General features: G+C 34.9%; 5 protein-coding genes and 1 long non-coding RNA gene across 6 annotated transcripts; 5 read left to right on the top strand and 1 right to left on the bottom strand.

Moving 5' to 3' along the window:
• The first annotated feature begins 21917 nt into the window (after window positions 1-21917).
• LOC145958079 (uncharacterized) lies at window positions 21918-22406 on the top strand. The gene has a single exon (XM_083074546.1). The coding sequence runs from the start codon at window positions 21918-21920 to the stop codon at window positions 22404-22406; it is 489 nt and encodes a 162-aa protein (XP_082930672.1).
• Window positions 22407-23813: 1407 nt separating this feature from the next.
• LOC145958078 (uncharacterized) lies at window positions 23814-25373 on the top strand. Its single transcript, XM_083074545.1, has one exon. The coding sequence runs from the start codon at window positions 23814-23816 to the stop codon at window positions 25371-25373; it is 1560 nt and encodes a 519-aa protein (XP_082930671.1).
• Window positions 25374-32526: 7153 nt separating this feature from the next.
• LOC109807027 (uncharacterized) lies at window positions 32527-33477 on the top strand (the record flags this gene model as incomplete). The annotated part of the gene is made up of 3 exons (XM_020369555.3): window positions 32527-32973; window positions 33044-33115; window positions 33202-33477. Coding segments are annotated over 3 exons (525 nt in total), but the record flags the coding sequence as incomplete, so codon positions are not given.
• A 2723-nt stretch (window positions 33478-36200) lies between these two features.
• Window positions 36201-41529, top strand: LOC145958367 (uncharacterized). Its single transcript, XR_014434105.1, has 2 exons — window positions 36201-36680; window positions 37377-41529. It is a non-coding gene; the product is annotated as an uncharacterized LOC145958367 (long non-coding RNA).
• Window positions 41530-54508: 12979 nt separating this feature from the next.
• LOC109808776 (uncharacterized) lies at window positions 54509-56481 on the bottom strand. The gene has a single exon (XM_020371912.3). The coding sequence runs from the start codon at window positions 56374-56376 to the stop codon at window positions 54757-54759; it is 1620 nt and encodes a 539-aa protein (XP_020227501.2). The 5' UTR covers window positions 56377-56481; the 3' UTR covers window positions 54509-54756.
• A 725-nt stretch (window positions 56482-57206) lies between these two features.
• LOC109817883 (uncharacterized) lies at window positions 57207-58700 on the top strand. The gene has a single exon (XM_020383234.2). It carries the CDS (start codon window positions 57207-57209, stop codon window positions 58698-58700), a length of 1494 nt encoding a protein of 497 aa, XP_020238823.2.
• Window positions 58701-72008: the final 13308 nt, after the last annotated feature.

Below are 72008 nucleotides of genomic sequence, written 5' to 3'. Positions count from 1 at the left end.
TAGTATGTATCATTAATGTTCTTAATAAATCATGAATTATGAATTAGTAATTATTATTATTATTATAAGTGTTGTATAATTCTCGAAGTTTATATCTTACTAATAAAACACCTCAATTTTTGCTTAAATTATCGAGTCGGATGAAATATTTTTTGACATAGATCTTTACTCGATATTTTATCAACACAATACTTAATTGATACATGTGCCTCAAAAATATATAATCGGATAAATATTTAAATGTTACACTAGTCGGCAAAATACCTAAAAAAGCACTAGTCAACAAGAAACCTAAATAATACATTAGTTAGAAAAATTATCAAAATGGTACATTAATCGAGAAAATACCTAAATAATACATTAGTAAAAAAATACAGGAATAGTATATCAATCTCAAACGTCAAAGCGTGAAAGGGTTTAGTTATTGTTTAGAAATGTTGCATAGTTAGACAAATACCTAGATAATACACTAGTCGGTAAAATACTTAAATAGTATATTAGTTAAACAAATACATAAATGATATACTAGATAGCAAAACATCATAACGATACACTAAAAAATCTAGCAACTATCCAAATTCAGAACACTAGAAAATCTCTTTATCCCCTTTTGGCTCTAGAAAAAAAAATCCATATATTAAAGCTAACTCCCCAATACAAAAATGACAAAAGTTATTTATTTTTTTTGTAAAATAACAATATATGTTTTCTTAAAATATTATTAACATAATCAACTTCTCAATACAAGACATTAAGAATTATGTCAATTATGGCGTGATTAATTAAAACAACTTATTTAATTTCTTTTAAATAAATTATAGATTTATTTTTTTTTATATCAAGAAGTAACCTTACCCCCATATTATATGTTTAGGGTTCAAATGCATTAGTTTTTTCGTAAAGAATATATAGTCCTAAAAAAGTACAAGACATTGACATTTTTAATATTTAATCGTGTTCATATTTTAGATTAAATTGCATTATCATTTCATTGAAGTAGTTGTTTTTTTTTTTAAGAAATAGACAATTCTTCTCTAGCGCCTTTTTTTTAATTTTTTTTTATTTAGAATCTTTTGGAGCAAGTTTTAGACAGAGAAATCAATGTTGACCCAGGCTGACCCAACCATAGGCCCAATCACGCATGGAGAACAGACCAGGCCGAGATCTGCCTTTGGGTTGCGATCCGCAATCACTTAATGCAAGTTTGATCGGGTCAAACAGGATCCATTACCACGCTGTGAGATGTAAGCCCATTGTGACTTTGCAGTGCAATTTTGACAAGGGCTTGCTAATTGCTAGTAGCACGGCCTTTTCTGTTCTTTGTAACCTTCATTATTTTAATAAAAATACATGAGAAATGCTAACATATTTTTTATAATTAGTTAAAATTTATTAAAAATTACAAAAATTGGTCAGTCTCACACCCTATTTAATTAACAAAATTTTAGATAAATAACTGATTTTGAATTGAAACAACATTAAATAGCTTTTGTTTTAGATAAAAAAAAATTATCCTGAAAAAAGAATTTAATGGCTACGCACTTCTCCATCTTTCCTGCAAGGATGGAACTTCTATTCCTCTTGCATGTCTTACATTAACCACTTCTCCAAATCAAGATTATTCAATAATTGTTATTTATCATCCATGTTCCAATAATAAATAACAATAGTAAATAGTAAATAAAATAATAATAATTATTATAAATAATATAATATTTTTAATTTTTAAATTAAATAATTTTAAAAAAAATTAACTTTCATTTTTTTTAATACTTTTTTTTATTAAAAAAACTTTATTTTCACTATATTTCTTAATTACTTTCCTTCTTTTCTCTAATCTTTCTTCTATTTTTTTTCCTCTCTACTAAATATAGCATTAGCCTCTTCTTGAATTTCTTGCATGTCTCATGAATCATGTTTACTTGTAAAATCAAGATAAATATGTAGATATTTTTGATTTTTTTTTTTTTGAATTTTACTCGTGATATTTATATTCCACTCTTAAGAAAATTTTGGTGACCATTTGGGAGTTTCTGTTCTTAGTTTTTTGCCAATATTGTAAGTTGTCAATAAGACTAAGATGATTTGGTAAACCCTTAAAATCAATTCCTCTCAGGTATCATATGTTGCAATGCATAAAATGTGACTTATATTAATTTCGACAAATATCTCAATTAAATTTAAAATTAATTTTATCAAAATCAATTCTATCTAACATTAAACTAAAAAGCACTTAATCTCAAGCTTGTGGTTCAGCGGTAGGAGTTGATCCACGTTTAAACAAGGTCAGAAGTTCGAATCCTGTCTTGTGTATGCAGTCGCGTTAAATCTTGGGGTCAGCTATCTCATTCTTTAAGGTGCCTCCCTCCTAATGAGGAGATTAGTCACTACTATAATCCTTAGATACTCTAAGGACGAAAAAAAAAAATACTCCAAAGACAAAAAAAAAAAAACTAAAAAGTCCTTCCTTCCTCGGTCTATCTACCGATGTCTTCTGACGAATAGAGTAAATTTCTATTAAATGAAATCTCAGACTTTAATTAAATATAAAAGAAAATATATTTAAATAATATAAAAAAAATAATGAGATTTTAATGGTGAAAATTTTGATAGAATCTTAAGAAAATTTTCACATCAAAAGTTCCATTCTATTATTGGAGGAGACACAAAAAATTACAGCACATTTGTTGTGAGATTAGATCATTATAATTTAGAAGTCTCATCTTTGCTGCTTTTAGGTCATGAGGCTCATCCATTCAAATAGTATTCAATGAAACCCTCCTCACATGTGCTAATTACATTGGAAAATATGTCCCTAAAGTATAATGATAATTTGAGAAGTAAAATCGATGCGTCTTTCGGTCCTAAAATGTCAAGATGGTCAAGTAAACAATTATAGGGGACATAGTTACGAGCCGATTATCAATAATATCTTCACTTTAATAATATTTTTTTATTTATTAACTTATGGCTTAATATTATTACCCAAAAAAACTTATGTTTAATATACCAGTAAACTTCTGTGAACTTTGAATTAAAATCTCTAAACTAAAAAATATATTTACTATAATAGATTCATTAAATTTCTACAATTTTTATGATTCGGCATTTAAAATTAGTAAAACTTACACAAAACTTATACAAATGGTTATTTTTCTAAAGCAGATTCAAGCTATCATAAACTAATTTTCAATTACAAAAATTAAAAAAAAAAACAAAAACAGAAACAAAAACTCAATAATTATTAAAAAAAACAATTAATTTTTTTTCAAAAAGTTCAAGAATATGTTAATGTATTATAAATATCTAAAAAAAAATATTTAAAAAATATACAAATAAGACGTACCATTGTATCTATAATAGTGAGAATTATGGGGTATTAAACCTTTAAGTTAATTAACATCTAATGTTTAACAAAAATAAAAACATAATAATTTTTACGCCTATATATATTCATGCTAATGTGCTACTTTATTAAACTAGGACATCAATATAAATATGTTAATGGCTAATCAGTGTCTTAAGGACACTAGTTGAGAAATAAATAAGTAAAAAAAATATTGTGAAGTGTATCTGCCTTTGTATAACTTTATTTAGTTTTTAATGAAATTCTTTTATATATATATATATATATTTTTTCATCTAATGCTCTAAGGATGCTGATTAGTAAGACCATTAAATATTCAGTATCAAACTAAGAGATGGATCAAAACAATTAAAGGGAGTCTAATTACTAATTAGTTATTTGAGCAAAGTGAACGATATTGTAAGTTTATTTGGTAATTGAGTTCAATTTTATGGATAAAAAAATAGATCAAAATTATTTAGATAGGTATAGAAGATATTTAATTAATGGAAAAGGGAGTAAGTAAATTCAGAAAGTAACTATAATAAAGAAAAAAAAACGCAACTAATGTAAAAAAAAAAATGATTAAAATTTGCCTGATTAATATGATTAAAATTCAACACGTGGTGAAATAGCGACCACAACTTTTCAAGCTTCTAATTGCTCTGCATCCACCTCAAAGCGAGTGGAAATCAACTATGATTTTTTTTTTGGGTGTTGAATCAACTATGATTTAAATAAGCTATCAAATTTGAATTTTATAAATAAAATAAATATAATTAAAGAGGAAGGTAAATAATTAATCAGATCACTTAAATAAGGATCAATCAGATTTCTATGCAAAAAATAATCATCAGTAAAGATAATAAATATTGATGATAAACAAAAGGAAAAAGGGACGGTATATGTTGCGGATTATTGTCCATTCTTTTATCTATTACTTCTTCTGGCCCATGCGTCATTGGGCTTAAGTAAGAATATGGGTAAGTGGGTAACCCGTAAAGCATAATGTTTATTTAAAAAAAATAAAAGAGAAGAACACACTAATTATTTTTTTTTTTTTGAAGGGAATTAATTATTATTTTTAAAATCAGTTATATTTCATATTATAAAGGCATGTATAAAAAAAAAAGGAATGATACGTAGTGTGTGGAGACTTTTCTACTTATGAAGTACTAAGAGCAACTCTAATGAGAGTTGCTTGTTGTCATTGGAAGATTCTGACATGACAACATGAGTTGCTTGAAGAAGAGAGAGAGTTGTTTCTTCAAGCAACCGTTCCTTACTAAATTTTAATCAGATCTTATTGAACATATTTAGGAACGTTTCAAAAATAATAATAATAAAAATTAATTTTGTATAATATTTTTATTCTTCACTAATTTTCATTGAAAAATCTAATTGATTAATTTTAGTAAAATTTTATCTTTCAATTATATATATATTTTTTCATATATAAAATTTAAACTTAAGACCTTGTTTAAGAGGATTAAGTCAAACATATTCATATTAGCGACTTATCCGTAGTCCAAATTGTAATTGTATATGGTATCTTATCAAGATATAACTCTAAAAAAAAAAATATTTTTATGTTTCGTTGAATGAATGTTAAAAATTAAGAGTAATGATTTTTTTTACTTAAATTAAAACAAAAGACTCTTATTTTATATAAACAAAAGCATGATTTAAATTTTTTTTTAGACAAATACTAAAATTTGCTTTTATGGCGACAGAATCATATTTAACCCATAACTAAATGAGTAATTCCTAAGTTTTTTTTTAAAGACATGTCCTGTCGTGTATATTGACGTATTCACGCTGCAGCTAAACATTTTCACAGAAAAAAAAAAGTTTGTAAAAGAAATGCATAAAATCATATATATATATATATATATATATATATATATATATATATATTAGTGTAAGCAAAAATAATTATATTTACTAATCATTATATAGTATTTTCACTTAAGAAACATTTTTACATGTTCAAAATTAAAGTTGAAGTAAATTACTAAAATTACCTAATAATAATGAATTGAAGAAACATTGGTGTTTCATTCTAATTCAAGCTATTAGAGAAAACATTAAAGGCGTACGTCAATTTTATTTTATTAAAATGGTTCTAAAATAGTATTTTCAGTTAAATATTTTTTTTTATTTAAACTAGTATTTTAACATTTACAATCTACATTGATTATATAAAACTAAAAATTATAATAAATTATATTTCTATACTAATATATAAAAAGGATACACTTTTTGGTAATCACCTTGTTCTCCACTTTTTTGGACCATTATATCTTTTTATTTTAAAAAAATTAGAAAAAATATTTTTAATCAAATTTAAAATCTTGAAGTTAATGAATTTATACTAATATTTAAAGAGATTTCACTTTCAATAATTACTTTAAATTTTCATTTTTATATGGATTATTTTATCTTTTATTTATTTTTTAATAACTATATTTTTATGAGTAACTTTTGATTATTTATTTATTTATTTTTTCAATACAATATAGGCATGGAGTGTCTTTTTCCTGTTAGTACAAATAAATAATATATTTAACTTTACCAAATAAAAATAATATGAATATATAAATCATATTTAAAATTTATATAAATAAATATATTTAAATATGTAAATTATTTTTTATAACAATATATAAATTATATTTGAGATTCATGAACAATAATTTATATTGTAACGTAATATTATTTTTATTTATTAATAATTTATTTTAAAATAATTAAATTTTAATTTGTAAATAATTATGGAAAATAAAAACTAAATTATAAAAGAAGATAAAAAGATATTGAAAACTCTCTCATCAAAGAAAAAAAACATAAAAGCACTCTCTTATAAGATTAAAAATTTGTGTTTAAAATATAGAAGTTTGATTACTATATAAGGAAATGGTGCAAATATAAAGAAAAGAACCAAAAGTGAACTTATAGTTGAAATTAAACATAAAATCTGACAAGAGACCAAAATTGAAAAATAAGTAGCGAACTTAAAATGAAAATTAAAAGCAAGTGGAAGCATACATTAAAAACACCAACCAAATACATTAAAAAAACACAGTAAAACATAAGAGAGCGAGAGAAACTAAAATTGTATGAAGAAGGGGACCATGAAAGATAGATACAAATAATAAGTGTACCAAAAATATTCATGGATTTGACAAATAAGATGAGCACATTACTTGGATACATGTGTTCGAAGAAACTAATGTATGACAGGATAGCTTTACTTGCATGGAAAGGTATCTAACAGGAGAAAAATAAAGCAGATTTTTTTATTTTTTTTTAATGCATAGTACCCATCGCATTCTAGTTATGGCTTTTTAGCAAACAAACGTATTAAGCTCAAAATAATATAGATTACAATTATAGACTTCCAAAGTATTTCATCGATATTTAATATTTAATCGAGTAGAGGTATATATCAAAGTTTAGCCACGAATAAGTTTTTAGATGAACACTAATTATTATATGAAGTTGTTTTGTCTTGTTCACATAATAACATCCCTATAATTTAACTTTTCATATATATTTATATACATTATGATTTTAAGGTCTTTGCTAACAGCCTACCATTTTTTTAATATAATTTATATTTGTCTATATCAATAATGGTGGATTGACATCAATGAGTTATTAATTACGTGATTTTTTACCAGCTCAACAAGTTATTTTATTAATCGTTTCTTATTTATATATAAAATATAATCATTATAGTTTCAATTACAAAGAAAAGAAAAAGGTAAGTTTATAAAAAAATAACATAATATCTGCAACAACAACTTGCAATAATACAACATAAATAGCTTAATCACATTGAATACAACTCAAACTTCACAACTTTTGGCGTGTTAATAATATCATCGTACAAACAATTTGACAACTTCAACATATAATTTCACATATATGTTATCACATAATCAACAATAAGCAATTAATATATCATCATGCATATCAACTAAGAAAATCTCTTACAATAGAGGTTAACCATTTAAGTGATTAGACCTTTGTAACGACCTGCCTGGCCACTACACTCACAACCACAGCGCACCGGAAACACCAGGCAGAATAGAACGAGTATATAAATATAGAGTCCAGAATATAAATATATACAAATGTCCTAATCCGACTAGAGTTAGGGTGTACAATCCAAAAATACATTCAAAGCCACTATGCCAAGTAGCTGAAACAAACAAAACATCAAAAGGAGACAGCTCCACCTGCCAGCTGCAGACTCACCACTAGCCACCACCTATCCCTGCTCTGCTCCCATACATAGTATGATCATCGCAGTCCAACCACATGGAAACAACAAAAGGGTAAGCTAGCATAAAAGAGCAACATATAGGAAAAATATAAGTAATATGAACAACTACAACTATCAACACTTCATCAACATACATCCCTTCAGTTTTTACAGCATAATCATCAATAAGCATACAATGCGTCGTCACGCATATCAACTCGGAGATCTCCTACAACAACTCAGCCTTTCGGCCTACATCAACTCAGCCTTGCGGCCTACAACAACTCAGCCTTGCGGCCTACATCAACAAATATCAACATACAACACAACACAACTTTACAGCTCAACATGTCAACTTACAACAATATACAACTCAACTTCAACAAGTAGCGATAACCACAAGTCATCACATTTAAAACCAACATCTTCGACTTAAACTCAACATAAACAACCTCAAACATCCATTAGTGAACTCACTTCTCCGCGCCCGGCGCACTCGTGGTTGCGCCCAACATGGTGCAACCAGAGAGCACCAGGGGGCTAGCGCGCCCAGCGCACACATGCCCGCGCCCGGCGGGACTCTGCCAGAGAGCCCAAGGCTCCCACGCACCTAGCGCAATACCAATTGCGCCCAACACAGGCCTAGCAGAGACTCCAAGGAGTCCCATGCGCCCAGCGTGCCCAAACCCACGCCCAACGCGGGGAAGGCAGAGACCTCCCCAAGGTCTCACGCCCAGCGCAATACAAATTGCGCCCAGCGCCCACAAGGTAGAGACTCTCCATGAGTCTCACGCCCAGCGCGACAAGGGTCGCGCTCAGCGCCGAACCAAGAATCCCAAAATATGTCTCAACTGGTATCGCGCCCAGCGCGGTCCAAGTCACGCCCAGCGCGGATCAGCCAAAGACCCACATTCGCAAACACGCTCGGCGCACCCATGCCCGCGCCCGGTGGGTTTGCCTAAATGGAGTCCCTTGGTGGCTACGCGCCCGGCGTGACGAACTGCGCTCAGTGCGAAACTCAGCAGCAACACCAGAAAGTTCAAAAATTTCACCCAACCTTGCAAAACAACCTGGAAACCAACATGCAAACCAAGCAAAAACCAGCATTTTCATCAAGCATTAAGAAAAACCCTTCATTTCCAACATGCAACCATCAACAAGTGAAATCCCCAAAATTTGCACCCAAACCCCGGAAACCCGAAAACGAAAATTTTTCCTCGGTCACAACCAAGAATCAACCTCTTCAACAACTATTGAGTTACTTGAACTCCATGACATCCAAAAACAGCGAAGAAAGCCAGCTTCCCTTACCTCGGTTCAAAATTTTCGAGCTCTGGGAGGCACAAGGAAGAAGAAGCTTGAAAGAGATGGTGAATGAAGAAGGAAGAAGAATTCCATGCGTCCGCAAGCTCCTAGATACTTACTCAGCACCTTGAATCCAAGCAACAAAAGTGTGATCAACCAAAAGAGAATGGATGGGGAAAATAGAGTGAAAGGGAGGGTTTTGAGTGAGAGTTTGGAGGGGGAAATGTGTTATCAGTTGCGGGTCTCACAACCTCCCCAACAACAAGAGTTTTCGTCCCCGAAAATAGACTTACTTGGGAAAAGAAACGGGTAACGCTCCCTGAACTGTTGTTCCACCTCCCAAGTAGCTTCACCAGTAGCTGCATCCCACAATACTTTTACCAGAGCAATAGACTTGCCCCTCAGCTCCTTCAGTTTACAATCAGTTACAGCTACCGACAACTTCTCAAAAGTAAGGTTCTCCTTCACCTGCACATCATCTAGCTCCACCACATGACTCGGGTCATGAACGTACTTTCTCAGCTGGGACACATGAAACACATCGTGCAGGTTTGAAAGAGACGGTGGCAAGGCCAACTGATAAGCAACCAGACCCACACGCTGCATGATCTGATAGGGACCCACGAACCTCGGTGTCAACTTCCTTGCCCTCAGCGCTCTACCCACACCAGAAGTCGGAGTCACCTTCAGAAACACATGCTCCCCTTCGGCAAACTTCAAATGCTTCCTCCTCTTGTCAGCATACGACTTCTGCCTACTCTGAGCAGTCTTCATCATTTCCTGAATCATCTTCACTTTCTCAATAGTCTGTAGGATTAGCTCCGGACTTACCACCACTGACTCACCATCCTGATACCAGCACAGAGGAGTCGTACATCTTCTGCCATACAGCGCTTCAAATGGTGCCATCCCAATGCTTGCATGAAAACTGTTGTTGTAGGTGAACTCAACCAACGGTAGGACCTCCTCCCAACTACCCAAGTGGTCTAACACACAAGCCCTAAGCAGATCTTCTAAGGACTGGATTGTCCTTTTTGACTGACCATCCGTCTGCAGATGATAAGCAAAACTCAGCTTCAACTTCGTGCCTAAGGCTTGGTGTAGACTCTACCAAAATCTGGAAGTGAACCTCGGATCTCGGTCGGAAATAATGCTGGAAGGCACCCCGTGCAGCCGTACTATCTCCCTCACATACAACTGTGTCAGCTTTTCCAAGGACCACTTGATGTTGACGGGTAAGAAATGTGCACACTTGGTCAACCGGTCTACAATCACCCAGATAGCATCACTATTCCTAGCTGACCTTGGCAACCCAACAATGAAATCCCTAGTAATGCTATCCCACTTTCACTCCGGAATCTCCATCTGCTGCATCAACCCACTCGGCTTCTGATGCTCCACCTTCGCCTTCTGACAAGTCAGACAGGCCGCCACATACTCAGCGATCTCCCTCTTCATGCCAGGCCACCAGAAAGTCTTCTTAAGGTCCTGGTACATCTTAGTCATACCCGGATGTATGCTAAGTCTACTCTTGTGGCCTTCCTCCAACACAGCTTTCTTCAGCTCAGCATCCTGAGGTAGGCAGACTCTGCCCTTGAACCTCAAGATTCCATCTTCTCCCAATTCGAAGCCAACAACCTTCTCAGTACCCAGCAAACCAAGAAGCTTCACCATCTCAGCATCTTGCAACTGCCTAAGTCCAACCTGCCTCAAGAACTCATTAGTTATGGTGACCGTCCCACAACTAATGTGATCCTGAGCTAACTCCACACCGAGGTTCAAGTCTCTGAATTTCTCAATCAGTTCCAACTCCCTCACCATCATACTCGACATGTGGATGGATTTCCTACTCAGCGCGTCCGCCACAACATTGGCCTTACCAGGATGATACATCAACTGGAAGTCATAGTCCTTCAGAAACTCCATCCACCGTCTTTGCCTCATGTTCAGCTCCTTCTAATCAAACAGATACTTCAGACTCTTATGATCACTAAAGACGTTGAACCGAGCACCATACAAAAAGTGTCGCCATATCTTCAAAGCAAACACAACAGCTGCCAACTCCAAGTCATGAGTGGGATAATTCCTCTCATGATTCTTCAGTTGCCTTGAAGCATAGGCCACCACTTTCCCGTGTTGCATCAACACACATCCAAGACCCTGGTGAGAAGCCTCACAATACACATCAAAGGGTTCACCAGAATCCGGCAACACCAACACAGGAGAAGTAGTCAACTTCCTCTTCAACTCCTCAAAACTCCGCTCACAGGCATCTGTCCAAATGAACGGCTACTCCTTCCTCGTCAGCTGGGTTAGAGGCGCTACTATCTTGGAGAATCCCTCAATGAACCGTCGATAGTAACCCGCCAAACCCACAAAGCTCCGAATGTCAGTGACGTTCCTCGGACGCTCCCACTGCAACACCGACTCCACCTTAGCCGGATCAACAGCAATCCCCTCAGCTGAAATCACATGGCCCAAGAACTTCACTTCATTCAACCAGAACTCACATTTTGAAAGCTTAGCATACAGGTGCTTCGCCTTCAAAATCTCCAGCACTACCCTCAAGTTCTCTCCATGTTCTTCCCGGGTTCTTGAATAAATCAAGATATCATCAATGAACACCACCACGAATTTATCCAAGAACGGTCGAAAAATCCTGTTCATGAAATCCATGAACACTGCAGGGGCGTTAGTCACACCAAACGACATCACGACATACTCATAGTGACCATACCTAGTCCTGAAAGTAGTCTTCGGTATGTCACCCTCCTTCACCCTAATCTGGTGATATCCTGACCTCAAGTCAACCTTAGAAAACACCGATGCTCCCCTCAGTTGATCCATTAAGTCATCTATCCGGGGAAGTGGATATTTGTTCTTAATGTTCAACTTGTTCAACTGCCGGTAATCTACACACAGTCGACTACCTTCATCCTTCTTCTTCACCAACAACACAGGAGCACCCCACGGCGAAACACTCGGCCTCACCAACTGCTTCTCCAATAGGTCTTCCAGCTAACCTTTCAACTCAACCAGCTCGGCAAGAGCCATCCTATAGGGAGCCACCGACACTGGCCCCGCACCTGGAACCAGGTCAATGCTAAACTCCATCTCCCTAACAGGAGGCAACCCAGACACCTCATCAGGAAACACCTCAGCAAAGTCTCTCACCACATCTATCTCAGAAATGACCCTCTCAGTCTCCACATTCATCATAGCAAGCAGAAGGCAACACTCCGCTCCATCCCTCAGCATTGATTCGGCTTGACCAGCTGAAATTAACAACTCATCCTCTTCCTGTGGAAAGATCAACCGCCTATTGGCACAATCTATAAGGATACGATTGGCAGATAACCAATCCATCCCTAAGATTATGTCAATATCAACCAAAGGCAAACAAATCAAGTTTACCTTGTACTTCTTCCCATTCACAACAATAGGACAGTTAGCACACAGCTCAGAAGTAACTACTGAAGCAGAAGCGGGCGTCGACACTAACAGTCTCAACCCCAAGTCACACACAGGCACACCCAGCATAGCAACACAAACATAGGAAATAAATGAATGGGAAGCCCCAGAGTCAAACAAAAGCATCACATCCTTACCAGCAGCCTTGCCCTTCCCCTTCACTAGGTCAGAAGAAGTTGAAGCCTTAGCACCTGTCAAAGCAAACATCACTACCAGCTGTAGTGGGTCTGTCACCCCTCTGAGTCTCAACCATTTGCACACTACTCCTCTAAGTATCAGCTCTCTGCGCATCACTCCTCTGAGTACTCCTCTCTGGTCTACTCTTGGTGGGACAGTTGAAAGACACATGGCCCATCTGCTAACATCTAAAACATCTGCTCTCAGTGTGTGGACAATCCCTTATCAAATGGGATCCACCACACCTATAACACCTAAGGGCAACACCTCCACCCTGTCCTCCTCCTCTGGTAGTCTCAACAGGTTGCCTGATGACAGGACCCCCTTGCTGTGGCTGGGGCCTATCATACGGCTTCCTCTGACTTCCACCTCCCCTCTTGGACCCAGCTGGTCCCTCAGTAGCTCTGATCACACGGTTACCCCCTTCCAACCTCTCCACAATCTTCGCCTTCTCTACTAAGGCAGGAAACTCGGTGATGGCCATAGGCACCACCACCTTCTTCAACTCATACTTCAGACCCTCAGCAAACTTTCTGCACTTCCAGGCCTCAAAAATAGCCTGTGAATAAAAACGAGCCAAGTGCTCGAACCTCATCGCATACTCCGACACAGATAGCCCTCCCTGGTGTAACCGCATGAACTCCGCCTCCTTGGCGTGCCTCACGCTCTCCGGGAAATACTTTTCCATGAACACTGTCCTAAAGCACTCCCAGTCAATTGTAACTCCTCTCCCCACAAGCATCTGATAAGTGCCCTTCCACCAATGTTTGGCCTCTCCCACAAGCATATACACAACATATACCAACCTCTTCTCTGGAGAATATCCCAGAACGGCAAAAATCTTCTCCAACTCACATATCCAGTGGTCAGTTGCCTCTGGATCTACATCTCCCGCAAACTGTGGAGGATGACACTTCTGGAACTCAGCTAGGTCCCGACTCTCCTATGACCCCGTGGGCCTTGCTGCACCAGCTGCAGCTCTTTCAGCTTCCATCCGAGCAAAATAAGCATTTTGCTACTGCATAGCCATAGTCATCATCTCTATGGCACGGGCTATTTGTTCATTGGTTCTAGTCATCGTCTACAAAAATAACAGCTTCTTTAGTATATTACCACTCAACCAAACAACAATTAGCAACACAACAATTCATCGCACCAATCAACACAACAGACAACACAACAAGACAACACAACACAGAGCTAACACAACAAAAGCCTAAAGGAACCACCCCCAAAGAGTGTCCACTAGACTTGACCTGCTCTGATACCACTAAAGTGTAACGACCTGGCTGGCCACTACACTCACAACCACAGCGCACCAGAAACACCAGGCAGAATAGAACGAGTATATAAATATAAAGTCTAGAATATAAATATATACAAATGTTCCAATCCAACTAGAGTTAGGGTGTACAATCCAAAAATACATCCAAAGCCACTATGCCAAGTAGCTGAAACAAACAAAACATCAAAAGGAGACAGCTCCGCCTGCCAGCTGCAGACTCACCACTAGCCACCACCTATCCCTGCTCTGCTCCCATACATAGTATGATCATCGCAGTCCAACCACATGGAAACAACAAAAGGGTAAGCTAGCATAAAAGAGCAACATATAGGAAAAATTTAAGTAATATGAACAACTACAACTATCAACACTTCATCAACATACATCCCTTCGGTTTTTACAGCATAATCATCAATAAGCATACAATGCATCGTCACGCATATCAACTCGGAGATCTCCTACAATAACTCAGCCTTTCGGCCTACATCAACTCAGCCTTGCGGCCTACAACAACTCAGCCTTGCGGCCTACAACAACTCAGCCTTGCGGCCTACATCAACAAATATCAACATACAACACAACACAACTTTACAGCTCAACATGTCAACTTACAACAATATACAACTCAACTTCAACAAGTAGCGTTAACCACATGTCATCACATTTAAAACCAACATCTTCGACTTAAACTCAACATAAACAACCTCAAACATCCATTAGTGAACTCACTTCTCTGCGCCCGGCGCACTCGTGGTTGCGCCTAGCGTGGAGCAACCAGAGAGCACCAGGGGGCTAGCGCGCCCAGCGCACACATGCCCGCGCCCGGCAGGACTCTGCTAGAGAGCCCAAGGCTCCCACGCACCTGACACAATACCAATTGCGCCCAGCGCAGGCCAGGCAGAGACTCCAAGGAGTCCCATGCGCCCAGCGTGCCCAAACCCACGCCCAGCGCGGGGAAGGCAAAGACCTCCCCAAGGTCTCACGCCCAGTGCAATACAAATTGCGCCCAGCGCCCATAAGGTAGAGACTCTCCATGAGACTCACGCCCAGCGCGACAAGGGTCGGGCTCAGCGCCGAACCAAGAATCCCAAAATATGTCTCAACTGGTATCGCGCCCAGCGCGGTCCAAGTCACGCCCAGCGCGGACCAGCCAGAGACCCACATTCGCAAATGCGCCCGGCGCACCCATGCCCGCGCCTGGCAGGTTTGCCTAAATGGAGTCCCCTGGAGGCCACGCGCCTGGCGCGACGAACTACGCTCAGTGTGAAACTCAACAGCAACACCAGAAAGTTCAAAAATTTCACCCAACCCTGCAAAACAACCAGGAAACCAACATGCAAACCAAGCAAAAACCAGCATTTTCATCAAGCATTAAGAAAAACCCTTCATTTCCAACATGCAACCATCAACAAATGAAAACCCCAAAATTTGCACCCAAACCCCGGAAACCCGAAAACGAAAATTTTTCTTCGGTCACAGCCAAGAATCAACCTCTTCAACAACTATTGAGTTACTTGAACTCCATGACATCCAAAAACAGCGAAGAAAGCCAGCTTCCCTTACCTCGGTTCAAAGTTTTCGAGCTCTGGGAGGCACAAGGAAGAAGAAGCTTGAAAGAGATGGTGAATGAAGAAGGAAGAAGAATTCCGTGCGTCCGCAAGCTCCTAGATACTTACTCAGCACCTTGAATCCAAGCAACAAAAGTGTGATCAACCAAAAGAGAATGGATGGGGAAAAAAAAGTGAAAGGGAGGGTTTTGAGTGAGAGTTTGGAAGGGGAAATGTGTTATCAGTTGCGGGTCTCACAACCTTAACGAATGATGAGTTTTTAAGGCAAGCGCACCAAGGCACCGTAGTATATAAAAGAGTATGGGTTGTCGAACTTTAGGAACTTGAAAAAATACTTATAATTTCAATTATCCTAGTAAAAACTTGAAATATAAAGATTAACAGATATTATAAACATGATGTTTTTCATATTTCAATATTGGAAATTATCAAAAAGATGGCTAACAAAGTAGTAGTAACCCGGGAAGATAACAATATGAAAAGTTATTGGGGTTGAGTTTCACCAATTTCACCCTTATATTCTCCTAAGATTATCTATATATGATTCCATCCAATGTTATTAAGTTCATTAAGGTCATTTCAAATCAATTCCTTGCATTCAGAAATTCTAAGGAGTCTAATTCAATAAATGATTCCTCCATTTTTCAAATTAGAAACCTTGCATTAATTTTAAGAACTTGTTCAACTATCAACTCCAAATTTATTCCTAGTCTTTAGAGTTGTTAGGTGATTTGATTTAAAACCAGATTTAGAAAATGTTTTCCAACCAAAATCCAAATCAAAGATCAAAGATGAGTGATTAACTCACCTTAGCATTAAGAATATGATCAAAACTACTATCACTAAATAATAGATTATCATATATGTAAATCAAAAGCAGTACATAAGAGATTGATGAATTGTTTAACCCCAACAAAAAGAAAAGTTAGCCACTCATGGTGATGAGAGCTAATCCAAAATACATGGAGAAGGTATAAAAGAAAGAAAGAAAAATACTAAAATCCTCGTTCCCAGTTGATTCTTGGACTCTTTGCTTGCTCTGTAACTTTCTCTCAAGTCTTCGTGATCTCCCCCTTTTTTCTCCTTCCCAGTTATTGTATATGCGTATCAAAACAAAGCAGAGTATGGAGGAGAGAAAGCAAACCACTCAGCCTTTTCTAAATGGTTGAGTGATTTGGAGGATTCTTCGTGGTAAAGCAACTTTAATGGCTGAGCCTTTTGGATCCCTTGAGCCCCTAAGAAAGCAAAAATCTGCATCCATTTGGAGCCAATCCACTCAACCCTTTCAAAACGACTGAACGATTTAACCTCTCCTTTAAATCTTGGTCTTTGCCTCTGAAGGACTCAATCCTTTTCTAAACATCTAACTGAATTCAAGTTTTTTGAGACTTTGGATCTTCATTGAATCCTGCAAAATATAAAACAAAAGTTTAAGTAAAATTCCATCATCTCTTTATAAACTAATTAATTTACACATCTGACCTATCACAACCAAGTTAACTATACATAACATTAGGCCTCTTGGAGTGTCAACTATATAAATTAATTTGATTTCTTAGGTTTCTTCACTTAATCTAGGAAGTCTAGTATTTTTATCAGAGTAGAATAACTTGGGTATAGACCTACCACACCAATAGCTTGCATCACTAAGCCTTCTAGGAGATTAGCCCACCAACTATCCTCCAATTACTATGCCCTTCTAGTACTCAGTTAGGAACTAAGTCCTCGACCTTATACCTTATTTGGTTGGTCACTTTAACTACAATATGGATTGATCACACCTCTATATTGTTCCACATAAATCCTAGAGAGGACAATTTTAAACAACATAACTCTCCTCTAGTTTTTTATGTAACTCAACTAAGACATGTATCTTCACCACATGCATAAAAGTTTAACAACTTATTCAACTATAGCATCATATAACTTTACAACTTAATCATCTATAAACTTACATCTTGGCCATATACCACCATTATTCATTATATCAATTGAATAAATAATAAGTTATAACTAATACAATGTTCATCATATAATTTATTCATTATTCATCATCAATTAATCAACTTAAAACATTACATTTTATCAAACAACTGATGTCCAACACCATTCCCTGGGAGCTCGACGCAATAAAGACGTGGGACTTTTTGTCTCGTCCATGCCTTATGCCAATATACTTACGCCTAAGATGGATTAGGTAGAGAGCCTCTCAGTCCCCTCATGTCTGGCATGATAAAAATCCACACCCAACCTCAATCACGTAGAAGGTCTTCGTCTAACTCACACTCGACATGACTCCATTGATGCTCGGTGCCAACTTAGACAAAGACAATTCTCTTTCCTCATGCTAGGCACCATTCAAATCCATGACTGATGTGTCTAAGTTAGATGCAATTCTATTACTTTACGTCTGACACCATCAATCCTACACCTGACATCATCATAGTTGATAACCCCTAAATTGAGTCACGCTTGGTGTGACAGTGAGTTTTACACTTGACAGAAACTCGTTTTGGCTCATCCCACCTCAAATTTAGCAAATACCAACATGCAACAAGTAACTCAACATATATGCATCTTAAACAACTTAAAAGCAACATGAAACCAAAGATTCATAAGGATTCACTTACAAATACCTCTAAGACCCAAAACTCAAGCAAATCATATTTCAATGGAATTCAATTCAAAACAATCAACATTTGATGAGCATCAACAACAAACAATCAACATAGTCCTACAAGTCATCAATCACAAGCTTCCCTTACTTCTAGTCGATCAATCGAAAAAAGGAGAAGAGGAAGAAGGGTATTCCACCCAACTTTGACTTTAAGATTTCCACTCCAAAAGCTTGAATCTCCAACTTAGTCAAGCAGATTAACTATATGGAAGGTGGAGAAATGATATCAATAGAAGAAGAGAAAGAAAATTTCTTTGAATTCTAGAGAACTTCTCTCTAATTTTTTTAAAACATGAACTTATGATATTAATGTCTTAAGAAAATTTTATATACCCATCCTTACTCTGAACCAACTTAACATCTAATTTAGGTTACCACAACCAACTTAATTCCTAGGATTCTTAAACTCTTAGAGCTCTTAAAACAACATCAATAATAACACAACAATATTTAATTATATCACATAAATTAAAATTAAAATACATAAAATACATAATGTTACAATTTTTATTATTTAAATATAATTTATTTAATTGGTATATATATATATATATATATATATTAAATATAGAATATATAATATAGTAATATTATATAATTTATTATTATGATGTATACGAAACATTAGATAAAATTAATATTTCTTCTACTCTTATTTTATTATACTTTTACACTATATTTTATCCTATCTTAACTACTAAACTAAGTCCTAATTGCTTCATTGAATTCCATCATGGTCAACTACTATTTGTGGTAGTGGTTTGAGTTATAACAAGTTTAGCAGATGCAGAAATCATTTAGGTCTTTTAAAATTAAAAAATTAAATTCATACACATTATTTCAATCATAAGATTTATTACTTTTAGTAGACGAAAATTTAGGAGGAGGTAAACTATGATGACTACATGCAGTAGTGCCGCTTTAAAACTTGATTAAAATCCACAAATACTAATCTCTTAGTTAAAGAAGATTTTTGAAAGAGAGAACAAAAAAGACCATACAATTGAACAAGATTATTGTAATGCTAGTGAAAAACAAAAAACTCCATAAAAGAATAGAAAATAACAAATTTCTCTCTTTCTTGTCTTAGTAATTCGTATAGATATTAAAGGTTATATTAATTATTAAAGCTAAAATAAAAAAGAAAAAGTGAGCGAGATTATTCTATTTATTATTAACTAATGTATAAAAGATATTTTGTGTCTCTGTGAGTTATTTTTATAAAATAATAAATAATAAAAATTATATAATAGTAGATGAAAAATACAGACAATTATATACAATGATTTACAGAAAAAATTAAAAATTTGTAATTTGTAAAAAAGGTAAAATTGTATAAAAAAAACACTAAATGAGACAATTTCTTTTATTAATAGTATAAATATAAATGTATAGATTACTGAAAAATTAATAATTATAAAAGAAGGAAAAAATCTTTGAAGCCTAAGTTAACAAGAAAAGTTATCCTTTGTTTCACCTCATTTTCTTTTCTTCAAATATCTTGGTCCAGATGTTTACAAATAGCATAAAACTTAACTATAATTTCATAAGTATAATTGGTGTACCGGGAGGACCCTATCGGTCACGTTGACCAACACGTGCCGTTCCGTCAGACACCCATGCGAACTGGACCATACCCAAGGCTGACGTTAGCGTCGGCTCGGCTTATAGCCGAAGGCCGAGATTAGTCAACTGGCACATATCGGCTTGGCTGAAGGCCGATGCAAATAGCATGATGCATCCCCGCATACTACGTATCGGCTCGGCCCAATGCCGATCCGATAAGATTACCAAGTAAACGTTTACCGGCCCGGCCAACAGTCGAAGACATGCAACCCCCGAGCATTAGCATGTCGGCTCGGCAATGTGCTGATAGGTTAAACGGGTTATAGTACAAATCAGTTAACAAGGACAAATGCATAATTAAGACATGATTAGCTGATTAGCATCGTATTACCTAATTTGGTAAAGATTAGAATAGGCCCACCACGTTCAGGCCCATGTCAGGTATTATAAATAGGTCACACGTAACGAGGTACGTCACTGTTAATTAATTGTCCTAGAATATCGTGCTTGTCCTAACTTGAGCGTCGGAGTGCCTTTTGCAGGTACCTCCCCCTTTTGAAGAGTTTGTTTGAAGCATCCGTTCGACCCTTCACCACCAAGAAGACTATGAGAGTACCCTCAGGCAGGTACATTTTGGCGCCCACCGTGGGGCCGAACCGATAGCTGTGAAGACTTTTTGAAGACATTATGGCAAAGACAAGAAGAAACAACGTTGAAGACCACCAGTCCGAAGATGAGCACCAGTCCGGGGCAGACAATGCCGAGATAGTAGAGGAGACAAACTTGACTGATATGGTACGCCAAATGAAGGAGGAAATGGCCACCATGAAACAGCAGCAGGAAAGAGATGCCGCCGAGATGGCCGCGTTGCGAGCAGAGAATGCTGCCCTTAAGAACCAGTACCGGGATCCCACATGGAAACCCTCTGAGACAACCCAGGGGTCGTTCCACTCACACGACCATCACACCTCTATCCCACATACTTCTGTTGCTGCCCCAACCGTCCATGCTTCAGTCAGCCGGCCGATACAACTGACGCCGGCCGGAGCACACCGACACCCTTTTACCCCAAACATCATGCAATCTGCACTTCTTGACCATTGGAAGTCCTTGCCTCTGGACAAGTATGATGGTACCACCGACCCAGATGAACACGTCGATGTGTTCTTAACTCAAGTTACTCTAAGCACTACTGATGACGCCGCCTTGTGCCGAATCTTCCCAACATCATTAAAAGGGCGAGCACTGAGTTGGTTTACGCGGCTTCCTGCTAATTCCGTTGACTCGTTCAACACATTAGTCTCCCAGTTCACCATCCAGTTCGCTACAAGCCGGCCCCACCAGTTGACCTCTTTGGCACTAGTTAGCATCCGTCAGGAGAAAAAGGAGTCCTTTCGGGCGTTCATGACCCAATTCAACAAGGCAGCGCTTGAAATCCGAGACCTGAACCCTGTGTAGCTCTGCACCACCTTACCACCGCCTTGAAACCAGGGCCTTTCGCCAACAGCATTTGTAAGAAACCTCCTACTGACATGGATGATTTGCGTCGGCGAGCTGACAAATACATGCAGATGGAAGAATTGGCTGAGTTTCGAAACCAAGCCCGGGCAGAGGTGTCGGCAAAACTTGACAAGTCAGCCGAGACTAATTTCTGGAGTCGTCTGAAAGAGCTGATTCCTCGCGAGAAGCCTCCTCGCGGGCCGAGATACTCACAATATACGCCACTTAATACAAGCAGATCGGCCGTCCTAGAGCAAGCACTTGCCTCAGAGGTGCTAGCAGTCCCAAAACGAGCTTCGACCCCTCCCAGGGCTGATACAACAAAGTCTTGCAGGTACCACCGTAATCGGGGGCATTCCATAGAGGAATGCGCGGCTTTGAAAGACAAAATTGAAGACCTAATCAAGCAGGGGCAACTGCAGGGCTTCATAGACCGTCCGACCTCATCCCGACACGCCGACCGGTCTCGGCGACATGATCAGCCCGAGTAGAGGAGAGCGGGAACGCACTCATACAGGGAACGTAGTCGGTCGAGAGATAGGTGAGAGGAAGAGCCTTCGGCACAACCTAGGCGGGTCATCAACACCATAGCTGGTGGATTCGCTGGCGGGGGCTCATCCTCATCGGCCCAACGAAGACACCTGCGAGCCGTTCGGCACGTGCATGCAGTAGAAACAGTTCGTCGCCGCCTTCCTACCATTACTTTCACCGAGGCCGACTTCAAAGGCATCGACCCGGACCAAGATGATCCGATGGTAATCAGTGTTGAAATTCACAATTGTATTGTACGTAAAACATTGGTTGATCAGGGAAGTTCAGCCGACATCCTGTATTGGAACACGTTCAAGCAGTTGGGTATTCCAGAATCCGAGCTAATTCCTTATGATGAACCTCTGGTTGGGTTCTCAGGCGAACGAGTCAAGACAAAGGGATATATCAAGTTGTCAACCTGGTTTGGGTTTGAAGGAGCCGAATATCGTGACATCTCGGTCAAATATGTGGTAGTTCATGCCAGCACATCTTATAATATTTTACTCGGTCGGCCGTCCCTGAATCGGCTTGGGGCGGTTGTATCCACCCCTCATTTAGCCATGAAGTTCCCGGCCGAGTCAGGACGAGTCATCACGGTTCATGCTGATCAGAAGACTGCGCGAGAGTGCTACTTTGCCACCTTGCGATTGCCAAGAGTGAAGGACGAAGCACCTAAGGAGCCGAGAGGCGTTCACTCGGTGTCACAGTAATCGGCCATGGACCTCGACCCCCGGATCGATCAAGAAGAGAGGGTAGAACCTATTGAAGATAAGCAATCGATTCAAGTTGGAGCTTCGGACTCCCAGCTTACTTACCTAGGGACCGTCCTCTCTGAACAAGAAAAGAGTGCTATCGGACAAGTAATTCTTGACAACAAAGACTTGTTTGCATGGCATCCTTCCGACATGCCCGGCATTGACCCAGATTTCCTTTGCCACAAGCTTTCAATCAGCAAAGAGGCAAAGCCGATTGCACAGCAGCGTCGAAAGGCCGGAGAAGAGAGGAAAGCCGCGATCGAAGTTGAAGTATCAAAACTTCTAGATGCTCGGTTCATCCGAGAAGTGCACTATACGACATGGCTGGTCAACGTTGTCATGGTTCGGAAACCGAATGGAAAGTGGCGTATGTGTACTGATTACACAAACTTGAACAAAGTCTGTCCGAAAGACACCTACCCATTGCCGAATATTGACCGACTCGTTGATGGAGCATCGGGTCACAAATTCTTGTCTTTCTTGGATGCATACTCAGGATACAACCAGATCCGTATGCATCCCCAAGATGAAGAAAAGACGGCATTCATTACTGAAACGGCCAACTACTGCTATCGGGTCATGCCGTTTGGGTTGAAAAATGTTGGAGCCACGTATCAGCGTTTGATGAATAAAATTTTTCATGAACAGATTGGTCGAAGTATGGAAGTGTATGTTGACGACATGGTCGTCAAATCAAGCGACATGTCCACGCACGTGCGTGACCTGGCTGATGTCTTCCAAGCGCTTCGGCAACATCAGATGAGACTTAATCCCGAAAAATGCGTGTTCGAGGTCTCAGGTGGAAAATTTATGGGGTTCATGTTGTCCAACCGACGCATTGAAGCAAACCCCGACAAATGCCAAACCATTCTAGATATGAAAAGTCCAGGTACTCTGAAAGAGGTTCAGAAGTTAGCAGGCCGACTCACCTCACTCTCTCGGTTCCTTCCTTGCCTAGCCGAGATAGCTAAACCTATCCTTCTCTTACTGAAGAAGACGGAGCGGTTCAGATGGACTCCGGAGTGTGAAGCATCATTCCAACAATTCAAGGAGCGTCTCAGTACACCTCCGATCCTTTCCAAACCAGTTGCTAACCTCGGCATGGTTGTGTATTTAGCTGTCTCCGACACTTCAATCTGTGCCGTCCTGATTCAAGAGAAGTAAGACGAACAACAACCGGTGTATTTCATCAGTCGGACACTACAGGATGCCGAACGACGCTACCAATTGATAGAAAAAGTAGCCTTAGGGCTCATCTACACCGCCCGCCAGCTCAGGCAGTACTTCCAAAGTCACAAGATAGTTGTCCAAACTGATTGTCCAATTGCAAAATTCCTAAGAAAACCAGAGATTGCCGGCCGGATGATGTCATGGTCGGTCGAACTTTCAGAGTTCGACGTATCTTTCGAGCCAAGAGGCCCCATCAAGTCACAGCATTTAGCCGACTTTGTCAACGAGCTCACTCCTCCAGGTCGTTTTGAAGACAAACCATGGACCATGCATGTCGATGGATCCTCTAATGCCCAAGGAAGTGGGGCAGGTATAATTTTGGCTAGTCCCTCAGGCATCACCATAGAACAATCCCTTCGCTTCGGTTTCCGAGCATCTAACAACCAAGCAGAATATGAAGCCTTGCTGGCCGGGATGCGGTTAGCAACCGAGATGGGCGTGAAAAAAGTCAGGTGCTGGACTGACTCGAAAATCATGGCCGAACAGGTCAATGATAACTTTCAGGTCAAAGACTCCAATATGTTGCAATACTACCACCTCTTCCAAAAACTCAAGGACGACTTCACTAAGGTTCAGATACGACACGTCCTACGAAGCAATAATGAACGAGCCGATCAGTTAGCTCGGCTCGCCAGCAGCCGGAAACCAGGACAATTGCGCACAACCATTCACCTGGAGATTCCTTCCCCAAGTGTGACAGTGGAGTGCATGGCAACTGACACTCAGACATCGACCTGGATGACGGCCATCCGGAGCTTTATTGTCCGAGGGGAATTACCAACTGATCTGATAGAAGCCAAAAAGATACGAACACAAGCGGCTCGGTACTCCATAGTAGCCAACGAGCTCTACAGGCGAGGATTCTCCACCCCGTTGCTCAAATGCGTCGACAACCTACAAGTCGATTATGTTATGCGGGAAGTCCATGAAGGTATTTGTGGTTCTCACTCCGGGGGGCGAACCTTGGCAGCCAAGGTCCTGCGTGCCGGATACTATTGGCCAACTTTGAAAGGAGATTGTGCTGAGTTTGTTAAAAAATGTGTACAATGTCAAAAGCATGGAAACCTCATCCACGCTTCGGCTGCCGAGTTGCACAGTATCAGCTCCCCGTGGCCGTTTGCTTTGTGGGGGATAGACGTGCTCGGTTCGTTCCCTATAGCAAAAGGCCAGGTTAAATTCCTTATCGTCGCGGTAGATTACTTTACAAAGTGGATAGAAGCCGAACCGCTCGCCTGCATCTCCGTAGCCAACGTTCAGAAGTTTGTTTGGAAAAACCTGGTTACCCGCTTCGGCATCCCGTATGCCATTGTGTCGGACAATGGTCTTCAATTCACTGATAAGAAGTTCAACATTTTCCTTGAAAACCTGGGCATTCGGCACCGATTCACATCAGTGGAGCATCCTCAGTCAAACGGGCAGGCCGAAGCAGCCAACAAGGTTATACTCACTGAGCTCAAGAAGAGACTCGGTTCGGCAAAAGGAGCATGGGCCGAAGAACTACCAGAAGTCCTTTGGGCATATCGATGCACCCCCCAATCAACCACCAAGGAGACGCCTTTTCGCCTAACATACGGCGCAGATGCGATGATCCCAGTTGAAGTAGGGGAACCGTCTTTCAGGCGACAACACTTCCATGAGAAGTCTAATGACGACTCACTCCAAGCCGAACTGGATGTTCTGGATGAAATATGAACGAACGCGCAGATAGTGGCCGAGGCATGTAAACAACGCATGACCCGACGCTTTAATTCCAATCTAAAGCCGAGGACATTTCATGAGGGTGATCTCGTGTGGAGAGCAACCGGGTCGGCAAGGCGCAACTCTTCTGAAGGAAAGCTGGCGGCCAATTGGGATGGCCCATTCCGGATACGACATGCCCTCCACAATGGGGCTTACAAGTTAGAAGAACTGTCGGGCAAGATCATACCAAGAACTTGGAACTCCACTCATCTGAAGACATATTACAGCTAAACTTGTATTTGCATTTCAACTATGTGTAAAATGATGCACTCTTTTCCTTGAACCGATCTTTTTTCCTCTTATAAAATTGTGAAAAGGGGTTTTTGGTCTGCAAGGTTTTTAACGAGGCATCAGTCCATTAATGAAAAAGCATTCTCAGTATTCAAAGCTTGTCAATATTATTGCGTCCTTATGTTAAAATTTTACAAGTCTTCCCTCCCGAGATGTCTCTCGGCCAAGGATGTGACTTTCATTAATTTCACAAGTCTTCCCTCTCGAGATGTCTCTCGGCCAAGGATGTGACTTTCACTGATTTTACAAGTCTTCCCTCCCGAGATGTCTCTCGGCCAAGGATGTGACTTTCATTAATTTCACAAGTCTTCCCTCCCGAGATGTCTCTCGGCCAAGGATGTGACTTTCATTAATTTCACAAGTCTTCCCTCCCGAGATGTCTCTCGGCCAAGGATGTGACTTTCACTGATTTTACAAGTCTTCCCTCCCGAGATGTCTCTCGGCCAAGGATGTGACTTTCATTAATTTCACAAGTCTTCCCTCCCGAGATGTCTCTCGGCCAAGGATGTGGCTTTAGTTAGTTTTCCCTCCCGAAATCTTTCTCGAATAAGGAGGCGGCTTACATCAATCAAGTTGTTATCATCTAAAGAAAAATTTACACCAGTATGCAACGACAACGAAAGTAAAATTCATTCAATAAGGCACTACTGACCTTGCAAAAGATACATTAAAGAAGGGGCACTATCGGCCCAACATTACAAAAACCAAGACAAAAGCTTAAGACCTAACCTCCGGTTCCCCCTGAACCGGACCATCCTCTGGCGCACCCTCCTCGTACGCCGTCACCTCCTCGTTCGGCCCAGCTGGCCGTGCCGGGGCCTCCTCATCGGCTTGTTGGTCAGAAGGGATAGAAGTCAGGTCCACCAACTTCCCCTGGAAGAAGTCCTTGGTCATGTCCAGGTGAAATTCAGGGGGGAAGTCGCTAAAGAAGCATGCTTGTCGGGCGGCCTGAGCAAAGCCAGCCTGATGTTGAGTTAAGACCTTGTTGCGCGCTTTCTCTTTGTAAGCCCCGAAAGCAACCCTCTCGGCCTCCAGTTACTTGCTCAAAACAACAACCTTCTCTGTCTCGCTTTTCAAAGCAAGTTCAAGACGTTGAACCTTTAGAGCCAGGTCATCAGCTGTTCGACCCCGGCGATCCACCTCGGCCTGGTATTTGGTGTTGGCCGTTTGGGCATCAGTAAGCGCCGCCAGCGTCTCTTGGAGAGACTTCTCTTGCTCAGCTAGTTGCCGACGCAATCCATCGGCCTCGCCATTCGGCTCCATCACGATGCTTTGGGCTAAAGCCACAGCACGCACTTGGAATTCACAGAAGAAGCTCCATTTCTGAGCCGAGGTCATACGACTCAGCACCCCCTGACCCGATTCGGAGGTCAAGTCTTGGCTCAGAAAATCCTAAGCGTTGACATTGCCGGCCAGAAAACTCGGCCCAGCCAAGCTTTCCGGAACAGGTGAACTCGCCACTTGGCGCTGCTTGGCCCGGCGGCTCTCTTCCTCAGCCCTGGGGTTAGGCCTCCTTTTTTCAGGCTGGGGCCGAGAGGGTTTTTTCGGCCTGACTGTTGGCCCTGCTCCACTACCTTGGGCAGACGGCTGATTCCCGCGCACACCGGTCGGGGCCCTGTTCGTAGTAGTTGTTGCCACTTGATTCCTGATCAGTGTGCGAATATCCAAATCGTCCTCTCCGTGATTTGCCATGATACCTACACATCATTAGTCAAAATCAATGATAACGCAAGAATTTAAAAAAGTAAGAAAGGTACTATACCAATCAATTCTTCAACTACGTCGGCCGATTCACACAACCGGACCAGAGGACGGCACGGCAAAGGCCGAGGCAACTTCTCCAAAAAATTCAGACTCAATCTCTCCTCCGGGGACATTCGGGATTTGGAGACCATGTCGTACTTCCTCGGCTTCCGAGTCCAGTACAATGGAAACAACGATCTCCCTTCGGCATCAAAAAAATACTTGTTCCCTGGCTCTGGCCGAATCATCACTTTCATAAATCCTACTTTAAAATTTTTATAAGAGGTGGTGAAAGGCTGTAACAGGCAATCACTGTGCCAAACCAGGGACAACCACTTAATCTTCTTCGTCGGCCAAGACGAATAGAAGTGTAGGAACAGATGCGGAGTGGGCCGGATACCAAGAGCCAAGCATAACTGCCTAAACCCTTGCATCGCCGCCTAAGTGTTGGGGTGAAGCTGGCTCGGCGCCACGTTCAGTAGGCGCAATATACTGACAAAATAATCATCAAAAGGTAGAGTGATCTTCAAATCCCGGAACATGTAATCATACACATAGAAGAATTGGTATTTGCTCGACCCTTGGTCCAAATATACGAAATCTGGGTTCGGCCCTCCATCACCTCTACACGGCTGAAAAAAGATAGCGGAGGGCTCTTCTTCCTCGGGAAAGGTCAAGAACTTCGCTACCGATACGAAGTAGATCAGGGAGTTCTTATCGGTGTATTGTGAATACACGCTGCCAACTTCCCCGTGCACCCACGAATATCCAGGAGTTGATATGGGAGCAAAACTCCTGGACGATCCACCACCTCGGCTCGGCTGATCGTCAGAAGCCATCGCTGATGAAGAGTGACTCCCACTTTGCGACCGTTCGGACCCGGGTGCGGACTCTGCACGGTCCTCTCCATTGGAAGCCGAGGCCGATACGACGTCTAGGTCCGGCGTCTCCCTCAACCCAGAATCACCCTCGTCCCCGGAGGAGTCAATATGAACAACATTTAAATATGCCATTACGTACCTGAGTATTGAACTTGACCAATTTTTGGTGAAGAATATGCGAATGCAGCAACTCAAACGATCTCGGCTCGGAGCAAGTAATAAATGTGTATGTTTGAGGACCCCCCCCAACATGCCTATTTATAGGCAGTCTCCGCAAGTTACCAAGAGTCACACCCCTCTGCACACCGTTGGATCACTTAGATCCAACGGTTCACGATGCGTAACCCTTCGCGTACGTCATTAATACCCAACGGTTATAACCCTTGGTATTCCGACAACGGTTACGTCTCTCCATATTCCATTAAGTCATAACTCCCCGCGTGCATCATTAATGACCAACGGTTACAACCCTTCGTTTCCCTGAAGCAGTTGTAACCCTTGGCCTACCCTCAAAAAAGGTAACAAGCGAAGTGTCACATTTACCCTTTGCGTCGTTATACTCCTCAAGGCTGGGGGGCTTGTGTACCGGGAGGACCCTATCGGTCACGTTGACCAACACGTGCCGTTCCGTCAGACACCCATGCGAACTGGACCATACCCAAGGCTGACGTTAGCATCGGCTTGGCTTATAGCCGAAGGCCGAGATTAGTCAACTGGCACATATCGGCTCGGTTGAAGGCCGATGCAAACAACATGATGCATCCCCGCATACTACGTATCGGCTCGGCCCAATGTCGATCCGATAGGATTACCAAGTAAACGTTTACTGGCCCGGCCAACAGCCGAAGACATGCAACCCCCGAGCATTAGCATGTCGGCTCGGCAATGTGCCGATAGGTTAAACGGGTTATAGTACAAATCAGTTAACAAGGACAAGTGCATAATTAAGACATGATTAGCTGATTAGCATCGTATTACCTAATTTGGTAAAGATTAGAATAGGCCCACCACGTTCAGGCCCATGTCAGGTATTATAAATAGGTCACACGTAACGAGGTACGTCACTGTTAATTAATTGTCCTAGAATATCGTGCTTGTCCTAACTTGAGCGTCGGAGTGCCTTTTGCAGGTACCTCCCCCCTTTGAAGAGTCTGTTTGAAGCATCCGTTCGGCCCTTCACCACCAAGAAGACTACGAGAGTACCCTCAGGCAGATACAATTGGTATTATTTTTCAATTAGAATTAAAATTTTATCTTAATATATATATATATATATATATATATATATATATATGTAAATATATTGTAAAATGTTATATTAAATTTAAATATATATATATATATTACTGAAATAAAATTTTAATTTTGATTAAAGAATAATACATAATGAAGTATACTTAAATTTTGTCCTCACAAGTACCCGTTCTAAGAAAATTAAATCTTTGAACACTAAGAATAAGAAAATTAACAATTTGAATACCCTAAATCAAACTCAACTAGCAGACATGCCTTTGCATTAATCACATACCAACCCATAACTGTACAAAAGCCCAACGCATAGGACATCCAAACGCACAAATAAGACCAATCAACAATAATGTGAATTCCAAAAATATATAAACAGGATAATTATCTTTGACACAACATATTATGGTTTTTTAAATTATATGAAACAAGTTAGCGTGTTAGGGAAACCATCATTTTTTAAATACCAAAGCTTATAAAAATTGTTTAATTAAACAGATTTTGTTTTGAGAAACTGAAAGAAAAAAAAAATCGTGTTTGTAATATATATTAGACGGTTTATATATTGAATATTGTGTTGAAGGTTGATAAAATTTTCGGTCAGTTTATTGGGATACTTATGTACTTTCGATTCTTCAATATTTTTTTTTATATAAAATATCTTTTCAAATTTTTATTATTTACATCATCATACAAATGAAATACTCTTGTAACTTCTTCATTTTCTATTAAATCATTACATCTTTTAATTACTATTAGAAAATGATGAGTTATTTGATAACTAATTTCTTCTTTCACATTTCACATTGCAACAAAAACTATCCTTACAGTCTTTTAATAACTATCTATTTCATTATATTTAGGAGAATGATTTCCTTTGCATTTAGTATAGTATTGATTTTCGTCTTATCTTACATGGTGAATTTTGGGCAATCTATATTGGAATCAATATTGTTTGAAATAGAGATTTTAGAAATTTTATTGTTGAGACATATTCTTTGATTGTTATTACGCTTCTTAGGAATAGTTGTAATTTTTATCATCTTTGTGCTCAAATGGTTCAGAGTATTAAGTCGTTTGTGATTGTTGGTGGTCGTTTAAAATGATTTCATATTCTGCGCAAAGATAACTTAACTTGTTTTAGAATGTCTTTCATTAACAACTTGCAATTTTTTTATGTTGTTTTACCTCAACTTCTTTCCCTCGTGATTTTAATTGGTTTTTTTTTTTGTGGGTTTTTTAGCCCCTTCAATTCACTAAAAAAAAAATATTTCATTAATTTTTATTTTATTTTTATGTTAAAAAGTTAAGAGACAAATAGTTTTTTTTGTTACTTAAAATTTTCAAATTTATTTTTGTTTAAATATATTTTTAGTTCTTAGAAAATGATTTATTTATTTTTACTTTGGTTTCACTAAAAAAATTTCTGTTTTTTATCCCTCTAAATTAAATTTTTTTGTTTGTAATCTCTCCTATAATGTAATCATTCCTCATCACACTCACAACTATATTTGGAGTTAATCACCTATATACTGTCAGTGTAAAGTTTTTTTACACTGGCAACCAATTATATCTTTTAATTGTGATATGTTACTGTTAAAAGTAAATGTGTTTATAGTGACATGACATAATTAAAAAATATAATTGGTTGCTAGTGTAAAAAAATTTTACACTAGCAGTATATAGGTAATTAACTCCTATATTTGATAGTATTAGTATATAACATCTCTAAATATTTTATAAATCTTTAAAACAAATGTTATTTATTTACTTAAAAATAATATTAAGATTTAAGAACTAAAAATAATGACTTTAAATTTTAGAGAGATGAAAATTAAAGAAAAATATTTTATAAAGATTAAAATCAAAATATACTAATTTTTTTAAAGGCTAAAATAAATTTTTTTAAATTTGAGAGATAAAAAACAAGGATTTCTTTTTACAGAAACTAAAATCAAAAACACATTTAAAAAAAAAAAGCATATTTATGTCTTTTATTTTTCATCTAATGATGAACTTGAGATATTAAGTATTTTGAAAAGGCTCAAAATAGGTGTTAAAAGAAGGTTCAAAAGTAAACGATTCGGCTAAGTGAGAGATAAGAATATTTATAATTTTTTTAATTCTAAAAAAAGTATGATGTTTTTGACTTTGACCGATAATTTTGAAGATGAGAGTTTATTTTTACTTTTTTCGATACAACAACATATGAGAAAGTTTAGTTTACAATGATTTAACAAGTTGAACTCAGAAAAAGAAAAATAAGGATTAAAAATTATAAGTAGATAAAACAATACGTGAATTTGAGAAAAAGAATTAAAAAAAGTAATTTTGGATAAAAGAAGTATCAAGAACAACATATTTGTTTTCTTCTAATAAAATGTAGATGATTGTTTAAAAATAACGAAAAACTTTTATGTGAAAGAAAGCATGTTAAAAAGAAGTAGGTTAATTATGTGTGGATAAAAAGGAATTTATAAAAGAGGAAATTGTTTGATTAGTAAAGGATAGTCGATCCCATGCCATGAAACAACATAGTGGGGGGGAGGAGCGTCGTTGGTTTGAAGGAAAAGGAAGAGAAGGAGAATAAGGAGAAAGGCGAAGGGTAAAAATGCGAAGAAGAAAAGGCATTAGAATTTAAGCAGCGAATGCAAGAAAAGAAGCAACTCTAGTTTAGTTTCCCATACCAGAGCAGACCAGAGCAGACCAGACCAACGCACCCTCTTCTCTTCTCTTCTCTTCTCTTCTCATTCCCTACGACGCCGTTTAGCAACTAAGCTCGAGGGAATGGCCACCGCACCGGCGCCTCCTCCGGTCAAGTCCCAGCCTCTCCACAACTTCTCCCTCCCCTTCTTGAAATGGGGCGGCACCGCCAAGAACCACACCAGCGCCGCCCACCACCACCGCTGCCGCCGCCCCCCCGATCACGCCTCCGAGCCTGACTCCGACCCCGACTCCCTCTCCCGCCCCCACCGCCTCGGATCCAGGACCGCCCGCAACCGCTTCGCCCTCCCCCTCAAGCCTCACCACCACCACCACCACGACGCCGCCGCCTCCGCCGCCGACGACGACGCCGCGCACAAGCCGTGGAACCTCCGCCCCCGCAAGGCCGCCCCCCCCCAAGCCCCCCCCGGAGATCGGCAGCGGCCCCTCCCGAAGCCACGCCGGAGACTTCCAGGAGGGCCCCCCCCCACCCCGGCGAGAACCCGGCGCCGAAGTCTCTCCGCCTCCGAGGGTTCTCCGACACGCAGTGCGCCGAGAAGAAGGAGAAGAGGAAATTCTGGATCGCTCTCTCGAGGGAAGAGATCGAAGAGGATATCTTCGTTATGACCGGGTCCAGGCCCGCTCGCAGGCCCAGAAAGCGGCCCAAGAATGTCCAGAAACAAATCGATGTACGCTCCCTTAATTCTTTACTTGCTTCCTTTCTCTTTTTCTAAACCTTTTTATTTTTATTTTTGGCAGAGTGTTTTCCCTGGGTTATGGTTAGTTGGTATTACCGCCGACGCTTACAGAGTCGCTGATACACCCGCCAAGGTTCTTTCTTTCTTTCTTTCTTTCTACTGTTTCCGCGATTTACCTTTTTGCCACCGAACTCAACCGTTGCCGCTTCATTCTTGCAGCGGTGAAGCCAACTTAGGAAGCTTCTGGTTCTCGACATTATGGAGGTACACACGTGTGGAATTTTGTAAAGAGCGAAAAGAGAAAAACAGCAACAAATATTGGATTCGAACGACGTCGTCGTTGTTGATGGTGATTTTCGGCACTAGGTTTTAGATGCAAGGGGAAGCTTTAGTTCATTTTTACTACTTCATCGCTGTAACCAAAGGAATATATATGAATGAATATCGTGAATGAGTATATATAGATTAATTAATAGAGTTTTAATCTTCACTTCACAGCTTTTGTTTGCTGATTCTTATGCTTTTCGATTTTCACAGGCTTAGCTTGTAGTTTATTAGCTAAACCACCAATTTCATTTATTGGAGGCTCTGCATCTGAATCTGCAATGCTTCCTTCCTTGTTCCCAAGCGTCGGAAGAATCCTCGTGAGGTTGAAAGTTACTGCAATCATTGCATGCTTTTCTGCCTTTCTCTATGTATTGTTATTTCACTTATTTGATTTGATTCACTTTCTCCTTTTGGATTTTGCATCGATCATCTTAATCGTAACCATCATTGAAGACACGCAAAATCTTAGATATTAATGAGAAGAAGCTTCAAAAGCAGTTTAAAATTAGTTTATTCTGGTTATATTTATTATATATAATATTATAATATAATAACATACCCGGGCAAATGATTTTTGTCTATAAAAAATTAAGCATTAGTTGGGTTGGGAATAAGCAAGCATTAGTGCATTGGTTTGTTTTCTAAGTTGTGTCTTCTTTTGGGTTGTTTGTTTGAATGGACACTGTAACCAACTTCTGCTCCCTCGGTGGATTATGGAAGAGGAAGACAACAGGTGTGGTGTGCTTTCTTCCTTGAAATTCAACACCATCGTGGATTCAGAGTTGGATATAAGATAATGCTGTTTTCTCCAATGTGCTCTGTATGCATTGTTTGTTTTCCAAGGGAGAAAAAGTCTCTCCAACTCTCAAACCACCACATAGTGTGTGTCTTCAGATATCTCAACAAGAATTTCAATGTCTTATTTCCTTGAAATCTTTTGTCAAACTGCATGTTTCATGTACTCCTTGATTGATATGACGAGTAATGACTGATGCCATATTATTATACTTTATTAATATATATATATATATATATATTATTTATCATTTTATTATATTTATATAGCAACGATAGGCATGACTGCTATTTAGCTTTTTGTCTGTCACTGAATATTGCTCAATAGAATTTCAGATTTTAATGTATAAGGGCAAGCAGTCTATCTTTATTTGCATTGCACATATAATAGTTTGTGTCATTGCAATATACATTTCTGTTTTATGCATTTTGTGGGAGACCTAATATTCAGATTTGTTCATTAAGAATCTATTTTGCATATTTATTCACTGTCTCATGCACTTGGGCAAATTTCTTTTTTAGTAAAATTGCTGGGGATACATCATGGGTTTCCCTTTCTGAAAATTGAGCTAGTAAAAAAAGCTGTTTGTTGAGTGGACTTGATCATACGAATGATTGATTAGCCTTTGTACGTGTTGCTCGTAGAGGCTTTGGTTTTACTCACGTAATATAAATTTTGGCCATTAAAGTGCTTGATTCTGAATATTTGTTTTAGTCTGACTTTGTCGATCCACACGTTGCTGAACAATAAGATTTTGGTCAATGATCCAAAGCTGTGTTGTCGAATCAGTTTTTTATACCGCTTATTACCAATGACCAAAATAGTTTCTGTCGCAGTCAAAGCTATAAAAAAAAATCTCCCAAGGTATCGTCATAGGTTTGTGACGTTTGTCCAATTTCATTAACTGCTTGCTTAAGCGTGTATTTATGTTTTATAGGAGAGTGTAGGCCCCTTTACGTATCTGGGTAATTTTTTTTCTTCAAATTCTCAAAATAGACCATTTTTTTGAAAAAAATTCTCCAAATGGGTAAGTTGTGTACATGTGAAATACGACTTATAAAAGAAGATAATATGCAAGTAGCAATTAATGTAAATAACAATTAAAAAATAACTTGTAAAAGGATAAGAAAAAAGTAAAAGAAATCTTATATACATAGACGAAGACAATATTTTAATGTAAAAATATTATTTTAACGTAAAAAAATAAAAAATAAAAAATAAAAAATAAAAAATAAAAAATGAAGGAAAAATTTTCACGAATGATCATCACTTGCCATTTTTTATTTCAAATCCTGTCTTTTCTTAAAAATATATAAATAAGTTAAAGTCTTACTTGTGAAAGATGACCTAAATGAAAATCTTGTTTTACTGACATGATTTACTTATTTTGAGAAATCTATCTATAAATAATATAAAAGAAACAGCTTTTACGAGATATTCTTTCCTCCAAAATTCTTTTCTATATATAAATGTTATTAAAAATTAAATTGATACTAAAAATTATTAAAACCAAACAAATATTTAAAAAATAATATAAAGGGAACAACTTCTGTGATATTTTTTTCTTCTAAACTTTCTTATATATAAATGTTATTATAAAATAAATTGATACTAAAAATTATTAAAACCAAAGAAATATTAAAAATATAAAGTATTAGCAAATGAAACAAACAAATTAATAAAATATATTAATAACTACATGATTTAAAATTCAAATAAAAATAATTTATGAAAATTAATAATAAAACTATATTAAGAAATTACTTACAACAAAAATTAATTGAATATCTATATTATCAATTAAATTCAAATAAATAAATAAATATATATATAAATCTTAAATCCTAACACACACACACAAAAAAAATAATATATATATATATATATATATATATATATATATATATATGAAATATTAAATCATAGAATGTAAACAAAATCACAAACACAAAATTATTTTATATATATATATATATATATATATATATATATATATATATATATATATATATATAGTAATTTTGTGTTTGTGATTTTGTTTACATTCTATGATTTAATATTTCATATATGTTTCATCTACTATTTATTTAGTTTAATAATCGATATTTAATCTAACAATGATTTTAGTGTAATATTGTGAATCTTATTATTGTTTATTTAATTTTATTAAATAAATAATTGTATGTTTGGTAGTTTAATTGTTGTAGAATTCTAAGGATTAAGGAATTCTTATGAATTTAGTTGTTTAAGAGTTGTTTTGAATTGAAGTTAAAGTTGACTAAGTTTAGGAGAATGTACATAAGGTTTTCTTAAGACTTGAACTTCATAAGTTCATTTTCTTAAGAAAGTTAAAGAGAAGTTAGGGAGACAGGCTATGGAGTCAGAGGAAAATTGTTTTCCCTTCGGACGTCACATGATCGCTTTCATTCTTCTCTAAAGCTCATTTGTAGGAGTTGAGTGGAGATTCAAGGCCTGGAGTGTTGAGAATATGGTGTTGGTAGTGTTATACAATGAAGCTCAAAGGACCTCGTTCTCATCATTCTTCTTCCTTTCCCTTGATTATAAGAGATACGAGGTAAATGAAGCTTGTAGATTACTTTTATTTTGTTGCATGTGTTGATTCCTTTCATTAATTTGCCCATTAGTGGCTTTGATGGTTTAATTTTGAAGAAGTGAGGATTGGAGTTCTTGGTTTTTTAGTTGTTTTTGATAAAATGGAAAGAAAATAATGATTTTACTTCCTTGAGTGATTGCATGTTCTCCTTTATGATGATTTTTAGTTGTTTTATATTGTATAAGTGTTGAAATTTGAGTTGCATGTTGGAAGTATGGATCTTTTGAATTGATTGAGTGTTTTCTCAAGTTGGTGAGCTATTCTTGACCTTGCATGTTGTTTTCTGGGCTCACTTGCTTGAAACACCCACGAGGTTGCTTAAGTGAGTCAGTGAGACTATTTCAAGGGTAGTCTCTACTTGACTTGCTTAGAGCACTTAGTGTGGACGCTTAGAGCGAATTTCAGTAGTTCAGAATGAGTTGATGTGACCATCTTTGAGGTGTTCTCTGACCTGGCTCGCTTAAAGCAAATTTTGATCTCACATTTAAAGCACTTATTTATCATTTGAACTTATAATTTTTTCAACTTATCTTATTGAGTTGGTTGTTTACATGAAATATGATGAAGGTTGAATGTAGTTCATTATATATTGTGGAGAAAAGACATATTAGAAAGGGGGTTGAATAGTGTGTATAAAAAACTCACACATTTGTGCAGTGAAAATAAAATGACTTATCAGACGAAGCATCGAAGAAGAGTTGAATGAAGCACCAGAGATTTTTATATTGGTTTGTCTTAACTACCGAGACTACGTTCATTTCTCAATCCAACCAAATTGAGTTCCACTAACTTTCACAAAGTTACAAGTATTCTTTTACCAAGTCACTTTTAGCTCAATCATAAATAGTCTTTGACTTGCCTATTCAAGCAACTACCTAAGTATTCTTTGAAAAAAAGCCTCTTTAGGCTTAGCACCAAGTATTCTTTCAACTAAGCCTTTTCAAGCTCAATACTGAGTATTCTTCCACATAAGCCTCTCGAGGCTTAGCAACAAGTATTCTTTCAACCAACCCTCTCCAGGCCCAACCCATATAACAAGGTAATGAATGATTACAAAATTGTTTTGTCTCTTCTAGACATGATGTAATCAACAATGAAAGCACAAGTAATCTATGAAGAAATATATGCAAGATTTACAATAGAATGCTTCTATGTAATTTTTCAGTTTTATGTGTTTTTGTATGTTTCTTTATACAAATTTGTCGATGTAAATTGCTTTTATCGCTTATATTCTATATGTCTCACACTCTTCTTATTGTTTGAAGGCTTGATCCTTTTATAGTAACTTTAAAGAAAATGATCGTTACGATAACTTTGAGTTGAACTTAAAATTTGCTTCAAGAGTTGTTTCGTCTGTCTTCTTTGTTGATCCTAGAGATTGCTGTTGATGCATTTAATGCTCGCATTAAATGTCTTTCAACAAAATGTGTATCTTTTATCTAATCTAATAGACTACTTATCATCATTTCCTTCTAAAATGAGCATGGAAAAAGCTATGTCAGCATAAAGTAGTTGAAGTCAACGCAGAGCAGTCTTTTATAGAGTCTTTTCTGTGATATTCAGGATTTAACTTTTTTTTCTAATGGATATTTTGTCTTTTCCTTCTTTAATAGACTTTGAGAATTCTAAAGCTTCTTTCTTGTTCAATTTGTTAAGGAATAACACATTTAATGGAATTTAATGTTAGTCTCATTTGGAAATATGCGTCAAATGCATAGAGACATATTGTATATTTCGTATGATTTTCTTCATCTTATAGATGATATATATTTTTCAGATTTCGTCTAATATAGTATCTTTGTAAATACTTGACTTTGCTTAAAAAGAAAATCTTTTGTTTGTTATCATTAAAACTTGAGAGATCCAAGATCGTCTTTTGAATTAACATATATTGATATATGATAATGTATGATGATTTAAGTTGTTTAAGTTGAAGGTTGTATGTTGATTTTAAGTTGAAAGTTGTTTACTGTTGAAGTTGTATGAAGTAAGTTGCTTGATGATAAGTTGTATAAACATGTGATACATGTTTAAGTTGATATACATAAAAATTAGGGGAGAGTAAAGTTATTTTAGAAATTAAAATATCTCATTGTGTGGATATGAGTTGTAGTGCTCTAAGAGCCCAAAGATAAAAACCCCTTCGTGAGTAAGTTGCATCCTGAATGAAAAGTTATTTTTAAGTTGTCTCCTCCATATGTTGTGTGAAACTGTACAAGGGTCAGGTCAAACCATATGTGTTATAAGTGGCCAAAATAGAGTAAGGTATGAAGTCAATGGATAAAATTTTAACTGATACTAGAAATGTGTGTAGTATTTGGAAGGTTGTTGAGGGACTTCTCAATCTATCTTGGTGTTGAGTAGACTAGAGTATCCATGGTCTCGAGTAATAACCTGCTCCTAGTCAATAGAGTAGGCTATACCATCTTCCTGACATCCCGTCATAATGGTGATGATTAAAGGAGTAACCCTAATCGTCTATTGGTCCACCAGGCCCACCATTGCATTAAGCTTCATTTTGGCAGATGCCTAGAAATAGGTACATAAAGCATGGAAATAGTCGCACTTTAACCCTGTAAACTTTGTTCATCCAGCCTTATCCATGTAGTGCTTAATTGGATAACCATCATCTTGTAGTTTTAGCATTGTTATTTTCTTCTTAAGTAGAAAGTTAAACTTGAGGCATTCCTTCATGGGAACCTTGGTGCTCTTGCGAGTAGCTAGAGTTTTAGGTGCCATTTGAGAGTTGAAGATTTGTGTAACACCCCTTTTTTAAAATACTATTATTAGTATATAGTATTTTGTCAATATTATTTTATACATTTTAAATAATTATTTTGTACGTATTAAATAAATATTTTTATTAACATTTTAAATAATTATTTATATGTTTTAAGGGATAATTTGGGATTTGATAAATTATATATTTTATTTTAAAATCTAAAAGATTGAGTTTATAGGATATTTTAATATTAAAATTATATTATTATATTTTGAGTGATAAATATATTATTATTATTATTGTTGTTGTTATTATTATAGAGGAAAAATGTTTTATATTGTATATGTATTTATTTTAATAATTATTTTTTGGAGAAAAGGGAGAAACAAGTCGAAATTGAGTTGGGTTGGGTTGACCTGACCCAAGGGAATGAAAAGGAAGCGGTTGACAGAGTAACCCTCATCAATTTTTCATTTTGGCATTTCTAAAGGAGTAACAGGAGATATGAGAATAGAGAACTCTGAGGGGAAATAATCAAAAACGGTCTCAGATCACACCAAGACTAATTAGATTTGCATAATCAAGTACAGGAGAAAATGGATCTTTATATGCAGAGTCACATGAGGGAATAGGTAGAGGGAGAGTTCCCTAGGATTTTTGGTAATTTTATACGTGTTTCTGTTTGGATGTTTGATAATTTCAATGAGTTCTATGTGGGTTTTTGTTTGCATTTTTGATATTGATTGTTGGAAATGGATGCATAGGATGTGAGACGAAATTGTTTAAAATGTGCCAGTAGGTTAGGGTTCTGGAGAATTGGGATTTGAACAATTGATGCATGTTTTTGGGCAATTGATGGATGCTAGTGTATTTTCGAGTGAATTTGATAACTTTTGACCAATTGGAGTGTAAAGAGGATGATTGTATGATGACAGTGGATTTTGGGTGCGTTTTGTTTGTGTTTCTGGGTTGAAGGAATTCACGACTGTGCCGGGCCTAGTTCCTAATGTCGGGCGTACATTTAAAGGATTAATATGATTTTCCAGAATTTCTACACTGGGTGAAATTATAATTTTACCGGGCGCAATTCCTTGAGAAGGTCTCTGTCAAACTTGATGTTGGGCGCGATCTTCTAGCGTCGGGCATGAGTAAGAGCAGGGACTCTCAGGTTGAGCCACGTTGGGCAAAATTGTAATTTCATTGGGCACGAGCTTGAATTAATATTGTGCATTTTTAAAATGATTGTGGATTTATTTTATGGGTTAATGTGTGTATTTTGGTGGATGTCGGATGTGGCATAAATAGTTGTGTAATGCAAGATGTGTGTATGACCTATTGCTTTATGGAAATGTTGGTTGCATTTGTGATATTAAATTGAATTGTGAATTGTGGTATGATGATTGGGCACAATCGTATGCGTGACACGGTGCCAGACGTGAGATGCGTCAGTACAGGCATGTGCGTGATTCGATGTTATTTATGTGAGATTGTGGGCATGGCCGTATGCGTGATAAGGTACTAGATGTGTGATGCGTCAGTATGGTTGTATGCATGATACGATGCCAGTAGTGGAATGCATCGGTGTAGTTGTGTGTGACACGATGAACGTATGATGCGTCAACAGAGGCATGTGCGTGATACGGTGCTGTATATGTGACACGGTCTATATCTGCGAATTGTTTATATGTACATATGTGAATTGTGATGGGGCAATGGAATGTAATTGACTTGAGGTTTGATGATATTGATCATGCTTGAGTGATGGATATTGTGTTTGCATATTATATCAAATTGAGATTGTTTCATGGGGATTTCCTAGTGTGCTTTTCATATAGATGTCTTTTTTTTTCTCACCATACGTTTTATGGTCATTTTTAGGGTGAGGAAGATACGGACATGAGTGACATTCAAGATGTTTGAGTCATGGGATTGCTCTAATATTAATAGTGACATCGGGATAAGAGATTTTAGATTATTCATTTTATTGTATTTGAATTTTATATTTATTTGTTAGTTAAATTTATGAACTTATATTTTATAAATATTTGTATAAAGTTATTTGGATATTGAAAGTATTTTAGTTGTGAATCATTTTACCTGAGTTGGGAAAACTATTACTTTATATTTTTATATTACATGTATTGGGGTGAAATGGGTGTCACAATTTGTGTTTGAAAGAGGGAGCAGGGTTTCTGTTTTAGAGAAATAAGAAAACGGAAGCAAGAGAGAAAGAAACAATTAAGCATTTAAGGGATAGTTTTTTTTGTCCTTAAAAGGTGGTTGGTAAAATAAAGTAAAGTAATGTGAATAATATACGTTAAAATAAAGTAATGTGATAAACTATTAAATAATTTTAAAATCATGAAAAATATTGTATTATCCGTACTGCGAAGCCGAGCTCCCAGCTCGGTATCACAGCGCAAGACGACCTCGGACACGCGCTATGTGACGTCAGCTCGTCGCCCAAATAGGTCATAACTGATCTCGGGCCCAAGGCCCAGTAAAACCCTAATTCATACTAAGGTACGTGCATTATTTATACGAGACTAATACTCCCACAAACACTAACTTTAGCATCGGAGTCTCTTTTGTAGGTACCACCCCCATCTTGGAGCATCAAGCGTACCTGCGAAGGAGGCTCACCGATCTTACCTGGCGGATCAGCTCTACAGCAGATTTCCGGTAAGAACATTTGGCGCCCACCGTGGGGCCGATCAAGACGGCTCTTATCGGCCACCCGTATGGTTTTCACCAGAAGCCATAGCAGACGAGCAACAGACGACGCTGATCACGCGACAAGCATGGGTGACGCAGCATCATTGAGAAGACTGATAGAACAGGTCGAGCAGATGCGGCAACAACACGACGTCGATCTGCGAAACATGCGTGCCAAGCACAAAACTGACCTAGCGGCACTCCGTACTGCTAACAAAGCTGACCTAGTGGCGTTGCGCGTCGAGAATGAACGTATTCGTGCCCAGCTTCCTCGGCGCCTTTCTGATCAACCCCCTCCATCGAATAACAACGTGAGGAAGAGGAGCACTCAGTCTCTCGACCCCCAACCGCGCCTAGGGCACCCACTCCCCGACCTGTCACACATCGATCTCACGCACCGGCGAACAGGTCGGCCCACGAGGTCAGCAATGCTCCTGCCCACGTCACGGGAAATCAAGCGACCTTCCGTCGTCATCCTTTTGTGGATGGCATCATGGAAACGCCTTTCCCTTTCGGATGGAAGCCTCTCCACATCGACCGTTACGACGGCACGACAGACCCAGACGAGCACGTCGATCTGTACATTACACAGGTAAACCTATACACTAATAAAGATGTTATTCTGTGTAGGGTTTTCCCGACCTCGCTCAAGGGGACAGCGCTCAACTGGTACACTCAACTGCCGATGGAGTCAATAGACAACTTCGACACTCTGGTAAGGCGATTCACGGCGCAGTATGCCACGAGTCGACCTCACCATGTCACATCATATGCCTTGGCTAGTCTCAGACAGGGCGACGACGAATCACTAAGGGGGTTCATGGAACGCTTTGCCAATATCTCGGTCAAGATTCGAAAATTGAACCCCGAGGTCGCCCTACACGCCATGCTCATGTCGCTCAAGCCTGGACCTTTCGTGGATAGCCTGTGTCTACGATCTCCTCTTGATATGGACGAACTCCATGCCTGAGCTGCAGGGTACATTCAGATGGAAGAGCACTCTGCTTTTCGTGACCAGGTTCGCAACAAACCATAAGGAAAGCAAGACCAAGGTCAAGCCACAAACATTTAAAGTTGGCGACCTTGTTTGGTGGGGTGAGAGATGCAAGAACAGACCCCTCCAAAGGAAAATTTGGAACCTGGAATTCCACCTACCTCAAATTTTATTTCTCTTAACTTGTAAATTCAGGTGATGTACTCTTTTTCCTCCTCAGCCCTTTTTCCCACTAAAGAAAAGGGTTTTTGGCCAAGGAAGGTTTTAACGAGGCACACCTCAGAAATAAATCAATAAAGCAACTCCATTCCCATACATTTTTGGTATTGGCACATTAACCATGACGACTTGCCAAGGTCGAGTTCGAACCTTGATATGCCAAGGTCGAGTCCGAACCTTGAGATCACATTTTCTTAACCAAGGTCGAGTTCGAACCTTGATATGCCAAGGTCGAGTCTGAACCTTGAGATCATATTTTCTTAACCAAGGTCGAGTTCGAACCATGATATGCCAAGGTCGAGTCCGAACCTTGAGACTACATTTTCTTAACCGAGGTCGAGTCCGAACCTTGAGATCACATTTTCTTAACCAAGGTCGAGTTCGAACCTTGATATGCCAAGGTCGAGTCTGAACCTTGAGACTACATTTTCTTAACCAAGGTCGAGTTCGAACCTTGATATGCCAAGGTCGAGTCCGAACCTTGAGATCACATTTTCTTAACCAAGGTCGAGTTCGAACCTTGATATGCCAAGGTCGAGTCCGAACCTTGAGACTACATTTTCTTAACCAAGGTCGAGTTCGAACCTTGATATGCCAAGGTCGAGTCCGAACCTTGAGATCACATTTTCTTAACCAAGGTCGAGTTTGAACCTTGATATGCCAAGGTCGAGTCCGAACCTTGAGATCACATTTTCTTAACCAAGGTCGAGTTCGAACCTTGATATGCCAAGGTCGAGTCCTAACCTTGAGAACACATTTTCTTAACCAAGGTCGAGTTCGAACCTTGATATGCCAAAGGTCGAGTCTGGACCTTGAGATCATATTTTCTTAACTAAGGTCGAGTTCGAACCTTGATATGCCAAGGTCGAGTCCGAACCTTGAGACTACATTTTCTAAACCGAGGTCGAGTCCGAACCTTGAGATCACATTTTCTTAACCAAGGTCGAGTTCGAATCTTGATATACCGAGGTCGAGTCCGAACCTTGAGATCACATTTTCTTAACCGATGTCGAGGTCGAACCTTGAAGATCACAAGGTGATAGACTATGGCCAAGGCCAAGGAATCCAAGAGGTGATATACTAAAAGAACCAAGAGGAATGGGATGATCTTAAAGACCTTTTTCATATATTTTGTACATAGTTCCTTTGTATAGGTCTAATTTTGCCTTTGTATTTGTGAGGCACTTTACTTGCTTTTAATTAGTGTTTGTATAATTTTTTTAGGGTAGGTTACTTGGAGAGTTTAACTCCATTTAACCTCCTTTGTTGATAAATTCATTTTATATTTTTTTAGTAGGGAAAAAGGGGTGGCATTTAGCAATGCTTGAGGGTATGACTAGCAATTGGGCCAGAATTGGGCCTAGGCAAAATTTTGCATATTAGACTTATTTTGCTCCTAATTTTTCATAGATTTGATTTAGCTAGGTCTCATCATCATATGATGAACCTAACTAAACCAAATCAAAGATTTTCAAAATAATTCATGGAGCATTTTTGAGCCTAATCCGCCTAGCTCTTTCCTTAGTTTCTTGGCCGAAAATTGCTTGTTCCTTCTTCAAGTTTTGAAGCTTCTCCTCCAAGTTTCTAAACCTTGGTAGGGTGGGCTGACCTTACCATGGTTCTTAAGTGAACCATGGTCAAGGTTAGCTTCTCCTACAAGTTTTAGAAACCATGGATGGTTAGCTACACCTTACCATGGTTCCTAGTGAACCATGGTTAAGGTTAGCTTCTCCTAGAAGCTACCTCTCCCTATATAATTGTAAATCTGACCTAAACCTTCACTTTTGGACATTAATGAGACTTAGAATTCAGAAATTCTCTCTCATTTTCAAGAGTCAAATTCGTGAGAAAAACTTCTCCTAGTTTTCTCTCAAAGTTCCTTCTCCTAGAAGCTTGGTTCCTCAAGCTTCTCCACTTCTTCAAGAGGTAACCGAACCTCCTCAAAGGTGCTTCTCCTCCATTGAAGCTTCTTTCATGGAGATTCAAGCTTCATCCAAGGAATTAACCTCAAGAAGCATTCGGTCCTTGCATGGAATCAAGTGAAGGAACATCAATCTCCTCACCTAGTTCTATCACAAGGTCAAATTTGAACCTTCAAACAAAAAATTTGGGAGCTCCTCAAAAGCTCCTTTGCTCTTACATCACTCGGTGCTTGGGGGGCAAGTGTACTGGCCAGCCGAGTTGCCGACTTGTCCCTCACCAATCTGCTGACTCGGTCAAAGGTTTATCAGCCTAACCAAGCAGTAAACTCATTGTTGCCGAGCTCTTCAGCTCGACCATGACACATGGCATCATGATAGGCAGGCATACGTGAAAGGTCACTGTTCCCTGACGAGCTCAGTCTTAACTCCTTGACCTACGGTCTTCGGAGCTCGGGGGGGCTAGTGTACTATCCGTACTGCGAAGCCGAGCTCCCAGCTCGGTATCACAGCGCAAGACGACCTCGGACACGCGCTATGTGACGTCAGCTCGTCGCCCAAATAGGTCATAACTGATCTCGGGCCCAAGGCCCAGTAAAACCCTAATTCATACTAAGGTACGTGCATTATTTATACGAGACTAATACTCCCACAAACACTAACTTTAGCATCAGAGTCTCTTTTGCAGGTACCACCCCCATCTTGGAGCATCAAGCGTACCAGCGAAGGAGGCTCACCGATCTTACCTGGCGGATCAGCTCTACAGCAGATTTCCGGTAAGAACAAATATGATATACATGATCTTGAGTATAATTTCACATAATTCAACTGTTGAATTAATTAAATTTACATTATACAAATAATTATTGAAGGTATAGGATTGGATTCAATTTTTAGACTTATACATGATGTTAATAGATCCTTACTCATTATATATATATATATATATATATATATATATATATATATATATAAGCATAATTTAAATAATATTAAAATAATTATTATATATATTGAAAATAAGTTGAATCTAAAATACTCTTGCTACCTTTTAAAAATGATAAACTCAAATCCATATTACAATAAAAACTAATTTAAAATTAACATACATTTTAAAATTAACTTAGTGCATTAAAATTAGAAAGTTAGTAATGTTTATTAGGTTCATCAATTGTCTCGTGACAGAGGCCTAAGTAGGTCAAGTCAGAATTAAAATATGTAGTGCTTGGGCTACTACGGTTAAGTAGAAAAATTTGTGTCTTGATTATCAGCTATAATTTTTGACCTATTGGTAAGTGTTTGATCCAACAAGTAATATTCATTTTTAGTGTAAAGAAATTTTAGAATTTCAAAATTTAACCTTTAAAGTATTGCTAGATGTCAAAGCTAATTCTAAGTTTTTAACTGTACAAGCTTAACAATTATATCCACCAATTTTTTATATAAAAAAATAAATAACTAATTTAGAAGTTAAGATGGTCAGTTTTTATTAATAATCTCATAGAATTAATTTCATTTCAAAAATACTTTTTGAATTAGTTGGTTTAAATAATGGTGACATCATATGAAAATATACCTAATTCAAGAAATAACTTTTTTTATCAGTGAGTATAATTTGTATTGTTAACTAGATATAGCACTCATGCAATGCACATGTATATTATTCATTTATTATTAATTAATATATCTATTTTATTACTAATATATATATATATAATTAAAAAATTTATTTCTTATAAAATACTATAATATAAGTACTTTATGAGACACTCTTTACCTTGTATACCATATCACATATTATAATATAAAACTAAATTATTTCGTATAAATAAAAAAAAACTCAAACTCTATATAGATAGAAAGAATCACATTTTAACATAAATTAGACTTAGCAGAAATAACAATTACAATAGAAATAAAAAAATTAAACTACTCAAAGTAACTAGAAAAAATCAAATCTTAATTAGTCCTAACTAATTTTTCGATGTCACGTGTCATATTAGAACATAAACCAACATTGAGGATTAAGCCTCATCATCGGCATCCTCAACACCATGTTAATGATTACCTACAAAAATCACAAGAAGACAACACAAAAGAAAATGGAGTGAAAAATATTTCACTCTGGCTTACTAGGCATGAATGCAAAATGACTAGGCAAACACAAACAACACATACAACATGATATAGCATACACTACCACACATCATCATCATCATACTTATTTCATCCACAATAGAATAAACAACAACAAATATAATTTTAATGCATATACAATAGACATAGACTACAAGTTATCATACATGTGGCGCCAGTAAAAACTTTATACTTGTGCATAGTTGTCAACAATACACTAGAGTAGTCTAGGAATACATGTCAGGTCACACCTTCTAAGCACTCTCATTATAAGGACATATTATCAGGGTCTAGTCAGGATAGCTAAACTGCATAAGATACATCGAATGCTCACGAAGGCAGGACTGAGACTTCTAAATCGAGATATCCCCAAAGTTAGTTCCTAAGCTTTTACACAAGGGACCTTTCCTGACGATGTATTCCATATCACACCCTTTAAAAAAATCATCTTTATTCCCATGATTCATGCCAATCAAACTCAATGCATTACATTATCATGATTTCATAACTTTATAGCTCATACATTTCTCATATCACATTACTTATATTCATTCATATTCAGGTACTCATATATAGATATCCTTCCACATTCACATCAACATCATAATATAGTAACTACATGAAATTTAATAGAAGAACAATAGAAGGTTTGTAGGCAGGACGAAGCTTAGCGGCCTACGCCCCGTGCCCAACATAGGTCATCTAGAGAACCATGTTGGCCTCTTTCTGAATCGCATTTGACGTGATCGAGTCCACTCCTGACAAGAACACCACCAAGAGCTCTCTAAAGTATCCACGCCCAACGAGAGTCAGCTCACGCCCAACGAAAGCATCACAAGGAATCCCTTGGAGCTTTTGCGCCTAGTGAGGGTCATCCCACACTCGATGTGAGAGAACTCGAGAGCAAACTTTGATCTTTGCCTTGATGATGCTCGACGCGCCCCAAGTAGTGCTCGACGACTTGTCAAAAACAACACACACGTCAGAAAACACAAAAATTATGAAAGACACACCAATTCACCAAAATACACGATTCAATCAATAAAAGTTTTCTAAACCGCGTAATAACTTAAACATTCTAAACAACATAATTTATGCATAAAATTACATACTCTGACAATTACTTCATACAACCTCCAATGCATTCTTTTAAGGTTCCCATAGGAACCCACAAGAACATCTAAACATACAATTTACAATCCAATTTTAAAAATTACTAATACATACAATTCACATCGATTAGAACATATAAGGAGAATAAGAAGTAAAACAGATACAATTTGGAAAAATCTTTCATACATGAGCATATAACAAACATAATATTGAGGTCAATCCTACTACTCAACATACAAATTCATACCTAGAGTGAGGTTTCTCAGTCCTCACTTACTTGTATAAGCTTTAGACGACGAGTGTACCACTCCAAGGTGATTTCCTTCCTACTCATGTTCTCCGAATTCTAAAGTGCGTACATGAAAATAGAGGTAATTTGATCAAACAACTCATTTTTTTATATAAAATATCTAACTTTTTTTAACCCTTTAGTTAAAACATATTAAGCACAGTTATCCTGAAGATCCCTTCCTTTTTTAATAATATATTATACTATTTTTTAATAAAATCATATAATATGTTGTAAAATATATTACATAATTAAAACAAATATTTAAAGCTCCTATTAATAAAATAAAATATCAAAGTTATTAATAAAATATTTATATTATATTTTATAAAACATGGAGTGTTACACCTTATGAGTTTTCTTTATTAAATGATTAATTTAATTACTACAAATAAATATTTGCAAGTTAAAATAAATAATTTAAACATATATCAAAATTAATTTGTTGTATAATTTTTAATTAAGAAGGTAAGGTGTTTCAAATAATTTCTTTCTAGAATTAATCTTGTACTTATGTTATGATATTTTTCTTTAAAGATAAAAAATATTAAAAATAATAGTCGCAATGAAAATTGAATCTAAATCCTCGTAACACTCTACAAAAGTTAGATTTGGAATACAACCATTCTCTTAAATCCTTTTGAAACTTATACTTGACGATTTTTTTTTTTCACAAACGCATAGAATCTATCTCCCTATGTAGAGTAAGGTTGAAATAAGGCAAAAAAAATTAATGACTTACAATTTTAACTATTTGAGTCAAAACAAAATAAATATATATAATTTATAATATATATATATATATATATATATATATATATATAATATAATATAATATAAACATCCTTATACATTTCTATAAAGAAAGGTATTCATTTCCATAAACAACCTTATAATCTACAAATTTTATTACAAAAATACTTTTTGAATTGATTGATTTAAACAATAATATGACAATACACTTAATTTAAGAAATAATTTTTTATTAATATAATTTGTATTATTTACATTAATAAAAATATCCACTTGCATGATGATACATTTTTTTAATATAATTATTAAATCTTAAAGTAAATATTTATTTCTTATAATTAAGACTTAAAAAAGTATCATTATTTTTTGGCTAAAAACCTATTTTGGTCCCTTATAATCTTTTTTTGTTTCAATTTAGTCTCTCATTAATTTTTGATCTCAATTTGGTCCCAAACTAATTAATTGGTTTCAATTTAGTCCCTAATAAATTAATTGGTTTCAATGTGGGACTTTCCGTCCAAATTTCTTTAACGGAGTTAACTGTTAGCCACGTGGATGTCACGTAGATGCATAGGTGGATGCCACGTGGATGACAAATTTTTTGAAAACCATTAGAACCAGAACGGTCCGTTCTGAAACCAGAACGGTCCGTTCTGAAACCAGAACGGTCCGTTCTGAAACCAGAACGGGCCGTTCTGGTTGCACTTTTAGTGTGTTAATTTTGCATCCGGAACGGCCCGTTCTAGGTGCAACATTAACACACTAAAAGTGCAACCAGAACGGCCCGTTCGGTTTCAGGTGTTTTCAGCAAAATTGGCATCATGAGTCATCCACGTGAAATCCAACTATGTATCTACGTGGCATCCACGTGGCCAACAATTAACACCGTCAAACACTGAATTTGGTAATATTGTCAATGAAAATTGATAACTTCAATTGCTAAACAGTTAGGCTATACAGTGTAGAACCTAAAGTAAAGAAAGATGATACACATGACTAACATTTCACCACACAACTATATGCAAGGACAAATCTAAGTTAATCATAGTGGGGGCACTTGCCCTCACTAAAAAAATTTTCATTCTTTTTTTTTATTATATATAAAATATTAATAATTTTATAAAAAATATATATATATATATATATAATTATATTTTAATTATGTTTTTATATCTAATATAATAAATATATTAATATTTTTTAATATTTTATTTTATTGTTTAATTTTTTATGTGGTAAAATTATCTTCATTTTTTAATGAAGAAAAAATTTACTTATTTCAAGAATAAGTCTTGATAAATTTATTCTATTTAATAATTAATGTTCTATATTAAATTTTTAATAATTTAATTGTTAAATTAAAAAGCTTTTCATGTATAGATTCAATTTATAAAAAATTTTAAAAAATTAAAAATCATATGATACTTCGTTAAATTAATTCAAATTAACATATAAAATATTTTTGTTTTAAATGAATATAAAAATTTAGAGAACTCTAAAATAAAATAAATTAATAATTTTATTATGTTTATCTTATTAAATTTTATCATTTTATTCCTCTAATTTTAAATAAGTTACAAAAAATTATAAAGTGACACTTAAATATTTTTTCAGATAGAAAAAGAAAAAGAAAAAGTTATTACTCTATTTATAAGACAATTGTATTTAATAAAAATAAATAATTTTAAAATTTTTACCATAAAAAAATAATTTTCAAAATTATTATATTTTTTAATAAAATTAAAAATTAATATTCTATTATCAGTTTTGGAACGGACCGTTCTGATTCCAGAACGGCCCGTTCTGAACCCAGAACGTGCCGTTCTGATTCCAGAACAGACCGTTCTGCTCCACTCTTGGTGTGTTAATTTTGCATCTGGAACGGCCCGTTTCAGATGCAAAATTAACATACCAAAAAGGCATCCAGAACGGTCCGTTCTGGTTTCAGAACGGGCCGTTCTGGTTCCAGGTGTTTTCAACACAATTGGCATCCACGTGTCATCCACGTGACATCCACCTATGCATCCACGTAGCCAATAGTTAACACCGTTAAAGAAATTTGAACGGAAGTCCTACATTGAAACCAATTAATTTATTAGGGACTAAATTGAAACCAATTAATTAGTTTGGGACCAAATTGAGACAAAAAATTAATGAAGGACTAAATTGAAATAAAAAAGATTATAAAAGACCAAAATAGGTATTTAGCCTTATTTTTTATAACACAAGGGAGTACTATTTTATGAGTTAAGCTAGGTTGAAAGAAAAACAAACGACCCCATGAAGTTATTGACCCGCATGTAATGCAAACCATTTTGGGACAATTGTTAGTAGATTAGTTCATTAGTCCATTTAACTAATAGAATATATACATATTAAAAATTAAGAAAAAATCTAAGAAAAACATCAAAAAATAAAATTTAACTAAAAAAAATAAATATTGTTTTAAAAATTTCTAGTTATTTAACTCAATTTAAATATATTAAGTCCAAGATAACCTACATTTAAATTATAACTTTTATTATTGTTTAACTTGATACAACTAGATATCGATCCAATCTATCTTACACATTCACAATCATAGACAGATAAACAATCTATCTTAACACACACATGGACTTATAGGTACACACATATATACATAAAAATTAAATTAATAAAATGAAGTATTAAATAATTTTAAATTTTTTTTACAAATTTATAAACTTGATTCATATATTAAAAAATTTTAATTTAAAAATTAGATCGTTGAAATTTAATATATATATATATATATATATATATATATATATATAACTTTTAGAATGAAATTAATGGAATTTTATTTTGGACTATAGGATAATATGTTGCATGATATAAATTATCGAATTACATCGGTCTGTTGAATTTTCAAAACTAATTCAAATTAAATTGGTTTATTTTGGGTTTAATTATTAGGTTAAATTGTTTCCAACTTGATTAAAGTTTACATGGATAGTTTAATTCAAGAATCGAAGACATTTCAACCTAAAACATTGTGAGTTTTTTTAGTATCTGACCAACAATTTTTTTCAATTTCACGGGTCTTTCTCTTGTCTCTCACACATTTTTGAATGAGCATGATTTCAGACTTTCCTTCAAAACTTCAAACACTGCATCTTCAAATTCACATTATAAGTTATCTCACCCTTCACCCCAGTTAATAATTGTTTATTTGTCTATTCACTGTGGTTGTCATCCACACACACAAGTCACATAATCTATCATCCGGTATAGTGTTACTGCTACGTAATTCGTTGTCCACCCAATCTAAGCTTTGTTATTTACATATATAAGGAAAACAAATGGTTGGTCAATGAATTTGTGGTGAGATGACCTTTCTTACTTCTTTTTTCTCATTTTGTGCCGACAAGTAATGTGACACGAAGATGCATTTGATTGCACCAATCTTTTATATGCCCAAAAACTAAAAGAAATTTATTGGCAAAAGAAAGTGAAGGAAATTTAATGTCACAAAAGCTAAAAACATGACAACACTCTTTTATATGCTTTTCTCTAGCAATTTACAATTTTAAGAATATAAATTTTAGAATTAATTCAATCCTATAAAATTATTTTGTAAAATTAAGTTGTCTCTCATTTATATATATTATTTTGATTATATATATAGATAATGTATAATTTTTGCCAGATTTCCAATAGATCAAGGAGTAAATTTTTGTATAGATGTCACACATTCATTAATTGTCAAGAATATTCCATTAGAATAATCAAGGAGGAAACCTTGTTCATTTCTTGGAGACCCTTATACCAACTCAGTATTATACATGTGTAAGTTGAAAACTCAAACTAAATTATAACATAGCGACCATAATGTAAGTAATAGAAAAAAAAAATAAAAGGAGAATAATTCTCTATTTTGTGTTGTTAAGACAATTTTTCTTATGTCTCAAAAATGGTTAAATTTTTATAATTATTTTTCCTAGACCCAAGTTACCAAAAAAATTTAGGACTCCATTGTGACACATTTGACTTGGATGAGTCATGGGTGGAAAAAACGAAATTGTTTAAAGCAGGAAACAATTACTAATGCAATTTTTATTTTGTATTGAGAAAAATTTTGGTGTGTATTTGATAAAAACACAATTTTATTGGCCATGAGAAACAGTTCTGTTGTACTTGTAAACTACTTAAAAAGAAAAAAGAAAAAAAAGAACAATAATAAGAGTAATAACATCATTCCTTTTATTTGTTTTTAATTGTAATGTATCTCCGAGGGTAAGACACAAAACAGAGACAAACAAAGCAATGAATGAAACATTGATTCCACTCCCCCCACTCTCATAATGGTCACAAACTTCAATGGAATGAATGAAATACCAATTAACTTTCACCACTCATTTCATCGTACAAAAGGTTTGCGCCACTATCACATCAATAATTAGTCCTCTAAAGTATATCACATCTTCAATCCCGATTATTGATATTGATGTGAATTGAACAACAAACCCATTTGCAAAGCTTCCATGTTTTTCACACAGAAGTGAATTAACACTTCACAGAACAAGTAACAACTAACAACATCCAAAGGAAAATAAGATGAGCGTAATTGTTTGCGTTTTAATTCATACCATCCCTGGCACTATCTCGCATTAAAATGAGAACTCAAAGTACTCCAATTTTCATGATAATAATGCATTTCAATTTTTACAAATCAAGAGTCACTAGCTAGATGGGGAGTCCTAGCTAACAGAACATTTTTCCAATAAACTTCTTTTAATATATTCTATTATTAATTAAAGTTTACTGAAAACTAAAAAATTACAAGTGAAACACTTCATAATAAAGAAACCCACAAAATTTGTTGTGATTTCAATTAAATTCAACCAACAGTAAAATGTGCTAATGTGTTATTAGTCTTTTCCGACTCTGCAAGTTGCTAATGATAACTGAACAAATGGCCAAATTCGTGTTCAAATCAGAAATTGTCATTTAAAACCAACAAATTGAAATTTTAGCCTAGCGTAGGTTAAATCAGTATACCTGTCTATAGCATAATATTAATGGGGAAGAGGACATAAATCCAATTATACCTTAAGATGTGGAAAGAAACATCCACGTCAATTTAATTACATCCCATTTAACTAATGTTGTAATTAGTAAACATAAGTATATATATCGATCTTCACTGTTATTTATTACCTTGAGGAGTTTCTTGCACTCTTTGTACTCCTCTTGATGGACTCAATTCTCTGAAGCCTTATTTGCTCTCTAAACTTGGCGATGAATTCATCAGCCTTCTTATCCACATCTGGTCCTTCATCGCTCATAGTTCCAAAAGAAGCTTCATCTGTTTTTGAACTTTCTCCACCATTGAGAGGTGGACCTTTCCCATTGTCCTCGTTCTGAAGAATCACGATTCTTTCTCCTCCAACATCATCATCCTCGGTTTCTGTGTCTTCATCATCATCATCATCATCTACCTCTTCATCATCATTATCAGATTCCTCCACAAGTACCTTATTAAGAAAGCCTTTTTTCTCAACTGGCTCAGAAACAAGAGGCACGTTTGCATGTCCCATGAACTTGTGATCACTTTTAAACGACGTGCGTTGCATGGGTGGTTTTTCCTCATGAAATTTTTTATTTTCTCCTACTGACATAGTGAAGGTTCGCTTCAGCTCCTTATCAAAGGAAGGTGCTTCACCATACCTTGGCCTCATGGAAATTGATTTGTGAAACATCATTGGTGGGGGTGGTGGAGGTGGTGGTGGACAAGACTTGTAAAACCCCTTCTTCCTCACCAAATCCTCTGCGTTCTTTGCTAGTGATTCCGATGAAAAAGGAGCGAGGTTTGGTGATGGAGACAAAGAACGTGTTCTAGAAGAAGCACGTGACGAAGTTTGAGACTTCACAAGACGAGATTCCTCCTTTGAAGGAAGCACCATGTTAAATGCATCATCAGCTTCTTCTTGTTTAGGTTCCATTCTTCCTGATCGAGAACGCCATGGAATGGGAGAAGGAAGCACCGCCACGTTCTCTTTCTTTTTATCTTCAACTTCCGAATTCCTATTCAAACTTCTGCTTGAAAATCTTTTAGAGGTTGTGGACCTGCTCAGAGATTGAACATCAACATCTTCGGAACTGCTCGAAAATCTTTTAGAACTGGTTGACCTATGTAAAGACCGTACATCAACATCATTAGCTTCAACTTCTGCATTTGTATTGCTTGAAAATCTTTTGGAGCTGGTTGAGCTGTTGAGAGATTGAACATCAACAACATGATCATCATCCTCATCAGATAAACGAGACTTCAAGCTTCGAATAGGTAAAAGCAAAGGCTTCTCGGGGCTGAGGTGATCAAAATCAGTGTGGTCTAAGCGTGGAGCTACCACAAGCACGGGTTGGTTCCTATGGTGTTGGTTGTTCCACGTTTGGACTTTTGTTTCATCGGACTCAACTGGGCTTTCACTTTCTACGTCATCCTCGAAAAACGAAGAGACTTGAAGGAACCTTGAGACAAGAGATTGTGCAGTGTCGAACTTGTTGTTGTTGTTGTCTTTGTCAGCGTCGTGGTTTCGACGGCTGAAGAGGCCGTAGGAGACGGCGACGCCGACGAAGAGAAGGTGGAGGAGTTCCCAGTTTCTGGTGAGGAGGGAGTGGTTGATGAATTGGGGAGCTTGTGAAGGGAAGAGCGGAAGAATAACGAAGAAGAAGAGGACAAGTGTGGCTTTGTAGATGAAGTGGTAGTAGAACTTGTTTGGGTCTTGTTGGTTTTGTTCAAGGGGTAGTTTTTGGTGTTTGGTAGCGGTTGCCATTGCAGAGAGAAGAAGAAGAAAAGTGGTGAGAAAATGTAGGTGAAGGTGTTAACTTTGTTGTGGAAGAGTGAGTCAAAGACAAAATGTGAAGCTTAGCCTTTGGTTCCCTTTATTCCCTTTTCCTTTCGCTTCTAACACGCCTTCTTGCCTTTATTCCCTTTGCCTTTTTTTATGCCCAACTAAATATTCCAAATTCTGGATCGTTCTCTCTACACTTCTTCGTAATGACCAGGCCCAGGCCCACCAATCGGCCCAACAATTTTTTCCAGAAACAAATGGATGTACGCACTCACGCACGCTTCTTAACGACTGAGGCCTTATTGTACCTTTAATAATTTCAAGCCCATATGACTGGCCCATCTCTTCTCCAGCATTTTTTTTTTTTTATAATTAAGAAGTGTTACTCTTTCTTATGAAGCCTCATTTTAGAAATAAAGTGATATTTTCTATTATGAAATATTTAAAATGGAGATTGAATTCATAGTTTGATTTAAAGGACAAGTGTGGAACTATTTATGATTGTAGTTTTCAATTATGTGCTGGTATTCTTAATCTTATCCCACTAATAGCTAATAAGACTGTTTAAGTTTTTCATTATCTGTTTATCTGTTTTTCTATTCTAATAATTCTGTTAATTAGATTCTGTTAGGATTAGTTATTCCATTAGGTGTTTTTAGCTCTTGTATATATATAGCCTCTCCACTGATGTATACCATTATGATGAATATACAAAATATAATTTTCCTTTGTTCTCTCTTCCACGTGCTGTCATACTCCTTTATGGTATCAGAGCTCTCCCTGTGAGAGCTCTGCCACGTATTTCCGCATCCATGGCTGAAGAAGAAATAATCGAAGACCAACCAGGCAAAAACCAAAATGGAGGCACCAACAACATTACTGATCCATCCTCAAATCCTTACTATCTCCACCCAGGAGAGAATCCAGGTGCCATTATCGCTACTCCAAGCCTCGATGGGACGAATTATCACACATGGTACAGAAACATGAAGAGGGCACTCCAATCAAAGAATAAATTCAAGTTTGTAGACGGAAGCATCAAGAACCCAGGAATTTCACACCATCTTTATGATTCTTGGGTCAGATGTAACACCACTGTTTTTGGGTGGATCACAAGAACCCTGTCACAAGAAATAGCTCAAAGTATAGTCTATTTTGAGAGTGCACAAGATTTATGGGAAGATCTCAAGGACAGATTCTCCAAGGGTGATTACTTTAGAATCTCTGACCTTCTTCAAGAAATCCATTCCATTAAACAAGGTGATAGATCTGTTTCCACATATCACACTGAATTGAAGACTCTGTGGGAGGAATTGGAAGTCCTCAGAGAAACACCTTCCTGCACATGCAACGTCAAATGCAGCTGCAAATTTGCCAGCACCGTAAAAAGGAATAAAGAAGTTGAGTATGTTATTTGCTTTCTCAAGGGTCTTAATGATCAATACAACACAGTGAGGAGTCAAATTTTGATGATGGAGCCTCTTCCTTCCATAAGTAAAGCTTTTTCTCATGCTCTCCAACAAGAAAGACAATTGAGCAATCCAATCATCCAAGAATCAAAAGTTCTTGCAGCCACCACTGATACCGCTAATAATTGGAAAGGGAATTTTGCTGGTAAAGGTGGAGGATTTGCTGGCAAAAATAGAAACAGATCCTTTGGTCGAAGTAATACACCCAATAAGGTTTGTAGCTTTTGCGGTAAGGAAAACCACACTGTAGATACTTGCTATTTTAAGCATGGCTTTCCACCAAATTTTAAGTTCAAAAATAAAAACGTGCAATCTATTAATAATCTTAGTACAAGCAAGACACCTGAAATGCAGGAAAATGTGGGTTCAAATAGTAATTCCAAAGATTCTCTTGTTAGTATTAGCCAAGAACAGTTCAATATACTTCTTGATATGATCAAAAAAGGGAATCAGGAACCTCAGGGGCCTACGGTTAACCAATTAATTCATAAGGACAATGATGAAACCGCACTTCAGTTTACCCACCAGCGGCAGCATAAAACAGGTGATCTTCTCCTACCCAGTATTTGGATTCTGGACACTGGAGCTACTGAACATGTATGCAGTTCTTTGAGTTATTTTACTAAATATCAATTTATAAATCCTATTCAAATTAAATTACCAAATGGAAATTTTTCTGTTGCACATATCTCTGGAACTGTCACTTTTCCTAACATTTTTTCTCTTGATAATGTACTTTACATACCAGATTTCAAATATAACATCATTTCTGTTCAAAAGGTTAGTGAAGCTTTAGATTGCAAGCTAATTTTTGACAAGAACTTCTGTGTCATGTAGGACCCAACTACCCAGAGGATGATTGGGCTTGCTAAAGCTAACTAACACCTTTATTTGATGCATAATCCTTGTGTATCTCATTCCAATTCTGTTTGTAATTCCACTTTTGTTTCTAAGACACATAGTAAGAACATGTTTGATTTGTGGCATTTTAGACTTGGTCATCCATCTTACCAAGTTCTAAAAATTGTGAAGAAACATTCTCCTTATGTTGAGTTCAATGACAATACTGTTTGTGATTACTGTCATTTTGCTAAGCAATCTAGGCTGCCTTTTCCTGTTAGTAACTCTAAATCATCTTCCTGTTTTGAACTTGTTCACATGGATATTTGGGGACCTATTGCAATTACTTCTATTCATGGACATAGATTTTTTCTCACTGTTGTGGATGACTTCTCTAGACATACTTGGACTTTTCTTATGAAATCCAAAGCTGAAACCAGAAAACTTATTCATGATTTCGTTGCTTTGACTGAAACTCAGTTTAATAAAAGAATTAAAACCATTAGGACTGATAATGGATCTGAGTTTCTCATGCATGATTTTTATGCTCAACATGGAATCCTACATCAAACTTCTTGCATAGAAACTCCACAACAAAATTCTGTTGTAGAAAGAAAACATAGGCACATATTAAATGTTACTAGATCCCTTCTTTTTCATTCTAATTTACCTAAAGTTTTTTGGAATTATGCTGTTAGCTATGCTGTACATCTTATTAACAGGTTGCCATCTCCTGTTTTAAACAATTGTTCTCCCTTTCAAATGTTGTATGACCAGTCACCTTCATTATTGGATTTAAAGGTTTTTGGTTGTCTTTGTTTTGCTGGCACATTGTCCCAAAATAGAAACAAACTTGACCCCAGAGCCTCCAAAGGTATTTTTCTAGGCATCAAGCATGGCACTAAAGGATATCTTGTGATGGATATATCCACTAGAAACATTTTTATATCCAGGAATGTTTTGTTTTATGAAGATGTTTTTCCTTTTCATGACAAATTTAATGTTCCTGATCTTGATCATGATATGATTGACACTAACAATTTTGATTTCTTATTTACTGATATTCCTGTTTCCACACATAATACCGACATTGATGTTATCTCTAATAATCATAATAACAACATAAACCATCATGATGAGTCTCAAGTCTCATTAGAGTACAACTCACCTGATGCTGACCCTTCCATTATCAGAAGATCAACTAGAACCAGAAATCCACCCTCCTATCTTATTGACTATCATTGTAATTTGTTAACTGGTCATGACACTTCTATCTCTAAAGATACCAGGTACCCACTTAGCACGGTTCTATCTTATAGCAATCTTTCTCATGCACATTCACATTTTACTCTTACTATCTCCTCTCTAATTGAACCAAAGAATTACTCAGAAGCCATTAAATCTGAACATTGGGTTAAGGCTATGCAAAGTGAGCTTGATGCTTTGCGGCTAAACGGGACCTGGTCATTAGTTAATTTGCCTACTGGTAAGGTACCTATTGGCTCTAAATGGGTCTATAAGATAAAATATAAATTTGATGGGACTATTGAAAGGTATAAAGCTCGTTTGGTGGCAAAAGGGTACAATCAAATTGAAGGATTAGATTATTTTGATACTTTTGCTCCTGTTGCTAAAATAACCACTGTGAGAATGCTTCTTGCTATTGCTTCTTGTCAAAAATGGGATCTTCATCAACTTGACATTAATAATGCTTTCCTTCATGGGGATTTAAATGAAGAAGTATATATGCAAATCCCACAAGGCTTAACTTCTCCCAAGCCTAACCTTGTATGTAAATTACACAAATCCTTGTATGGCTTGAAGCAAGCAAGTAGGCAATGGTTTGCCAAATTATCTAATTTTCTTCAAACCATGAATTATAAACAATCTCCTAATGATCACTCTTTATTTACTAAGCACATTAATAATCATTTTACTGTGATTCTTGTTTATGTTGATGATTTAATCATTGGAGGCACTGATTCATCTGAGATTGTCTCCATAAAGGGCATTTTAGATGCTCAGTTTAAGATCAAAGACCTTGGCCACCTCAAGTATTTCCTTGGTTTGGAAGTGGCTCGGTCACACCTTGGTATTCATCTCTCTCAACGTAAGTATGCATTAGATTTACTTTCTGACACTGGTTTTCTTGCAGCCAAGCCTGTTTCAACCCCTATGGTGAAAACCAACAAAGCTTCGCAGTCTGATGGTACTCCCTATGCTGACCCTGCTGGTTACAGAAGGCTTGTTGGCAAGCTCTTATATCTCACAACAACTAGACCAGACATTTCATTTGCTGTGCAACAACTAAGTCAACACATTTCTTCTCCCTCCACTGCTCATTACATGGCAGCCACCCGGGTTCTTCGATATCTCAAAGGGAATCCTGGTCAAGGTCTCTTTTATCCTGCGCAGTCTCCATTACAACTGAAGGCTTTTAGTGACTCAGATTGGGGTTCTTGCCCAACCTCTCGCCGTTCTGTTTCGGGTTATTGCATTTTCCTTGGAGATTCACTGATTTCATGGAAATGCAAGAAGCAGTCCACCATTTCCAGGTCTTCATCTGAAGCTGAATACCGTGCCTTAGCCAACACAGTTTGTGAGATTCAATGGCTCACTTATCTTCTTCATGACTTTGTCATTCCTTTTACTTCCCCTGCTCTCTTGTACTGTGACAATCAATCTGCTAGATATATTACTACTAACCCTGTCTTCCATGAGCGCACCAAGCACATTGAACTTGACTGCCACCTTGTTCGAGAAAAGCTTCAAGAAAAGTTGTTTCATTTACTCCCTATCCGCTCCACTGAACAGTTGGCTGACATCCTTACTAAACCTCTTGAACCTACTCCTTTTAACTACCTCTTATCCAAGCTGGGAGTTCTAAATATATACTCTCCAGCTTGCGGGGGGGTATTGGAGAAAATAAAGAAAAGAGATATAGAAATAGAGTAGTTAGTAGTTTAAGTTTTTCATTATCTGTTTATCTGTTTTTCTATTCTAATAATTCTGTTAATTAGATTCTGTTAGGATTAGTTATTCCATTAGGTGTTTTTAGCTCTTGTATATATATAGCCTCTCCACTGATGTATACCATTATGATGAATATACAAAATATAATTTTCCTTTGTTCTCTCTTCCACGTGCTGTCATACTCCTTTAGGTACGTGAGATTGTGATGAGTAGACTGTATACCTAAATTACGAAACACTAATTTGTATTCGACAATTGGGATATAATTTGTCCAATTACGCACGGTATAATTAGACATCTGTCCCTCGAATTAATAATTAACCAACATTAAAACTAATGGAACGTAAAACCTACCGGTGATGATTGCTGAATGCAAAGTATATCAAATTATTTTATATATCGCACAATTTGAAAACCAATATCCTACCTTACATTGAATGGTACAAAAATAAATTTAATAGATATTTTTAAATATAAAAAGAATAAATTTAGGAAATTAAAAGTGCTACTTGAAGCTGTGTTTCACAAAAAGACTACATGCTGTTAAAATAAGCGTGTTTAACAATCAAATTTTTAAAAACTGTTTATTTAGGTTTGAATATATTTAGTTCTTATAAAATGGATGATTTTGATTTTGGCTTTTGTAATTTTTTTATTTTTCATCCTTCTAAATTTATAAATATTATTTTTTATTCTTGTAAGATGAGTAAATTTTGATTTTGATTCTTGTAAACTATTTTTCTTTGATTTTTATTTATCTAAATTTAAACTCATTATTTTTAGTTCCTAATAATCATTTTAAGATAGATAAATAATAACTTAAAATATAAAAAAAATTAGAGGTGTAATTAAATATAAATATGATATTAGTAATAGTTGTAAATAATACTTAAAATTATTACTTAATCTTTTAATAAATAAAAAATAGTTAAAAATGATCACATAAAAAATATAAACTAAAAATAATAGTTTCAGTTTTATAGGAATGAAAAATAAAGAAAAAATTTTATAAAACCAAAATCAAAACTTAGTATTTTTATAAGGATTAAAATCTTATTTAACTCATTTATTTATTTATTTGAAATTGAAGGCTTGTAACATAATTTGTAATAATTATTATAATTTTTTTTATATTTATCTCTAACGACTAATCAACAAGTTAAGAACATTAGATACGAAAGTGATTAATATAATTTGTTATCATTATTATTGTAGACTTGTACTACTAATAATATTAGTGATATTAGGTAATGATCATTAATTATGCAAGGCCGCGATGACCTAGAATACTAGATATCAAGTAGGCAAAATCAAATGGTCCGAAACTTCGCGTGGATGGGGTCACAATAAATCCATAAAATTCAATCTGAAATTATTCTAAAAGCAAATAAGCAATATAAATATGAACCCTAATCTATAATCTACTATATACAATATAATAATGCAAGTAGACCATGTTTTACTCGAACAAAAAGCCTCCCTAATTGGTCACTAAATCTGGATAGTAGGGGACACTCCTACATTATTTATTCCAACCAGATGGTCCTCTCATGCTCACGGCCAAGCACCTTTTCATATATACCCTTGTTACCCAAATCATTTGTGATCCTAGCTAAGTCATTTTCATTTCGTCCTACGCGTGTGCTTAGTTTTTATAAATCATCGTTGAATTTGAATAATGAACAAAATAAATTAAATTTGAACGTCATATGTTATATATTTATAATAAGGTAATAATCATTATCCCATACTTTGATATAATTGCATAGGAACCTTTCATCATTTGAAGAATCAAGAAAGGAAATGATTGGGTTAGTATAAGGCACCAGCACTGCTATATAAATAATCAAACAGGAAACAGGAGAGACACCCTCATATCATATCCTGGTATTTGTTTATAAATAAATCATTGCACCATCATGTGCCTTCATACATACTCTGTCATTCCCATATTATGTTACATATAAAATCTTAACTAATTAATCGAAACATGCTCTCAACCAAAATATCATCTGCCAAATCTATTAGATCGTACTTTTCACTTCCAACTATACCCTTCATTCCTGGTTCAGTTATGGTCTTTAAGATTAATAATTATATAGCAGCACCGGTGCACCAATAACAAAAAAAATATATACATAATTGTACGTGCAAACAGGAACTTAATCATGGATTAACGATATTGCACATCCAGGTAAACGATTGGTGTAACCGTTAATCACATGATTACCAGCTAAGCCGGTCACATGGCCAGATATACTTGATAATGCTGAGTCACAGAGGAATATATTAGGGCAAGTGGGGTTTGCAAGTGTTCCTAGAAGATGGTTGCACGTGCACGTGTGGAGAATCCCGCAATCTTACTGTCTCTACTTAATTAATCAGACTCAGACGGGTAGAAGATTCCGTGGTGCTGAGGAGATTACCGACTATACCGGTTAAGAAGGAGCCAGGAAAAGAGGCAGAAAAAGGAACGAAGAAGGCTACAAGAACATCTTCAATGAACACCTCCTGTGCCACATCACTGTCATATCAGCTCTAACCCACTTTATAAACAACTCATAAAGTGAGCTAGAACTGATGTAACAGTGATGTAGCACAAGGAGTTATTTATAAGCAATCTCAATTGCAGATGCTCTAAAGAGTGTGCTTAAAAAATATATATTAGATAGATTGTTAATTTTTAAAATAATTCAAAAGAAATTATAGAGAATGTAATATGTAATTCTTTTCTTTTTTTTTATGTTTTAAGTAATTTTAATCTCAAAGGCTTTTCTAATAAATTAATTATTTAGAAATTTAGTTTCTTTATCAATTCTGTTTCACTTATAAGATTAAAATTGTCATTTTTTTCTTCAAAAACTTTATGAATTGAATCAATTTAATTAATTGTTATTTACTCAAAACTCCTCACCACATCTAAAATATTAACACTAATTAAAAATAAAAAAAAATTCAAACTTTTTTATATATTACTTCTCATTTTTTGTTTTTATTTTAAAAACCATAACTTTTTTGTTTAATAAAGAGATATAAATCATTTCTACCAAATCAATATGTTAAAGTGGTATCTTTATCACAACTTTACATCTAAAACGAGAATTAAACGTCAATCCATGATTAAAGAAGTACAAGTGACAAATTACTTGAATTATCAAGTTTTGATAGATCATATTGTATATATATATGTAAAAGATAATCTTGTTTTATTTTGACACGAAGTAAGAGACAATTTTGTTGAAACTAAATCAACTATATATACAACAAAGTTTATCACTTCTCATATAATATTTGACATATAATTATCCTTTTATTATACAAGTTTTTTTTTTAGTAAACCCTAGTTAACTTTTGTCTCAATTAATACCAATTTTTTTGTTGGATAATTTTGAGAAAGTACATTTACTTTGGCCTATTATATTTTGACAAAACAAAAAATAAAACATATCATGTGTTCTAGTTTAATGTTATCATATCCAGTGCATAAATTATCATATAACTTTTAATTTAAGTTCTATAATATTTAATTTTTAATTTTTAATTTAACTATGATTAACAATAAAAAGGTAATGAATGATTGAGGTATACGATATCAATAACCTATCAATGTAAAGGATTTGATTTCTTTAAAAGAAGCATATGTGTAAAGAAAATAAAGTGTTTTCGGTTTGAAGTAACATGTCTCAAACTTAACACGCTTGAAATCAATAAATAAATGCACCTTTCATTTTCTCACTTTATTATGACATCTCGTCACTCTAATTTAACCAAATTCATGTGCAAAACGTCATACATCTAATCTTTTTATTTATTTATTTATTTATACTCCCATACATCTAATCTTATATGGGCATAATTCTGCACTCACATAATTTAATGTTATAGATATATCTTTACATTTTCATTTTACGACTTCTCTTCATTTAAAAAAACATAAATAATTTCTTACATCAAATATCATATTTGACTCTCCTAAAGTAAGAAAAAAATAATTTTAATTAAAAAATAACATTTGACATTTCAACACACCCATGTTTAATATTGTTTATGTGTTTGCATATATATAATTAACAATCGTTATATATTATTTATGTTACTTTCCAAAGGTGACCGTTTTAAAAGAGTATTATCCAAAATATCATGTTTCAATGCTATATGAACTTCAATATAATAATTTTATAATCATATGAATCTTTATATTAATTTACTATAAATATTTATAACTAAATTAGTTTTTAAGGGTTTTTTGGTTTTCTGTCTTTAATCTTCAAAAATTTGTCATCAAATTTATCAACGATGTCTTAACAGTACAAAAATAAATTGTCAGAAACACATATTATAGAATGATACAATATTTATTATTAAAAATTATTTTTATCTATATTATATATATAATATATATTAATAATTTGTCAAAAGATTTATATATAAATTGTAGTGACACACAATATATTATTAAATCTTATTCAAAATTAATATTAAAATTATATATAATTATATGTCAAGTAAAATTATACTTATATATATTGTATTTTACAATCACACTATATATATCACTATATATATAATATTTCTTAACAAATTAATCTTCTGCAAAATTCAGTAATTTAAACCATTTATTATCATAATTTTAACCATTTATAGATACAAATACAGTGATATCAATCTAAACATTTAAGTGGCAGTTTTATAACAAATCTTTTTAAAGACTAGTATAAAAATTATTTAAACATTTAAAAGGTTAATTTTATTGCTGCAGTTTCTCTTAAAAAAAAAATGAAAGTTTTCTGATAAACAATTTTTGGTTAAGACAAAAGTGATAAGTCATTTATGATACATATAATTGTTAATAGACGAAAGAAACAACTCATTTTACATTATATAATGAGTTAATTATCTATATATTGTCAGTATAAAAAATTTTTTATACTGATAACTAATTATATCTTTTAATAATATTATTATCAATTATTTATTTAATAAAATAATAATAAAATAAATAATTTAAAAAATATGATTAGTTATATGTAAAATATTTTACACCGATAATATACAGATAATTAACTCTTATACAATGCCCCGCATGTCTGAAAAGCCTACTTATAATTATTTATTAGAAGCTATTATAATAAGGATACTGATTTTGCAAAAGTGAGGTTTGACCGTGGACCAGATCCAGCAAGAAAAAACAAGGTAACTTTGACCAAGATTGCACGTGGGATGGACCGACATATACACGTGTACTTTGCTGTCTGTCCATGAAATGGCGCGCCAAGTAGGATTCACATGGGTTTGCCACAGCATGAGGTGAGACGGTGAAAGATAATCTTACATCGTTATAAAATTTCCCTTAATATGTATATATTCCGAATATTTCTATGATTGATTCTTTTAGTTGTATAGTTTTATTGATAATTAATTTATATTCTGAAATTTTATTGTTTATTTTGAGTGAGGTTTTTTTTTAATGAATATGATTCACGTATTATTTTAAATTTAATAATTAAAAATTAATTTACATTCATAAAATATAATTTTTATTAAATAAGTATTATTTTAATACAAAAAAAATTGAATTTGAAAGCATCAAATCGATCGTATATGTAACATTATACACTTTTACTATTAATTGTTGATTTGGTTAAATTATATGTTGTGATGATTTTGGAGTTTAATTATTAAGAACTCGAAAAATTTAAGAATTAGAGAGGAGTTTAGGCGTTTAGGAGTTTATTCAAGTAGAGGTTCAATTGACCTTAAAGAAAGGATATATAAGATTTTTTAAAAAATTTGAATTTCATAAGTTAATTTTTTTAAAAACTTTTGAAAGGTAAAAGAAAGAGAAGTGTTTAGGATCTAGTGAAGTCTTTCTCTTCTATCGACCCTGAGTGGTTATAGGATCCTTCCCCTGAAAGTGGTAGTTATTGATTGTTGAGATTGTTGACTTAAAGTTCAGAAATTTGAGAATCAAAGTTGATGCAAAGCTAGCTTGAAATTGCTTTCTTCTTCTTCCTTCTTTTTCTTTTTCGAAGTAACCTCAAGGAAAGAGAAGTTCAAACTAATTTCTTGTTATATTGTATACAGACACTAGGACATAAAATTATTTTGAAATTATTATATACATGTATATAACTTGTTTATATCAATATAAATATTTTACTTTTATATTCACATTTTATATATATGTATGACACATTCTTTTCTTTAATTTGGTATGTTCTAGTATTCTAATTTCCGTTGCAAGTAATGATTTCACAATGTAATAATCATGACGAATCGTTATAAATCAATTTACTAAACAAGTAAAAATTATTAGAAGTTTAAAAAATACTTATTTATCTATTTACAATTTTAAAAAGTTTTTTTTTATTAACTTAGTTTATTTAAAGTTGATTTTAAGAATTGGTTAAATTAGAATCAATTTATAATCATTTAAGTTTAAAAACGTTTTTTTTTTCTTGTTGTGATGAAATTGTTGATTGTCAATAATGTTCCTCAAAAAGCATTACAGTATAGCCTCTTACAATGAAAAATAATGTAAACGTTAGAACAACAAGATTATGTACAATCTTACGAAATTTTAAAAACTGTAAATGTAATTTACTCTAAACATAATCTTAATCATGCAGGTGATCTATTAACTTGTAAGTTGTAATTTGTAAGTCCAAGTCAGCAGTTATAAACTTATAATTCAATTCCCTATTTTAGAAAAATGTTTATTAATATATGGCTATGCTGATCCATCAAGATGTGGAAATGTTGAATTAATATAGATTCAATTAAAATGTTTATATTAGTAATTTCTTTTTTATAAAAAATTACTAATAAAATATGTTTTACTTATATATGACATTTTTAATGATAGTCAGTATAATTTATTAAAATTTATATGCATTAGTTGCTTCATTCGTATGTGTTTAATTTCCTTGAAAGAAATAAAATTAGTTTTCTATCATTGTCGAGAAAAAAGATAAATAAACAGCTTACGTGGAAGACATGACTATGAGACAATCAATCATGGCATAGGTAGGAATGACAAATACTGGGGTGACAGAAGACAAATATATATTGGAATGACTTTTATTTCTTAATTAATATAAAACATTACTTGTAAATAATAATCAAAAAAATATTCATAACATTATTTCAATTTTTAATATGTGTGATAAAATAATATTGTCTCGTTCTACAAAAATTATATTATTTTAAATTTAAATTATAGTTCAATTCATAAATCACGTTAAAATTAATATTTAAACAAATTATTTTAAAAGCATGATAGCGCACGCACAAGTTATTTTTTTTTTAAAAATTATATTATATTAATATATAAAAAAAATTACTCATTTTAATAATTACTTTAATTTTCAAATTTGATATATTATTAAATTATTTTATTATTTTAAATAATTAATATTTTTATTAAATTCAAGACCTGAATTTATGATTTTGATATTCAAAATTTAAGTCTAATATTAATGGGATTAACATATTTTAATTATTTAATTATTTTTTTATTTTATTTTTAATAAAGATATCAACTTATTAATAATTAATAAAAATCATATAAATTTTAGAAAAAACTTTATTTATGTATCTTTATCTTGACTATAACAAAATAATTCATAATTATTCTTCTTATTTCTTTTTCGACGGGTATAGCTAATAGTTATTTTTGACAGGATAGTTATTCTTCTCACTTTTATATAAAAATAATTTTCTCTTTAACTATGTTTCCCTTGGATCCCCATATAAAAAAGATATAAAGTAAAAAACCTAAAGTGAATAAAAAGATAAAATTGTAATCATATATATAATTGAATGCATAGTTAATATTCAAATTAAAATGTATAGTTAAAATTATTAAATTAAAAGAATATCTTAATAATTTTATGTATAATTATATAAAAAAGCAAAACTTATTATAAATAAACTTTCACTTTGTGATTGTAAGAAAAACTATGAAAGGAATATGTTTTACATATACATGATGGGAGTTCAATTTTGTGAATTTAGGGTTTATAAATAGATGTGAGGTATTAATTTTTTAATATCTAAAAGATATAATGATCCACTAAAAAGTAGAGATAAAAATTGATTACAAATCTTGATATTTTCTTTATAAACTCTATGCCTTAAACTTTGTGTCTCTATAAAATAATTAATGTTTAAAAGTGTTTAAAAATAATTAATGTTTGTAAGATAAATTGATATTGTATTTGGTCTCCAAACCTAAAGATCTTGAGTTTGAATCTTATATTTATAAAAACGATTCAATTTTAATGTTATTTTTTATAACTTCAAAATTTAAGATAAACTCATCTAAAAAATGCGTACACCAAATAAGATATTTCCCTTTATTATATGTTATAGATTAAAAAATAGTCATCAAAGTAATTCATTACCAATTTTATGTAAATAATATATTTATATAATATTATTTTTAAATATGGATACTTACTAAATGTCACAATTCTACGAATTAAATTTTAAAATGGATATATGAGTTACAAAATATGTTGGTTTTCACCTATGTAAATATAATGTTTATTTTGATGGTAATGATGATGAATAAATAAATAAATTTCTTAAAATAATAAATCTTTTTTATTAATTAAAAGTTTAGAAAATGAAAAAAAAAACAAAAAAATTAAGCTTATGAATAAAAGAAGATGAAAAAAAACATTTGATTTCGAATTCTTTAATTTTCTTTCGAGAAAAAAAGTAGTTGGATATATTTAACCAAACATATTAGTATAATAAGATTTTTTTTCATTAAAATATAATACATTTAGGTTTTATATATTTCCTTACTCTTTTTTTTTTTCTCTTAATTTTGACTTAACATGGATATTTATCTTTCGTTTTCTTACATTACTAGGAAGTTTCAATTTTTAAAAAAGTGTGTTAATTAATCAGAACTATCTAGGTCAGTTAGTTGAATAGGATGTGTATAAAAAAAATTATATAATAACATAATATTTAACTTTTACATATATTATAAATATGATATATATTAATATATTGTTAATATATATATATAAGAGTTATAATGACATATAATATATATTGACATATAATTATATATAATTATAGTATTTGTTTTGAATAAAATTCAATATATATTATATGTCATTATAACTCTCATATATATATATATATAAAATACAATGTCGTTGTATGTAATTTTTTTTTAATGTGATTGTTGTGAATCCTTTTATTACTTGTATTCAATTCAGATAGATAAAAAATATATTAAATCATTTGAGATTTTTATAATACCAATTGTAAAAAACAATTCTAAATAACAATGTGTTGCACATTTTTTTCATATACTTTATAATTAGAGACTAATTTTTTTGTCATGTATAAAAATTATTTAAGCAGGTTTTTTCTCTCCTAACAAAATATTATTTCATATTCATAAATAAAAATTAAGCTCCTAAAAAAGTAAGAATATATTCAAGGAATTCAACGATTTACATTTTACCACTTATATGATACCTTATTGACACCATGTACGTGTCTTAAGAAACATGAAAGGACTGGAAGCAATAACTCGAGTACAAGCGTAAAGAACTGTCGTTTGGAGAGGTGATGAACTGAAAAGCATCATCAAGGGTACGGATGAAAAACAAGCCGACAAATTAGTCTATGAAATTATATATTACACTTTAACATCTGATTTTAATGAAATTGAAATATGTTTGCAAATCCAAAACTATAAATCCAAATTTATTATTCATTTGAGTCTTGTCATTAAATAAGCTATATATATATATAATAATGTAATATATAATTATAATACAATCATTTTAATCCTTAAAATTATAATATATTATCACTTTAATCCTTAAAATTATAACATAATGTCACTTAAATGTTTAAAAGTGTTACTTAATATCACTTTGGTCTTTAAAAATGTAATTTAATATTATTTTAGTTCTTAAAATTTTAATTTGATATCACTTTAGTCTTCAAATATTATTATAGTTTTATTTTAATCAAGTAATTATGACTTGCATATTTTCACAATAAAATTTTGATATTTAATAATATGAATTTTTATATATAAGGCACAAATGATTATATTGTACAAGAGTAATTTTAGAATTTTTTTAATGGGAATGTTTTTAAGAATTCGTTTAATTTCATATCTAATTCAATTTTTATTTATTATAAATATTTATGTATTAGATTTTAATATTTTTAAAATAAATTATCATTAAATAAAAATAATTTTGTGCTACAATATAAATTATTTATCATAAATCTTAAAGATAATTTATATATTCAAATATAATATTTATTTATATACATAATTTATTTTAA

Source organism: Cajanus cajan, chromosome 5, assembly GCF_000230855.2.
Source record: "Cajanus cajan strain Asha chromosome 5, NIPB_CcT2T_4, whole genome shotgun sequence".
NCBI classification, from domain to species: Eukaryota; Viridiplantae; Streptophyta; class Magnoliopsida; order Fabales; family Fabaceae; genus Cajanus; species Cajanus cajan.
This window is presented reverse-complemented; position numbering and strand designations above follow the sequence as displayed.

Excerpts from the sequence above, each read along its gene's own strand:
- LOC145958079 (XM_083074546.1), top strand. The coding sequence starts at position 21,918 with ATGGTAATCAGTGTTGAAATTCACAATTGTATTGTACGTAAAACATTG.
- LOC145958078 (XM_083074545.1), top strand. The coding sequence starts at position 23,814 with ATGATGTCATGGTCGGTCGAACTTTCAGAGTTCGACGTATCTTTCGAG.
- LOC109808776 (XM_020371912.3), bottom strand. The coding sequence starts at position 56,376 with ATGGCAACCGCTACCAAACACCAAAAACTACCCCTTGAACAAAACCAA.
- LOC109817883 (XM_020383234.2), top strand. The coding sequence starts at position 57,207 with ATGGCTGAAGAAGAAATAATCGAAGACCAACCAGGCAAAAACCAAAAT.